The following is a 72,089-nucleotide window of genomic DNA, read 5'->3' on the forward strand; positions in this document are numbered from 1 at the left end:
ACTCCACCAGATCCCAAGTGTCATTTTTGTACAAAGATGCCATTTCATCAACCATGGCCTCTTTCCAGAGTTTTCCATCCTCTGAATCTACTACTTCCTTCATAGTTCTAGGATCATCATCAGTAATAGATAAAGCATAATTTGAATAGAAAGAAGATGGGCTATACCTTTCTGGCTGCCTTCTTTCTCGAACTGATATTCTCACACCCAGAGTTTGTGGCTCTTCATCTTTTGATTCCTCCTCTACTGTAGAGTCTGATTCTTCCTCTTTTAGCTCAAACTCTATCTTCTCAGGTTCCTTTGGTTGGACTTCATGTTTAATAACATCTTGCACCTCTCTGAACACCACATCTGAGCTGTAAACAACCTTCCTTGTTACTGGGTTCCAAAGCTTATAACCCTTTAAACCATCCTTATACCCAATAAAGATACACATTTTAGATTTACTATCCAACTTGGTTCGTTTCTCCTTTGGAACATGTACATATGCATCACATCCAAATACCCTCAGATGTGAAAGAGATGGTTTCTTACCAGTCCATACCTCTTCTAGAGTTTTATCAACCAACACTGATGAAGGTGATCTATTGACTAGGTAAGATGTTGTCTCCACCGCCTCTGCCCAGAATTCCTGTCCTAACCCAGCACCACTGAGCATGCTTCTTGCCCTTTCCATCAATGTCTTGTTCATTCTTTCTGCAACTCCATTTTTCTGATGTGTATATGGAGTAGTCTTCTGCTGTGCTATACCACACTACTTACAGAATTCTTTAAATTCTTTACTGCAAAACTCACCACCGTTATTTGTCCTCAACGTCTTTATCTTCTTCTCTATCTGGTTTTCCACCAGAGCCTTGAATTCTTTAAACCTGTCAAAGACTTCAGATTTCTTCTTTAGAAAATATATCCATGTATTCCTTGAGAAGTCATCTATAAATGATACATAGTACATAGACTTACCGAGTGATGGAACCTTCACAGGTCCAAACACATCACTATGCACAAGCTCTAATATATGTTTCACCCTCTTACCACCAGAGGGGAAACTCACCCGATTCTGCTTCCCATATACACAATTTTCACAGAAATCAAAATACAAAGAGCTATTAATCATACCTTCTACCATACCTTTACCATGAAGTATTTGAAGGCCCTTCTCTCCAATATATCCAAGCCTTTGATGCCACACCACGGTCTTCTCTCAAGAGACCACTAGATTTTCTGCTCCACTTTTAGGAACCGCAAAACTGTTGCACCCATCAACAACTATGCTACCTTGCAACTTGTACAAAGTTCCAATCCGAACTCCTTGCATCAATACAAGTGCTCCCTGAACCATCTTGCTGGTATCCTTCTCGAACACTATTTTTACACCTGCATCATCCAACTTGCTTATAGAAATCAGATTTCTGGCCAATACAGGAATATGTAGAACACGCGGAAGTGTTCTAACCCTTCCACCTTGCAACTTCAACTTTACTTTTTCGCGACCAACAATTCTGGCCTTCCTGTCATCGCCCAAGAAGACATCACCGCCATCATATTTCTCATACTCGCAGAACCACTCTCTATGGGGAGTGAAGTGAAAAGATGCACCTAAGTCAATCAACCATGCCTCATGATCTACATGTGTACTTGAAGAAGCCAAGTACACATCCCCACCTTCATTTGAGGTGGCTTTTGCCTCTGCAAAAGGAGCATCATCAGATCCCTTTCCTTTATCATGAGCTTTAGATTTACAGTCCCTTTTGTAGTGCCCTTCCTTTCCGCATTTCCAGCACACCACTTTTACAATTTTTCCTAGAGACTTATATGTCCCTCTAGATTTAGATCTCCCACTCGATGACTTATTTTTGATTCTGTTCTGGGATCGTCCTCATACAGACAAGGCATCACCATTCTGGCTCTCCATATTTTTCCGTCTCGTCTCCTCTGTCAGTAAGGATGAGACTATTTCATCAAAATGCAAGGCAGTTGCATTGCTACCTATTACAATAACCAGACTATCCCACGAATCTCGTAGAGAACAAAACAAACTGATGCACATATCTTCATCTGAAATTTTAATATCAATAGACTCTAACTGAATTACCACAGTATTAAATGCATTTAGATGCTCTGTCACCGAGCCTCCATCTTTCATCCTTTGGTTATACAGTTTTTTCCAGAGGAATAGTTTATTCACCATAGACTTATATTGGTACAAAGTCCCTAACTTGTCCCACAAAGCCTTCACCATAGCTTCCCCTGATACATTCAGCAATACTGAATCTAAGACATACAATCGTATTGTGCTCTTTGCCTTCCGATCCAACTTCTTCCATTCTTCATCAGACACTCCCGTTGGTTTAGTACCCGGATCTACTGCGATCCACTGATCTTTATCCACCAACAAATCCTCCATCTTGAGTTTCCACAACTCAAAACTTTGACCATTAAATTTCTCGATCTCTATCTTTCTATTGCTCACCATCTTCTTTCACCACTAGAATCGATCTCGCAGATCTCCCACTTAACAGGGTCTACCACAGGCCCGAGCGAAACCCCTCAGCATTGAAGGCGTCCCCTTGAAGCCAAAATAGCTGTGACAACAAATGTAGGTTTTAACCCCGTACAGAATTACCTGCATACGAATTCTTAAACACAAAAAATAAACAATGTGAAAGCATATCTCCTGGATCCCAAAAGTGGGACTACCAACTTGATTTTTCATTATTTTCCTTTCAATGTTATAATACATATTTATACATGCTGAAGCATCGAATACCATGGACCAAAAACCATCACGTCCAAAACTGTGGACCGAAAACCATCGCATCCAAAAACATGTGCGAAAATCATGCACGAAACCATAGGTGGGTCCACCCAACCTAACATAGGTTCCAAAACCAAAATTTTCCAGGGCATTGCCCCGAACCTTGTAGAGTGGGGTTACCTGCACCTCTCAAAACCCTGTGTGACCCCCCCCCCCCCCACGCAATCGACGCAACAAAGGGGGGCCTCTGCCCCCCTTTTAACCCCCCAGTTAACTACGTCGGTTAGTCATGGAAAGAATATAACACAACCCAACAGGTTGATTGACCAACTTCCATTCTATCCTCTAACTTTATTTTCTGATTGAAGGTATCTCTGAATTTTAGCGTATTCCATTTTTAAAACGTTTCTTCACTTCTTTGAGCTTGTGTTGCAATGTGTGCATTTGATTTTTACCTTCAACCTGTATTTCTTTCCACCATGATTCCAATTGGCCAATGAGGTTAGGAAGTTGGAGCCACAATTTCTCAAATTAGAATGGTCAGTTATGCGAGATTTTCGTCAAATCCATCTCCAAGTAGATAAGCGAGTGATCTAACCCCAAACTAGGAAGGATTGTAGCATCTATGAATATGTCTTTTACCAACAGATCCTCAGTGAGAAAGAAACGGTCAATATAAGATGAAATTTGATGCAAGACCACCCTGTAGATGTTTCAAGTGTATGGGCCATTAATTGTACTAATTTCTACTATTGTTAGATCTTGGATCAAATGTTGGAATAAAGTTTTCACTACATATAGGCATTAAATACCTGCATTCTTTTCCTCTAAGTTCTTTACCATGTTAAAATCACCACCCATGATCCAACCTTCTCTATGAAATTATCTATGCATGGCCTTTATTTACTCAAAGAACTCAAATTTCCCCCGTGGGACAGAGGGAATATACACCGCTGAAATCCATAGTCACTTCCTAGATCTCAGACATCCTAAATGTCCATAATAAATGTTTTGACTAGCGATCCATTCATCAAATAAAACCATATAGGGTCCCATATCATCATGATCCACCCTACTCTTACTTTAGAATCAATAGCCATTATTTTACACCCCCTCCAACACTGATCCATTATTGATTGAAGTGTCGAGATGGTAACTTTTGTCTCTTACAACAATATTATTGTTGGTTTCTCTCTTTTTATTCACAACCATAAATACCGCTATTTTCTTTTACTTATTAGGCCTCAAATGTTCCAAGAAACTATTTTCATTGGCTAACAAGGGGAGGGAAGAGAAGATATTTTGTTGTCTTATTAATTTTCCCTGAATTAAGAAGAAACTCATCGGCGGCTTGAAGAACTTCTCGGGTGGCTTTCCTCCCTTTATGACTCGATCACTAGTGGTTTGTTCCTTAACTTTCAGCATTTGGACCAATCCTTTTTAGCGAGAGTTTGATGATGTCAATCCCCCTTCTTAGATATGGTTAACTTTTCTCCAATGGCCATACATATGAAGTGGTGCAATTTATTTATAGGCATCAATGGCTCCTATATACGAGCCCATGCATTTAAAAACTCCAACATCCTATTTTCATCAGCATCGAGATTGTCTTTCCTATCTTCCATCTTCACAATGGAGGATGTATGTGCTAATATCTCCTTTAGGTTGGAGTTAGTGCAAGGTTTATCGATCAATTTTACTTCCATCTGGTTATCCCCTATTGGGTTTTCTACTTCCATGAGGTGTTCATTCATAGGTAATTTTTCATGTTATGTTGGATCCTTGGTGGCTTTTCTTGAGTGAGGAACAAGAAAATATTGTCATTAGCAGTATCTCTGGGTGAATCTACCTTCTTGTCCACAGTTGATATCCCCTGATTTGAGTGGGGGTTATTCTCAGTTCTTGATAACCCTTGGATCTGTTCAGCTTGTGTTCCCTCTTCTTCTAGAAACCTCTTGGAAACCCTAAGATTTCTCCTAGTTCTAGGCAATTTGTGATCCAGGTGGATATGGGTGGCCACCCACCTATTCCACTTGGACCCCCACCATTGTTTCTTTCAGTTTTTCAGTTTCCTTATTTGTAGCACAATTTACTATTGTTGGCAGTTTTTCGGGTCCTCAAGTTCGAGAGCTGTTTTGAGGCCCTAAACAACATTTTTTTTGGGAAAATGGGGACCAACATGTGTCTTTTACTAATGTTTGCCACTTTAAATTTGTATTACTTGAATAGATATTTCTAACGAGGTATTATACACATCAAACAAAGATCTTATGCCAAAGTTACTACCCTTGGAAGTTGATGTACCAATTTACCCAAACGAGGCCCATAGTTTGGCGCTTCATCTCTTAGGGTTAGGTTTTTGGATGTTTAGGGGTTTCCATTGTTTCTCAATAATAAATAAACCTTTAAGTCTCATTGTAACATAGTCCAAAGGCATGTAACCACCACATCTCTTCTTAGAGATAAGATACCATCACCCAAGCTAGTCTTATTTCTATTCTATTTGTAAGCATACTTGAATATTTGATATTATTGAAATGAAGTGTTATTTTGTTGCATCTATGTATTTATGGTCATATCTGTAATTTTTTGCATTCTTATTTAAATTCGAATCAGTGGTATTAGATAGGTCTACTCTATTTTTTTTTTTTTTGCATATCCCCAATGAGGTCAGGATATAAGGAGTTAGGGCTTGGATTGGTCAAACCTTTGCAAGACCAGCGTCACAAATCTAGATGGCCTCCAATGGGGGAAGAAAAGAAAGACGAATGAGCAGAAGATCATATCAAAATATTGCTTGAGGAGGCCCTCAAGAAACAAGGGAACGCGATGATGAATAAGTTTTCCCAGATCCTTCAATGGTTTACCATCGGTGGCACATCCACATCTAGCAGGCACTTTGGAGGCACCACTTATTTTAAGGTACAAGTATACTTTGACATTCCCATATTTGAGGTCCAAATAGATGTAGACACCATAGATAAATGCATAAATATTCTAGAAGGATATTTTTCTATTCATGATTTTTCCAATTGGGAAAATATTACTTTTGATCTTCTCAAAGCCCACCGCCACGTCGAGGACTAGTGGGAAACCTACTGTGAGCAAAAGGATGAAAGTATACCCTCAATTTTTTCAACTACACCCACTTGGAATTTGTTCCAGGATGCCATCAAGGAGTAGTACTACCCTGTCGAGGGATATGAGGATAAATACATAAAGTGGACCACACCATGGCAAGGAAGGGACCAAGATTTTCCGAAGTTTACCAATGTTTTTCATACCCTTCGCACGAAGTTTGGTATCAAGGATTCTGAGAAACATTTGGTACTCAAGTATCGTGGCTAACTATACAGGTACATCTAGGATGAGATGGAGTTCATAGATATATCCTTGCTCAGAACGATGTATTGATATGCTGTCAATAGCAAGTAGAATCTTAAATAGAAGAAGCACGACTTTGGATCTACGAATCTGAAGCAAGGGAAAGGTTCCCCCAAACTGCAGAACAAAGGACAGAGCCAAGCTGGGCCGACCTAGGACAACCCACCAAATCTGGAAGAAAATAATGTCACCACGGAGCCAAAGAAGGGCACGAGAAAGCAATTTGAGTTCCATAAGAGCTCCACTCACAACACAAGTGAGTGTTGGGTCAAGAAGTCACTAGTGGGCAAGATAAAGGATTTTGAATAAAATGCATGTGCTGATTCCGAGTCAGAACATGACAAGGGGAATGAAAAAGGGAAGAATATTATCGATGCGGAGCCCGACACCACCATTTCCACTATGAATATCCAGAAGGATGAACCCGAAGATCCAGAGGAGGAGGAGCGCCTCTTCCAATCCCATATGTGGGTAAAGGGTTCCTTGTTACAGTTCATTGTTGACATTGGGAGACAAAAGAACCTTATTTCAGTAGAGGTCATGAAGTGGTTATGAAAACCAACCACAGCACACCCACAACCATAAACCATCAGGTGGCTTCATCAAGGATGGGATCTTCGCATCAACCAATAGTGTCACCTTCCATACAACATCAAGCCCTTCACGGATGAGGTATTATGTGACATTTCTCCCGTTAATGTTTGTGATATATTATTAGTTCAACCATACTTGTGGAAGTGACATGTTATATATGATTCAAGGCCTTACATTGTTATTGTTACCTTAGGAAATAAGTTGTATACGATACTGGAGGTAGCACCACCTACCACCATCTCTTTGGGTACTACAAAAAAATGTAGTAAGATCATTTCCAAAATTGGGAAATCTATTTTACAAATGATATGACCTCAGGGAAAGAAGAAGACGATGGCCACGACCTCCAGATAGGTCCCTTCCACATGACAACAACAGATGGACAAGGTCATGTAGGAGTACAAGGAAATCTTCACCTCCCCCACAGGGGCGCCTCTGCAATGTCAGGTCAAGCACTCCATCGATATTACCCAGGTGCACCATTTCCAAATGGACCAATCTATCGACACACTATTTTGGACAACAAAGAAATCAAGAGACAGAATCAGGAGCGCTGCAGAACAGTCACATCTGACCAAGTTCATCTCCATATGGGATCTTGATCATGTTGGTACAGAGGAAGGATGGGACTTGGAGACTCCGTATTGACTATTGGGCACTAAACAAAATCATTGTCTGAAATAGGTACCCAATCCCACAGATTGATGACCTTCCGGACCAACTCAAAGGGAGAAAATATTTCAGCAAGATCAAATTTAAGTTTGGATATCATCAGGTGCAATCAAACCCTCTGATGTGTGGAAGACTGCCTTCAAAGCCAAGGAGGGAATTTTCAAATGAATGGTTATGCCATTCGGGTTGATGAATTCTCCTGCAACCTTCATGAGAAAGATGGATGACATCTTGCGGCCATTCACCAACTCATTGGTAGTGGTATACTTGGATGACATCCAGAACTTCAGGTAGAGTTGGGAAGAGCACCTCCACCACATCCGACAGGTTCTCCAAACGCTGCAACAACACAAGATATGTGCCAATTTGGAGAAATGCACTTTCATCATGACCCAGGTTCAATATCTGGGATACATTATTGATGGACAGGGGGTTCATGTGGATCTAGCCAAGATCCAAGTCATTCGGGATTGGCTAGCCCCAACCACTGTAATGAAGCTTCGCATATTTCTAGGTCTTGCCAATTTCTACCGCAAGTTCGTGTTGGGGTTGTTTCATATCACTTGGCCCTTGAGTCAAGTCACCAAGGGAGGAGTGAAAGAAAAATTCTTTTGGTCTGAATATCAACAAAAGGCATTTGTAGAGTTGAAACATCACCTCTGATCTAAACTAGTGCTCACATTAAAAGACTTGCAACAACCATTTGAGATTGAGACAGATGCCTCTGGCTATGCTATTGGGGCAGTCCTTACTCAACAGGGGCATCCAATGGATTATCACAGTGAGACACTTTCAGACATAGTCTAGAAGTATCTCAATTATGAAAAGGAGATGTATTCTATTGTGCAGGCTTATCGACAATGGATGCATTAAATTTTGGGGAAGGAAATGATCATCCACATAGACCAGTGACCCTTGCAGTTCATACAGATGCAAGGGAAGTTGTAGAATGAGCACCATAATAAGTGGTCCACATACATGCAATAGTTCCATTTGAATATCAAGGACAAGAAGGCAAGCACCAATAATGTTGCAGACTGCCTCTGTCGACCACCGATCATGGCGTTAACCACTGTGCTTAACTCTTGTGGGCACAAGACTTCTAATTGGTCATTTCTCTACAAAAGAGACCCTAAATTTAGCCACACATACCAGATGCTCTTGGCGGGTCAACAAGTTCCATATTTTCACCTCTAGAATGCATTTTTATGCCACCTGGGACAAATTTATGTTCGTTCAAGCGACCGTGCGAAGATGATTTGGGAAGTGCACTACAGCTAGGTCGCTGGCCATTTCGAGGTCTAGAAAATGGTGGCTGTACTATAAAACTATTTTTATTGGCTAAATCTTTGACGGGATGTCGGGAAGTACATTAGATCCTGCATCGCCTGTGCCATCGCCAAACCAACCATCAAGAAGCAAGGCCTCTATAATCTACAACCTACCCTTATTTGACCTTGGGAATCCATCTCCATAGATTACATGTCAGGCATTCCTTCTACTAAGCATGGAAATGACTATTTTTTGTGGTCATTGACAGATTCTCAAAGATGGCCATTATGGCGGCCTACAAGAAGAATATCACAATAGAAGCCACTGCTAAACTATTCTTTGAACAAGTGTTGGTACACTTTGAGATCCCACAGTATATCATCTCAAATTGGGGAAATAGGTTCCTCGTTACATTTTGTCTCAGTCTCTGGTTGATGTTGGACACCAAGCTCACTAAGTCCACAAATTTCCATCCCCAAACTAATGGCCAGATAGAGGTCATCAACAATATGATCATACACATTTGATGCATGTATAACTCAAAGAATCCATGCACATGGGATAAGGGACTCCCCTATGTCTAGCACAACTATAACCATGCTCTTCATAGCTTGACTAGCCACAACCCTTTTCAGGTGGGCTTGGGATCCTAGCCATTATGTCCCATTGATGTGGCAATACCATTTGTAGCTACTTAGGTAGATTCGGCTCATGTCCAATCTGAAGTTGATAAGGCAAACAAATTGACTGAGCACTTCCAACACATCTTGCAGCAGGTCCATGACATTCTTAAGAAATCAAATTCCAAGTACAAGCAATGACATGATCAACATTAGGTGCCACACAAGTTTTAGTTGGGCGACAAATTCTGGTTTCATTTGTAGAAGGAACGCCTTACTAGAGCCTATCAGAGAATCAAAAAAATCTGATATGGTCCTTAAACCATTACAAAGGATGTGGGAGACAATTAATTTGAGCTTAGCATTCCCTGAATCCTTGGCCTGTACCCAATGTTCAATGTGGATTGCCTTCAACCATACTTCCCACCATTGATGGACACATCAGACATTATAGAAAAACCCACACCTACAGAGCTAAATCTAGACTGCATGGAAGAAGCCACAACTAATCAGATCATGGACAAGCAGATCAAGAACACTAGACAACAAATGATGCAACTATATTGAGTTGTTAAAGTGGGCCAACTCCTTCACCAGGGCAAGTGGTTCACCAGGGATCACATTCAACAGAAGTTTCCTCATCTCATGGAGGAACTCAAAAAAATGGGGACCATTTCTTCCTAAGGGGTGATGAATGATCCAGGTGGATATTGGTGGCCACCCACCTATTCCACTTGGACCCCCACCATTGTTTATTTTTGTTTCTCAGTTTCCTCATTTGTAGCATAATTTACTCTTTTTGACAGTTTTGGGTCCTGAACTTCTGGAGCTATTTTGAGGCCCTAAACGATGTTTTTTGGAAAACGGGGGCCAATATGGTGAATAGTATGTTTTTGTCCACTCGAAAGGTGTATTCGTTTGATAGATATTTCTAACGAGGTATTATACGTGTCAGGCAAAGATCATATGCCAAAGTTATGACCTCACGAAGTTGATGTAACAATTTACCCAAACAAGACCCATAGTTTGGCGCTTCGTCTCGTAGGGTTAGGTTTCTAGATGTTTATGGTTTTCCATTATTTCTCAATAATAAATAGGCCTTTGAGCCTCATTGTAACACAAATGAGAGACATGTAGCCACCACATCTCCTCAAAGATAAGCTAGCATCGCCCAAGCTAGTCTTATTTCCATTCTATTTGTAAGCATACTTCAATATCTCATATTAATGAAATGAAGTGTTATTTCTACTTCATCTCTGTATTTATGGTTATATTTGTAAATTTTTGTGTTCTTGTTTAAATGCAGATTAAATTTTTGTTCAGTAACTGCGATAAGGAAATTTCTGATCAAGTGGCCATACTCATGGCACCAACAAAATTTAGACGACACATGCTTGTAATCTAGAGGCTGGGTCCAAACCTCATCTTGATATTATAGATTTGTGAACTCTAGTGATGGTTTTAAGATGTTCATGTAAAAATATGTCTAAGTATAAGAGGCATGCTTTCTACATTTGGTTATCTCCGAAATATTTACAAAATCATCAATGAAATTCCTAATCCCTTCTAAGATGTTTGGTTCGTAGAAATCATCTGGGATTGAGAAAATCTAAAACGAGATTAGGGTTGCAATAAATTTCTCCTTCTCTAGTTTGTAGCACTCATCCAAGCATTACATAAACAGATGAACATGGTTCATAAAATAGGTACCATTTTCAAAGACATGCTTCCGATTAGCAATATCCTTTGAAAATGACCATGAAAAGGATCTTGGTTCGTAATCGTAGTGGTACAACACCATGAGGTTTCCATTTTAGCTGCATATAAGTGAAAATGTCCTATTATTTAGGCCAAATTCCAATAAATTTGTAGATGAGTGCATGGTCCTTGATGTAATTACAGGATTTGTCCAACTTGTTGTGCAAGTTCATAAATTTAGGGTTCTCAAAGGCCTTTAAAGGCACCTTCCCTTGAAACGAGCCTACCACTAGGCTCCCAAAGTGATTCTATCCCCACCTTCACTTGTGGCACTGGAGGAAGCCTCTCCACCTTCAGGTCATGATGCTCGACCTTTGATGGCATTTTTGTAGGAGGGGGTTTCACCCCTCCTCGTGGGAGTGCTCATGTGGCTAATGAGTAGCCCTAGACTTTAGAGAGCACCAAATTTTGTCTGTGTAGACTCGTAACCGATATACCTAGGTTCAAAATATTTATAGAGGACTATAAAACCCTAATGCATAGAGCTACAAATTATTGGACTTTTATTATTGGTCATTCCTATATTACATACCATCTTAATTTTGAATTTTTTATATTGTATGGGAAACTTCTCATACTATGATTTGTCATAGTTCATTCACCATAGCTCATTTATTTAAATGACTAACCTTATCAATTATTTTTGAATTATTTTTAACTTTTCATGTATCCTCTTAGCAATTGAATACCTTAACATCAAAGGAAATCATCACCACTCTCTATGCGTTACACATTTTGGAAATTTTCCTCACATGATTCAATGTCATGCATGTGGAGTTTTCCTCAGAATTTTTATAATAGACCCGATGCCTACCATTGCTGTAGGAGTTTTTCATATATGTGGAAATGGATTTAACTTAATAAATCCTTACATCACTTATCATATGTGAGTCACTGATTTATTTCCTTAAATATTTAGAAAGCAAAGTTTTTGACATATTGTCATTTAAAGAAGGATAATAAGTTTCATGTTATCTTTGAATTTATTCTTGTTTTATTTTCCATGAAGTTAATGATCCAAATTAGTGATTTATCTCTAAGGGCACAAGAAAATTGCGGCATTTGTCTATTTTCATCATTGATGTGTAATTATTTCTAAGAAATTTTGTAGACAAACTAGTGACACTTTGGGTCTTCACCATCTTCCTAGAGAGGAATTTTCTAAGCCCATTTTGTATTTAATCTATAGATTTTTGGGGAATGAGTAGTGCCATGTATTTATTTATTTTTTTGGATGAGTTAGCTATGCAGTTAACTAGAAATTTTTTTTATATCAATTTAATAATTTCAACATCATTGAATTCTAGAATATATTAATTTATTTGGAAATATTTCTCTATATAATTGGTGAAACATACTTCTTTGGGACTCAACAATTCACCACAATTTTCCATCAATTATCCATCATATTCCTTTAATAATTAAATTTAACAGTGTGGTGCATCTATGAGATGCTTGATGTGGAGTGTGATATTCTCATCACCTTGTTTTCCTACCCAACTTCAATCTACTAGAGGTATTTTGATCAAAATATTTCCATATAGGTTTCCTTCAAAATCAGCTTTGTACAACACTAAAAGTGTCTTAGGATACACATTTAACCTCGAGTAATGTAATTCAAAATATGGGGTATTAATGAATATTAAATGAACACAATGTGGGCCCAAATTCATCAATATCCATATTTTTTGTAATAAATGTAGGCTTGATGAGCACCACATACTTCCATGAAAAAATATAAGATATCAATTGTCTCAATAGAAATCATGGTATTTTCTCTCAATTATGGTTGGTCTATTCCAATCTTAGTTGAGTTCAATAAAATAACTTGCTACTCCTAGGATTTCTTTCTTCCTAATGCTTGGAGCATGTTTGGAGCTCACTTTCATTATGAATTTTCTCTCATATTCCATCTATTTTGGGTGATCACAAGACGATGATAACTATAGAAGTGGTAAAGGGGTCATCAATAACGTGCACCCACCAGGAGAGGTGCATGTTCCCAGGAATTTATGTGTGTTCCTAGTTATTTAGGGTTGGCAAGGCCCAAGATACCATCCAAAACGCTAGCCAAGTTTCCATATTTGCATGGCTTCATAACACATGTGTTCATATGAATGGAAATTTTCTCTAAAAAGCACACGTGTGCTTAGGAATGTGCATGTGTTCCTCATGATATTTTTTATTTATGCACCCATGACCCTCTTTTTTATCATATTGGTATTTGCATTGTGTTTTTGGTATTTATTTAGGGAATTTTTTGTTTTCCAAATAACCTCAATCTCCAAATTAAAATCATACCTCCTATTTGGAGTCTAGGTAAGCATTATAATGGTTTTTAGGAAAAAAATAGAATTTGGTTTAAAGTTGGAAAACATACTCAAAATAATACCCTAGACAAAATCATTATACTGAATTACAGGGAAATTAGTTTATATGGAACCTAATCAGAACCCAAACACACCTTCATCAAAATGAAATTTATAAGAACCAAACCGAAACAAGAGCTAAGAAATCTAAATGATGAAATTGGTTCATCCTTGGCTACATTGTGGTCACTAATACATGATCTCCAAAACACCAGGGATCTTTCATGATTGTTTCTTGCAAATTCATTAACCTAAATTATGTCTATGTTCAATTCTTGAAACTAATTAATCAATATATCGAGTTATAGGGATATATTGTATTAACACTATAGGACTATTTGAAATAATGACCAAATAAAATACCTCAACATTTTCTAAGAAGCTTTATTGTCTTTGTTCATTGACCCAGGAAATAACCAACCTTTACTAGTGAACATAAAACACATTTCTATGGGTTGGTGCATGTATCAACCATTTTGAGACAATTTTATGGGTAGGAGGTTTATGGTATTTGATAGAATTCCATGAAATAATAGGGAGGCACCTCTATATTTCTTGACATAATTATGGGTGGATTTTTATCTAAGAATCCATATCAGCTACTTTGACATGGGATAATTGCATGGACTGGGTCATGGGTCTGCACAATATAGACAAAATTCTAGGTTCAAAAAAACATTATGTTCTCCTCCACCTACATGAATTCCTAACCCATTTTCCCGACATCCTCCAATTATGGATAAATTTATTGAGACCTAGACAATTGTAACCATATTGTTCACATGCTAGTATGCCATGGTATCTTGGTAACATCATTGTGTGAGGAGCCAATAGTAACTAATGTTATTTATGGGGTTAGAACATTGGACTCTATAGTATGGCTTGACTAGTAGAGGTCACATGGAAGTTTTATCCGTTAGTTTTTTCTTCACAAAATCCCCACTCCAAGTTTCTTGTTTTCTCTACTCTTTAGCTATGTCTCTATCTCCCTCCATTTATACTTGTCTATCTCTTCATACATCACTCTTTCTACTTCAATTCCTACTTGTCTCTCATTCCCTCCCCCCCACGTCATATCTCTATCTATCACTCTTCCTCTCTTGCCCCCCTACATTCTCTAATCTCCTCTCTCTTTTTCTCTCCCTGCTCTTACTTCCTCGTACAATCTATCTCTCTCACTCCCTTCTCCCTCTATGTATATCTCAATCCATCCTTTATAACATTCCCATCCAACTTTGTCTCTCTCTTCCTCCCTATGTCAACCAAAACACTTCCCCCTGTTACACTAAAAAATATCACCATGACTATTTACAGTTAGTATGGCTCTATCAACAGTCATGCTATCCTCTTAGGCAAGTCTTATACCTCTGCTCTCCATGTCAAACTCCAAAAAAGAGAGAAAGTCTTTATAAATGTATTTATCTCTAGGTACGCAGGTTCTCTCAACCTTACCTGCGGGGACACACCCAATGTTCACAAAAGCTGCGTCTTTGGACGCTCTGTAAGTAAAGGGGCAGGTGCGTCCCCCTGTAAAGGTTAAAATGCGCAAGTTTCATCTTTAAAAAGTTACTTGTGGTCATTTCTAGAGCATTCTAGAAGGTTGTTCGACGTGTATTGAGCGCCTCCAGATGGTTCATGCACCCCTACCAAAGAGGAACTTATCCCATCAATAAGGGAGCTATCCCATCCAAAGAGGGGATTATCCCATTGATGGTGGACCTGATTAACCTCCTCTTGAGCACTACAAATACAGGCATTGGGTCAGAAGGAGGGGAGGTTGGAAGCTATACATTTGTAAGGGTAAATGCTGCAGGAATTAGGACTCCCATTTAGAAGCTTGTGAGGAGAGATTGCCATCTTTGCTTGTTCTATTTGGAAGTGGGTGAGCTTTGTCAAAGTAAAGGAGAACTCTTGATGGACCCTGGGAGGGACTTGCACAACACCAAGGCTCAGGTTGTATTTGTTCCTTTTGTTACCTATTAATGCAAATGAGTCCATTCTTCTCAATAACTTGTTATTTATGAGTTGTTTCATGTACTCCTTGGTCTATGTGTTAAATATGTTTTATTCTATGAGATTATCAAGTGCTATTTAATCATTTGATTGTTAGTGTATGCAGGTTTCAAAGTGAAGGAGGAGCTCATCCGGATCAGCGGAGCTGGACTGCTACCACAGCGTTGGATTACAGGTAGGATCTAAACACTTGATTTTCCATATAGTAAATGCATGTTTAGAGAAGGATTGCTCTTGTTGGTCTTGTTTGTCACTAGAGAGTCTTAGGCTCCTAGGGAGGTTGATTTGTGTCCGCACTATCGACTCTTTCCGCTTGACAAATTGGCGACCATACTGGGGACTCCATTGATGTGAAAGTCTTTTCCTTTGTATGAACTTTGCTCTGAGAAAATTGGTTTATTTTTCTGGTTTTTGGCTCTGTGACTTTGTCTTTGGGTGGGTTAGCTTAGGGTTAGATTCATTTTGTTTTTTCTTGAATTTTCCAGTAGGACGCACCCTCTGAGTATTGCACAGTGCGTCCCTGGACGCACTGTCTCTGTGTGCACAGAGCGGGCCCGCACCTGTCTTAACGGGTCGCCTGCGTCCCTTGCTAAAATTTGAAAAAATTCCATTTTTTGCATTTTTTCTCTTAGATTTTGCTTTTTCTTAGTTTTTACTGCCCAGATTCATTAGTCTCTTGTCAAAGATCTTCACCTGAACTTGTTTCGATAGCATTGAGTGTTTTAGTGGATTTCATAGAAGTTTAAGCCCTAGGGTTTGATTTTTGAGTAGGTCTTGTAGTGACTTTGGCGGTAGAAGTTGTCAAGCCCTAGATATCTTTGGTTTTGTCAGCATTCTTAGAAGTCAGACTTGTCATAAAGTCTACCTGTGAGAGCACCTTACCATTGAGTTGTTTATTTGGGCAAATTTCGAAGTGCTTGTTGATTGAGTCTTGAATTCCATTTTACAAAAAGAACAAAAAGATTTGAGTTTTGTTTTGACTAGTCTTTTGATTCTGCATTAGCTGGTCCTTGATTTGATTTTGGTCAAGTAAAACAACCTAGAATCATCTTTGTGAGCTTTTGCCTTGTTAGGTTTGCTTAGAGTAATTTCCTTTTTTCATTTGCTTGTGAGTCAAGTTTTCATAGATTTTATAGCTTTTGAGATTGATTTTCGTTAAAATAGATTTATATGCTTTATTAAAAAGAGAAAATACAAAAACATCTCCTTTGGAAAGTTTTGTTTCAAGTAGCTTTGAAAAGATTTGAAAGAAAAAGAGTTTTTCGTGCACGTAAAGAGTGGTCATGTTTGTATGCTTGAAAGATAAGGAGAATTGTTTCTTTGATTGTCTTTATTAAGAAAGTTGTTTTCTATAAAATTTGCATCTCTCAACTCTCTTAGTTAAGAATTTCATTGAAAAGGAAAGTAGCGTAAATCATCTTAGGTGCATCTTTGTAGTGGTTTGAGTCGAGTCTATACACCATTGGTTTCACTTCCGCTACCTTTTGTCTTTAAGAAAAACCATAAAATTAACGCTTAAAGTAAAATCGACGTAGTAACTTTTATTTTCTAGGGCTCTGAAACACCAATTTAGATCAGGCTAGTGTCTTGGAGTAGGTGAGTAATTAACTCTACAAGACAACAAAACCAAACAAGTAGCTTATCTTGTGATAGAATAAATCCAATTGTCTCATTTGTACTCTGGGAAAGCTCCTCTTAAAGGAGAAGCACGAGCTCGTGTCCGAACCAGTGAGGGGATCAATCCCCCCTCGTTGGGAACGACGCCAGACACGCACGTATTACAAACGGTAAACCTCGGATTAACCATTATCGAGTAGCCAGGGGTCACTTGTCGGTAAACCTTGGATTATTGTCAAGGAGCCGGCAAGGGGATTGAGCTTGATACTCTGCCCTTGCGTGCTGTCGGAGTTTAGACTGTTCCCCCAGGTGCATTTGTTGCGGTTGGTAACCTTAGTGACCATTATCTTTAGGATTCTACCGAGGTGACGGTGGAGGGAAGATCCCACTGTACCTAGAGCAGACGTCGGCTAGACTCACTTGGATTTTCTGGGGGGTTCGCTTCACTCGAGACGGTTAAAGTGGAGGAACTTGGTCCAGTCTATTCATTAAGCAGGTTGCCGAGGTAACTGTTCCACCCGCCACTTCTGTACTGAATCCAGCGATGTTGGGCTTCATCACCAACTAGCGCTTTTGGTCTGGAAGGCTACTGTTTGTGATTGGTTTGATGCTCTAGATTCTTTAGGTGTGTGATTCAAATTTGTTTGGTTCTTTAGAGACTTTAGGTGGTTTGATTTGAAATTTTATTTTGTTTTCGTGTGTAGTAGTTAAAAGTTTTTAGCTGTGGCGGAATTACCGAGACAGTCCCGTAGACTTCGGGGCAAGTCACCTGAGATTGTTACCGAAACTGATTTGTTGAGGAAACTCCGTAGATCACGGGGTGGATCCCCTGAAGACGTCCCGGGTCAGTACGAAGGGTTGAAGGTCCTTGTAACTCCTCCTAGTGGCAGTAAAGTAGGTTCACCTGAAGAAGGAGAATCTTCCTTGGTAGTCCATCCAGATTACCAAAGTCTAGAGACAGGTTATAATCCTGAAGCTGTTACAGTTTCTGAGCTTGTTGGTAGTTTTTCGTCTGCTAGTGATACAGGCGAAGAACCTGAAATATCTGAACCTGTTACTCCAACTTCTAGTGTTCCAGATTCACCGAGAATAGAACGAATTATCACCGAAAATCTTCCTACTGGTTTGATTGCTATCGAAGAACTTGCTCTAGAGGAAGAAATAGGCGTTTCTCACCTTGAAGATCAACTTACTATTGAGCTCAGGGAGCGTGAATCTATCTTTTACAGTCCTCCTAGAAGTACTACTTGGTACCTTTCGTTAACTAATTCTTTAGACAACTCAGGGATAGGTTTTTCTCCACCTCGTACTCCTTTCTCACCTGGAGGTATTCATACTCTGGTAAATATGTCTGGTCAGTCGTCCGTGTTTACTCAAAGTCCTGAATCTTTCTTACACAGCGGTCCTTCTGTTCCCACTGGGTATCAAGCACTTTCTGGTACCTTTGCGGGGGCATCTCCTCAACCCGTTGATCATGGGTTATTAACTGGAAACAGTGGTAATATACCATTGGGTGTAGGAGACATTTACATGATGTCAGGTTCAGTTCCCGTTTCCCAACCTCAAGGTACACAAATCGTGTCTGGGGGGCAACCTCAAGGTCAGTATGCACCTATGGTACAATACATGCCTCAAGGTCAACCCCAGCCTCAATATGTACCCCAGGGTGAACCTCAGTATCAATATCAACCTCAAGGATGGCAACCTCAAGGATGGCAACCCCAAGGGTACCAACCTCAAGGTCAAGGTCAACCCCAGTATCAGTATTTACCCCAAGGTTATCAACCTCAAGGTCAATACTCGAGTCAAGGTTATCAACCACCTCAAGGTCAGTCATATGGGCAAGGTGTGGGAACTGCACCTTTCAATTATCAATCCTATCCTCAATCCGGTTATGGACCTCAGTATTCTCAACCTGTTACGGGTCAATACCCTGGAATGTTAGTGTGGGATCCATCACAGGGTCAACAGGTGTTGCAGCCAAGTATACAGTTGGTACCTCAAGCTGGACAACCCGTAGTTTCTGGTTCACCCCAGCAACCGCAACCTGCCCAGTCAAATGTTCAAACTTCTGTAACTTCGGTAGTTACTCAGCCGCCAATTGCACCTAGTACTCCATCTCAAACGGCTGCGGCAACTACTGCTGCATCTACCGCACTTACTTCTGGAGTATCGACAGCTCCGGTTTCTACTGTCTCTGCAACCACTCCTCAGGCATCTTTACCGTTGTCTGGACCTACGATTCAAACCACGGTCCAGATGCCTATGGGTCAGCCTGGTATAAGTACAGTTGTCACTTCTCAACCTCAATTTGTTCAACCACCATACCAGGGACAGTACCAACAAAGGTAAGCTGTCCAGCAGCCAGTTTACCAGTATCAACCGTATCCTGGGTACACTTATCAACAACCTCAACAACCCCAGTACGGTCCGGTTAATCCTGGTTTTCCAGGAGGATATAATATCCCTAATGCGATTCCTGTTCCTAGTTATCCTGGATATCCTCCTTCTGGGGCTGGTGTCATGACTCAAAGTTTTAGAGATCCTAATCGGCAATTACCGTTTATCGCAACTTTGGATTTACCAGATTTGATGCGCCTAACGAATGATCCAATTCAATATCTTCAGTTCTGGCCGCCAATGCCAAATAAGTTGCCCAGTGATATACCCAAGTTCGAAGGTAAGCCTGGAGAGGATCCGTCCAATCATGTGATGACTTACCACCTCTGGTGTGCTTCAAATTCTATCTCGGATGATTCGATCCGCTTACGTATTTTTCAGCGTACACTCATTGGTCTCGCGGCCAAGTGGTACATTGAGTTACCACGGGCCTCTTTTTACAATTTTAGCCAGTTATCTACCTCGTTCTTAACTCACTTTCAGTTGCCGGTCAGATACGATAATGGCACGGAGTTATTAACTTCACTAAAACAATTGACGTCCACGTATATTTCCGATCACATTCATGAGTGGAGACGTCGAAGAAGGTTGGTGAAAGTTTTTTTTCCAGACCAAATCTTAGTTGAATGGTTTGTTAAATCATTATTACCGAAGATTACTGAAGATGTAGCTAAGGCCGGAGTAGTTACTGAGGAGCAAGTCATTGCTCAGGCGCAGTACCTTGACTTAGTTTATACTCAGTCGGGTACGTTACATGAGAAGATTCCGGATCTTCCAAAATCGAATCAAATCGCTGCTGCTCCTTCGGGATCTCTTGCCGCTGATGGTATGATTGGTACGGTGAACACAAAGAGTAAGAAGAAGTCTTCCAAGAATTCTACTACTCCTATAATCACCTTGCCTGATTCCCCGACATGAGAGTCTTCTCCTGAACTTTCCGCCGATATTCACGCTGTAGAATCATCTACGGCCAAATCAAAAAACGGTGGAAAGAAGAAAGGAAAGAAGAAGGCTAAAGCAGACAAGGCTCCAAAAGAGAAAACAGAAAAGTCGGAAACCAATGACGAAAAGCGCAAACCTCGATATCCTTGTCTTATTTGTGAAGAGGATCATTTTACAAGAGATTGCCCTCATCGGGCCGAGGTTGTGAAAATAGTCAAAGGTTCTCCCCCTCCTGCTGTGTTGAAAGATCCATTTCCAAAGCAGGAGAGTAAGATGATAGGTTCTTCCTCGACTGCCAGTGAAGAACCCATTTTGATGATGTCTCATGTGAGGATTGCGACTCGATCGCAAGATTATGGTAGTAAGAATCCTGTTGATGGTAAGGAAGCAGAATCTTCTCACTCTAACCCATCAACCTCAGCTCCTGGTTCCGATCCACTACAGATCGAGAAACCTAACCCGGACTTAGTAATCAAACCGCCTGCCAAGGGTGTACTTCGAAGGTCTGCTTTCAATCCACATGCGAGAGCAGCCCAGAATTACAACATTGTTGAGGACTTAGCTGTTTCACCCTCAGCAATGTCGGCATTAGAAGTGCTGCAATCATGCCCAGCACAACGAAAATTACTTTTGTCGGCTATTGGAGCTGTTGATGTTCAGGACCCGAACCTGATAATCTTCGATCTAGAAAATAGTACACCACATCTACCCCATCAAATGGCTTTCCAAATCCTAGTGATAGTAAAAAACAGGCCTATTCATCGGACTGCGATTGATGAGGGAGCTTCTACGTGTATTATGTCGATTCAATGTTGGAGATCTCTTGGTTCTCCTTCGTTGAACCAATCCCCCACCATCCTTAAGGCCTTTGATGGCCGTGGGTTCCGTCCGTTTGGTATTCTACAGGAATTACCTATAGGGGTAGAAGGTAAAACCGTTAGTCTGGATGTGGAAGTGGTTGATGCCCCTCTAGACTACAACCTTCTTTTGGGTCGAAGTTGGTCATATGCTATGACGGCGGTCGTTTCATCGGTCTTCAGAGTAATTAAGTTTCCATATAACGGTAAGATCGTGACTATTGATCAGCTGACATACTTTTCATCCGACCCAGCCTCTTCAGAGAGTATCCAGCATGTCGGTAAGACGACAATCCCTTATAGGGACGTTGGCGTAGGTTTAGTTAAAGATTCCGGTTTACTGGGAACTTTTCCTTTCCCTCCAATCAACGCAGACCCTTCATTTGCATCAATTCATATGATTACATCAGAAAACATTATTTATGATGATCCTTGGATCGTCCCATCTGAATCTGAGATAGACTCATTCGGTGATGCTATGCCTTTGAGTCCATATGAGATTTCTTATGAAGCTGTCGTGTCTTTTACCGACTTGCGTTCAACCCAAATCGACCAAATGAATGTGGCCAGTGAAGAATCACTTTTCACATCATCCTTAGAACGGATAGCGTTTCCCGAAGTCGTGTCATCTGACGAACAACTTCGCGATATCCTAAGTGTAGACGATCTACCATGGGAAAATCTCCATCACAGATCTTCGTTTTTACCTGAAGATGATGTTCTTGAAAATGATTTTTCATCTATCTTTACCGCTGAATATGTCAAAGACGCTCAGAATCCAATGAAACATCCTGATTCAGAGTTGAATTTAGGGAATATTTCTCGTACTATTCCCATTGATATTTCAGTGAAGCCCGGAATTGAGGAGAACATTCATATAGGTGCCGCATGTACAGAAGATGAAATCCAAACTTACAAGGCCCTATTCCAAGAATTCCGCGACGTGTTTGCCTGGTCTTACGAGGAAATGCCGGGAATCGATCCTGCCATTGTTGTTCATGAAATAAAAACCTACCCGGATGCTAAACCCGTCCGGCAACGGTTGCGTCAGATTCACCCTCGAAAAGCGGCTGCGATTAAAGCAGAAGTCGAAAAGCTGTTGAAAGCAGGTTTCATTTATCCGATCCCGTTAACGGATTGGGTATCGAATATTGTTCCGGTCAACAAGAAACAAGGAACAATAAGAATCTGTATCGACTATAGGGATATAAATCGAGCTTGTCCAAAAGACAACTATCCTACGCCTTATATCGATCAAATTATTGATGATTGTGCCGGAAGTGAAATGTTTTCCTTTATGGATGGTTTTTCGGGCTATAATCAAATCAATATTCTACCTGCCGACCAACCAAAAACGGCATTCATTTGTCCATGGGGGACATTTGCTTATTGCAAATTACCTTTTGGGCTTAAGAATGCCGGGGCCACTTTTCAACGGGCGATGTCTTACGCATTTCATGACATCAAGCACATTGTGCAACCGTATCTCGATGATTTGCCTGCTCATTCTTTACATCGAGCTGATCACCTTGTCCACTTACGAGCAATCTTTATGAGGTGTAGGCATTATCGAATTCGGTTGAATCCCCACAAGTGTGTTTTCTGTATAGAAACAGGTCGATTGCTAGGCTTTGTTGTTTCAAAAGCTGGCATTCGCGTCGATCCCTCAAAGGTCGAAGCTATCATCAAATTGCCTCCTCCTTCGAGTTTGCGCCAACTCCAAAGTTTGCAAGGGAAAGCGAACTTTTTACGCCGATTCATCCCAAACTACGCCGAGGTCACTAAAGGTTTTACACGGTTGTTGAAACAGAACGCTCAATTCTTTTGGGACGAGATTGCCCAACAATCTTTTGATGCACTTAAACACGCGTTGACCCATGCACCGTTGTTGCATCCTCCCAACTACAACCAGGACTACTTCTTATACCTCGCAGCTTCGCATTCCACCATTGGAATGGTGTTAGTTCAAGAAGATGAATTCGGAGCGGAACATGTGATATATTATCTCAGTCGGACCTTAAATCCCACTGAGCTAAAATATTCGCATGTGGAGAAATTGGCCCTGGCAGCCGTTCAAGCTGTCCAGCGTTTTCGTCACTACATTCTTCTTCGTAAAACTACAGTTATTTGGATTGCAACCCTATGATTTACATTTTGACAAAACAATTGCTAGGGGGCAAGTACTCTAAATGGATCGTTATCCTGCAAGAGTTCGACTTGGAATTCGAGAAGTCCAAGTCTAAGAAATCTTTAGTTTTTGCGGAATTGATGTGTGATTTCCCTCGTGCTGACACAGAGACTGTGGCAGAGGAGTCCATTGCGGACGAATCTTTGTTTCTTATCAGTACTTTAGATCCGTGGTACGGGGATATAATCATCTATCTCCAAACCCAAACCTTTCGGCCTGAAGCTTCAAAGGTGGAACGTCGAAAAATTCGGTTTCAATCCCAGCAATACAAAATTATTGGAGATACACTTTATCGCGGGGGGGCAGACTTAGTTTTTCGACGTTGTTTAACTCACGAAGAGGCTGAGAGGGTTTTGAATGATTGTCACTCTGGAGCATGTGGCGGTCATATGTCTGGGTATGCCACAGCTTAGAAGGTGTTGCGCGCTGGCTATTTCTGGCCGTCTATGTTTAAAGATTGTATCATTGCAGTCCGGAAGTGCCACAACTGTCAAGTGTTTGATCGCAAGATGCGCGCACCACCTGCTCCTCTCCACCCTATAATTGCCGTTGGTCCATTCGCCAAATGGGGTATCGACTTTATTACTTGTAACCCTCACTCGGCCGGGGGGCATGCGTATATCATCCTCGCGGTTGATTATTTCACTAAATGGGCCGAGGCGATGCCTACATTCGACGCAAGCGACAAAACAGCTGCAGTTTTCGTATTCAATCATATTATAACTAGGTTTGGTGTCCCACAAGCAATCATTACTGACCATGGGAGCCATTTTCGAAACATCATGATGACTGAGCTTACAAGCCAGCTTGGTTTGCGCCACGATAGCTCTACTCCTTATTATCCGCAAGCCAACGGTTTGGTTGAGTCTATCAACAAAGTTCTGGTTATCATGATCCGACGAACCATTGGTATTCATCGGTCGAATTGGCACAACATGTTATTTTCAGCGCTATGGGCATATCAAACCTCAGTGAAAACTTCAACAGGGTTCACTCCTTTCCAGCTAGTTTATGGCTTGGAAGCTGTGTTACCCATTGAATGCGAAATCCCATCACTTCAAATGGCTGTCGAATTACTTCCAGCTACTTCCGAAGAGGAGAAACGTTTATTGTACTTAGCTAAATTAGATGAGACTCGACGTGACGCTGCATTGGCAATCGAGACTCACGCGAAGCGAATGAAAGCTCAGTATGATAGAAATGTGACCCCTCGAAGTTTTTCAGAGGGAGACCTAGTGCTTTTATATGATCAAGCTAACGATAAGCTAGGTGCTGGAAAATTCGTTCCTATGTGGCATGGACCCTACATTGTAAAGCGAAAGCTAGCAAAAGGGGCTTATGAGCTGGTAGATTTTGATGGGGACTCTTTGGGTAAACCCAGAAATGGACTTTACCTAAAGAGGTATTATGCTTAAGTGGTGGGTATGGAGAATTTTTAGTTAGGTTAGGTTTTCTTTCTAGCTAGTATGTTTGTTAGTTTAGTCAGTGTGCTTAGCTTAGAGAGTGTGTTTTTCGTCGTTATTCTGGCTTATCTTGGTTTTACTCTTGATATTGCAGATGTCGACCCCTCTCCAAACATACATTGGATTTGCTGATGGTACTTGTCGTAGTACACGGAATATATCTTCCGCAGCTTGGGTTATCTATTCACCCTCTGACGAGTTAGTTTCTATGCATGGGGTAAGCCTCGGTCAAACAACGAACAACATTGCAGAATACAGTGCAGTGGTTGAATTATTATCCGAATCTATTTCATTTGGAATTCGACGTTTGATAGTGAGGTTAGATTCTGAACTTGTTGTATTACAGCTTAATAGAGTTTATGCCATTAGAAATCCTGTGTTATTAAGGTTGTTTTTGAGAGTGCGTCTCTTGGAACGTGAATTTGATTACATTGAATATCAGCATATTCCAAGGTCTTTAAATACATTAGCAGATGCAATTGCTTCTCGAATGTTGGACAGACATTTACAATAATCATGCAAGTAAATTTAAAAACATTTCATCACATATGTTAAACAAGATAAGCCGGTAATAGTGATATATATATAGATAAGAGTGTGTCAAAAAATATACATCGTCTTCGATCATAGGTTGAAAAACACCTTATGATCGGCAAAAATGATAAAGTACAAAAAGTCAAAAATGTCACATGTGTCTACAAAGTGACTAGCCAATCACTGGTGGTGCTCCCTATACAACACCACTGCACGGGCTACCTTACACAAAAATCTCCTAAACGGTCCAGGGACTGCGACTACATAGTGCTGAAGTCTGATAGGAATATCATCTATGGTAGTCTCAGGTATATCCACCGTCAGACGCTCTAGATCCTGCTCCAACTCAGCTAGTGACTCTGCAGCCGCGTCCTGTGGGGCCGGTACCGGTGCAACTGGATGTCTCCTCTCAAAAGGCCGGAGGTTGGCTGGGCACTGTGGACCAACATCTGCATTTTAAAAAATTTTACTGTCAGTTTTGAGACGATATATATAAAAAACAAAAAAATACATAATTTGAAAACTTGTGAAAAATAAAGTACCTCTGTCATCCCATTGTTCTCCCTGTGGAAGAACCATGTCCGGATCACCTCGAAAATCTACTCTGGCATATGGAAAGTCTCAGAGAATCGAACAACCGCCGCGCCCTCGTCAGGATGCCGGGCCATCACCGTAACCCATCGTATCAGCTTTGGCTCCCGAGGACCCAAGATATCAATAGTGAGTTGCTGAGGGATCAGCATCAGAACTCTCTCTAAGGCAAAGCTCACAACTAGAGGCCCATATCCAAAGGTCTTCAGTCGTCCGTCCTTTGCCACTAGTCAGTTGGCTCTTCATATTAGCCGACACAGCATCACACCAGTTGAAAATGGTGCCTTGGTAATAGTCAATCGCCATCCGCATTTGGGACCCGGAGGCAATATGTAAAGCGGCCGCGCCACAAATTCTGGTAACCGTGAAAGCTATAACTTTGAGTTCACGCAGAGAGATGTGTTTGATTTCCACGCCTTTCGCATGGTGTGCATTGGGTGTGCACCAATCCGCCCGGAGACTAGCAAGGGATTGGCCACCCGGCCTAGTCCCGGCTAGATTGAGTTGCTCGCCTCTATTTGGCAAGCCAGTGAGAAAGTATACATCAGAGGGCTCTATCTCGAGCTGGTGCCCTCCTATGTAAAAGCATTGCTTTTGAACATTCCATCTCTCAACCAGCCATTCTAAGAATCTCACCTGAGCCCTCATGCCAGGTATGGCCCAGTATTTATATAGCCCGCATGCTTTTAGGGCATCAATGGAAGGTTGATGTTCAATTGCGGCTAAATCAACGTCTTCGTGCTCTCTTTCTCTCCAATCCAACATGGTGAGTGCCCTACACACCAAGAAACAAAGATTAGAATTCATTTGGGAAATTTTAAATGGTTGCTTGTGGAGTTTGGGGTTTCAAATTCCGCCTTTCGTGGGGGACGCACCCCGCGTTTAGAACACAGGGCGTCGGGACGCAGCTGGCCTGAAGGTGGGCTGCGTCCCCCGACCTTTTTCCTATACAGGAAAAAGTCGGGGGACGCAGGTCACCCGAAGGGCACCTGCGTCCCCCGCAGAGCGCACTTTGAAACCCAAAACCCCCCAAAAAATCAAAACTAAAACCTAAAACACAATTTTAATCGGATGAAATTGAAGAGGAGGATGTTGTAAAATACCTGGAAGAGACGGCGTTCGATTCTGACGGTCGGATTTTCCGCAGTGACTACGGGAAGTTTCTTGCCAAAAGCCCTTTTTTCAACCTCAACAGTAAAACGGTAAAAATGACATGGTAAAAAGTATTTTTATAGGTTTTTTGGATGAATTTGTTCATTTTTCACAATGGAAGGATGTTTTTCGATGTATTTTTGCCTATCTTAAACAGGTATGAGTAATGTGTCATTTTTGTGCAGGACAAAGGGATTTAGAGGGAAAATTGTCATTTTTCACAAACCAAAATATCAGAGTCATCTTTTAAGCCCTTTTCTGACTCCTAAAAAATGAAAAGATTGCCGAGCGTTTCTTTTACACTCGTTAAAATGGAATTAAAAGATGGTCCCCTTATAGCTCTTTTCTGACCGTAAAATCAGGAAAAGATTGCCAGGTTTTTGTCGTTTAAAACTCGATACGGAAATAAAACGACGTGTCCTTGATCGCTTTTTACTTTTCAGGTCAGTGGCACTAATTATGAAAGTACTCCTTGGTCGCAAGATCAAGCGGTTCCCCCAGGTATTATTTTATACTTTTTCGGGCTTGAGGGACACAAATCTACGAAAAAGTTCAACTTGGAGTCTTCTTAAGTTTTTCAGACTCTCTAAAATTGAAAAACGCCGAGTTTCTCCTATACTGGGCTCGTTAAAATTTCACAGTAAAGGACCTGTTCAATTACAAACAGGAACGAACCGCTCCTTCCTAGGGTTCGAATCAAAACTAGGTTGGACTCATCCGAAGGATGAGCTTATAATCAAGCATATGTTATCCTCCTCAAGCTTGTAAAAAAAAAAGAGGTACTTGCCAGAAATGGTGGGGGAAAAGAGAGAAGAATGAGCCTATTTGTTACCTTTTGTCTCAGAAGAAACTTTATTACCGCTCTTGAACACGACACTTTTCATTCACCTGGGTTGGGAAATCCTTTACCTCACAGTTGATCAAACCACTTTGAAAGTCTTCAGCCGGGTTCCGGGGGTTAACTTTGAGTCGTTTGTCACCAAGCCATCTGTTGTGTCGTTATGTGTTCAAGAGGTCTGCAAACAAAACTTTCATCTGCAAAATACTTATCATCCATTTAACCATCCCTGAGTCAGTCCTTACAGCAACATTTCTTCAACTTGAACAATGATTTCGTGTTGCGGGCTTGCCTGCAACGAGTCGCTTTCTATCGACATCAGCACATTATCTAGTGAGATGACTTAGAAATCGTTAGTACCTTGAAGTCTGCATGCATCAATGGTAGGTTTCTCGCCTTTGACGTCAGTTTACATCATTGACTTTCGATCGAAGGATTCCGTGAAATGTTCGACATCAACTCATTCATTCACATCTCATGGATTGTACTGGGTACTTTGAGAACCATTGACATTACTGGTGGTCTCTCTCACGCTTGTTAACAGTTTACATCATCGACTGGTAATCAAGTGGTTTCTACCATGTTCGACATCAACTCATTTATTCGCATGGCTAGAATCGTACCAATTCGGGAAGTAGAAATGAAGACCCTGGATCTAGTTTCCACCATCCAGGCTGCGAGGAGTTTTGTATTCATTATCTAAGTAGACTAATCATAAACAGATGGCTGCGCCCATACTATGTCTACAAAAGTCTATGATTATGATGTACTGCAAGATCATTCCTGTATCAGAGTAGTTAGTCTGTTAGTTAAAGTTTTAATCTGAGTATGGGAATGCCTACCTCAGTGATGATATAATCTTATACATGTATTTTGTGTTGAAAATTGCAGGTTCTGACCAGGCTCTCCGCGAGATAATCCTTGAAATGATAAAGCACTTCACCCTTCCTAGATAATACAAAACCCTAATCTATTACAGGCTTCGCACTTTAGGGGGCAATCTGTTACACTAAAAAATGTCACCATGACTATTTACAGTTAGTATGGCTCTATCAACAGCCATGCTATCCTCTTAGGCAAGTCTTATACCTCTGCTCTCCATGTCAAACTCCAAAAAAGCGAGAAAGTCTTTATAAATGTATTTATCTCTGGGTACGCAGGTTCTCTCAACCTTACCTGCGGGGACACACCCAATGTTCACAAAAGCTGCGTCTTTGGACGCTCTGTAAGTAAAGGGGCAGGTGCGTCCCCCTGTAAAGGTTAAAATGTGCAAGTTTCATCTTTAAAAAGTTACTTGTGGTCATTTCTAGAGCATTCTAGAAGGTTGTTCGACATGTATTGAGCGCCTCCAGATGGTTCATGCACCCCTACCAAAGAGGAACTTATCCCATCAATAAGGGAGCTATCCCATCCAAAGAGGGGATTATCCCATTGATGGTGGACCTGATTAACCTCCTCTTGAGCACTATAAATACAGGCATTGGGTCAGAAGGAGGGGAGGTTGGAAGCTATACATTTCTAAGGGTAAATGCTGCAGGAATTAGGACTCCCATTTAGAAGCTTGTGAGGAGAGATTGCCATCTTTGCTTGTTCTATTTGGAAGTGGGTGAGCTTTGTCAAAGTAAAGGATAACTCTTGATGGACCCTGGGAGGGACTTGCACAACACCAAGGCTCAGGTTGTATTTGTTCCTTTTGTTACCTATTAATGCAAATGAGTCCATTCTTCTCAATAACTTGTTATTTATGAGTTGTTTCGTGTACTCCTTGGTCTATATGTTAAATATGTTTTATTCTATGAGATTATCAAGTGCTATTTAATCGTTTGATTGTTAGTGTATGCAGGTTTCAAAGTGAAGAAGGAGCTCATCCGGATCAGCGGAGCTGGACTGCTACCACAGCGTTGGATTACAGGTAGGATCTAAACACTTGATTTCCCATATAGTAAATGCATGTTTAGAGAAGGATTGCTCTTGTTTGTCTTGTTTGTCACTAGAGAGTCTTAGGCTCCTAGGGAGGTTGATTTGTGTCCGCACTATCGACTCTTTCCGCCTGACACCCCCCCACTCTCTTTCCTTATCTCTCTCACTTTTATACTCTTACTCACTCTCTCCCTTCATTCACTAACACATTCTCTCTCTCTCCCCTCATTCACCAACTCATTTTTACCCTCTGTCTCTCTCTCTCCCCCTCTCCCTCTCTCTATCTCTCTCCCCTCATTAACCAACTCTTTTGAAAGAAGACATGTTGCATGGGGATTGGGATAAAAAAACAAGTCTCTCTTTCTCAACAATGTTTATCCAACTCATTCTTCCTCAACCCTACTCTCTCTCTTTGTCTCTCTCTTTATTTCTCCCTTTATCTCTCTTTTCCCCTTTAATTATCAGAAAAACCTTGAAATAAGGCATGGTGCATGGATATTGGGATAAAATTCATCAAAAGTACTATATTTTGGGTAGCCCTAGTGTTAGGATTGTGTGTCAACCAAAGGGCAACACCATTAGGTGGTTGAATCACTATGTCAAAAGGATTATATATTATGAGTTATCTATAGGATTAAGTGGGGATGGTTGGGCACTTAGGAGAATAAACACTTTCTCTAATCTAATATTTTACCACACTCTTAGTCAATTTCACTACCTAATTACACATAAGGACGTGCAATGGGCCTTCTTGGATACTTAACCCTCACATACCCCCATAGAAAGGAGGATGGTAGTTTGAAACTATTTGTTGTTGCTTTTAGATAGGGAATGGATTGGTTAAAACATGATGTTATTGATTAGAGAGCTCTTGCACAACAAAACAATGATTGTCATCCATATGTGGGAACTAATGAGCAAGGTGGTTTCCTTCACACCTTTTCCAAGGAAATTTAATTTTTGTTTATTTTGACTTCCCCCCACCCATGTAGGTTTTGGTTGGTTGTGTATCTTGAGAATTACTATCAAGATTCTTTTGTTTGTTCTTCTTACTCCAACATGCTAAGTATTATTTAGTTATGTATACTTCACCATATGAACCTTGACAATGTGTTTAGGAGACTTAGCTTATTGAAAAATGGGTGCAAAGGCTAGAGCTTCAGATGTCAGAATCATTTGGATCAGTTGAGTAGCTAATTGACCCATAGATTATACATATACAAAAAAATTAATTTTGTCAACATTGTTCCTAAATTCAAATGCAATGAATTAGTCAATGGTTGAGGAGAATTAGGAATGTTTTCATGGAATGTGCCTTACCATGAGTACATCGAGTAAAAGTGTTGGGCATGTAATATTTGTTGCTCCTTGGTTGAAAACTTGATTATAGAAACATATTTGTCAATATGAAATAAAAATGATCAAATGAATGAATCTTTGAACAATTGATTGAGAATCTTGGTCCTAATCAAATACTCACATTTCCTCCACTCATGAATGTGATAAAAAAATGTGGGTGGAAGCATCCTACATCAATGTAGATAGTATATTGATACCAATGTCTTTCTTTCATGGTAATTAAATATCATTCATAACCTTTTCACCGAGTTGGAATTGTCATAGTGGGCTTTTGGGTCTTGCTTGGTATACAATTTTAGAACATTAATGGTTTGGGTTCACTAAAATACATTCAACTGATTACTATCTTAATGTAAGTAGTTTGATAAACACTACAAGTAGTATGATGAAATGTGTGGGCGAGTTGTCTCTAAGACTTCCATCGAATTTGGGTATAATTGAATGTAACTTCATGGACATAGGTGGCCATGTAAGGTCATAAAATATGGGTTTTTTTGTGCAATTTTCCAAATCCATCAGGTTAAGTGAAGCAATAAATGGAAGTTGGTTCTGATTGAATAAATTAAGAGGTATATATGGGCTTCTATATGGACCTTGTGGTATCCCCATAGCATCGTCTCTTGAATAACACATATGATTGAAGTGGTTACAGGTCCCAAGGTTTTGATACCCTCAACTGATCAAAGTGGTAAAATAATTGTTTCCACTAAGGGAAAATGTAATCCTATAAACATGGCTACGAATGGGGCTATATATAGTTCTATAAGGATAAATTTTTTGAATGAAAGAATCCCCATGTGTAGGGGAAGTGGTACTAGCAGGAATATCTCCCCCAAACACTTGGTATCCCTTGAAGGAATTTTTACCTCTATGGTAAGGTCCCATAAAAATAACACTACCCCTAAGATGGATAGGAACAAGAATATACCCCCTTGGAAGACTTCACAAAACATTTTATTAGAATTAAGAAAGTGACTATAGGAATAAAGGAACTATGTGAGAACCAACCTATTATAGGTTGCATGATTTGGTTTCCCCTCATACCAAATAGGATTTTGGTAGGAGGAATGGACAATGAACATTAGAGGAATTTTGAGGTATAAAATGGGCCTCAAAACAAAAATATACAACAAAATCAACTTTATAAGGACGAATATGATTCAAGATGATTATGTCAAGCACAGGGGATGATTCACCATTTTTGGAGTAAAAAGAGTAAAAGGATTAAAAAATAAAAAGTAAAAAATAAAAAAACTACTTTTTCAACTCATATTTTCAACTTATCTCCATATAATTTTACTCAAATTTTGAGTAGGAGAACTTGTTGGATGTAGAATTTAATTCCTCATCCATGAAGTGCCCATGTTCCATACTTTCAATGGACTTTGCTACACTAAAAATGAAAAATACATGAAAAATGTGATTGCTAACACATTTTTTTATGTATTTCTCATTTATATTTAGAAGGGTCGATCACAAGTGTGGAACATAGGTACTTCGTGGATGAGAAATTAAATTATGCATACAACGAGTGTTCCCTCTCAAAATTTGAGTAAAACCATAGAGAGTTAAATTGAAAATACAAGTTGGAAAGGTAATTTTTCTTTTTTCCCTCTAAAATTTGATGATGTAATCTAAGATTTTTTTATTATTTCAACTATTATTTTGTAATATTCCTCAGGAGGCCCATTTTAGACCTCAAAATTTCTCTAATGAGGCTATGACTTACCCTGGATGTGGAAGAATCTAGTGGGATTCCTTGAAGAGAGAATGCAGAAGGAAATAGGGTTGGACGAGAGGAATGCATCACACTAACTAAAGATAAATATTGCATAAAAATAGGCATCCCTTATATAGATGGTGAAAAAGATCCAATATCCCGCACAGTTGAATAATTTCCTTCACTGTCCATATGATGAGAAAAACAAGAATAAGGTTGATGAAGTTGGAGTCCAAATGAATGAGTGTAGGTTAAAGAGGATTGGTGAAAGTTGCATAAAAATTTATTAGGTAACTCCTATATATCACTTCAAGGATAACTTTTTCTCCCCCCTCTCAACCAAAAGAAAAATTACTCTTAGTCTCATATTGACCCAATTACTCTAATGTTATAAATATCATATATTTTTATGGTGGTGTAACTTCCTATTCGAGAGGAAGGTTTTGATGTCATCAAGAATTATAGACAAATTGTTAAACCATGGTGAATATATAAAATTAAAATATTAAAAGAAAAACATTCCTATGTCCAATTAAAATTAAACGAAAGATGAAACCCATAATACAAATCCTAAGAGATAGCAATAGGAAGAAAAAGGAATATAAGGGCCTTTCGGAAATAATCCTAGCGGGATCAAGGCATAGGTTGAGCCACTGAAGGTAATATATATATTTACTATAACACTACAAGAAAAAAGGACATTGGTGAGGGCGAAAAATTTCACCATAAGCTCATTGGTGACAGTCAAAAGAGCCTTTGTCACCAAAAATTGAACGTCACCAAAGGTGGCATCTCCATAAGTATAGGTGTTGTAGTGACATTTAAATTCCATCACCAACAATGATTTATAATGACGGATAGTGACCATCACCATTTCATATGAGCAATGGTGACAGACCATAGCCTATGTCACCAAAGGTTGCGTCGCCAAAAGTATGGGTGTTGTATTGACACTCAAAGTCCATCACCAATAATCATTGATAATGATAGATACCATCACCATTTCATATGATCAATGGTGATGGACCATAGCCTACGTCACCAAAGGTGGCGTCACCAAAAGTATAGGTGTTGTAGTGACATTCAAAGTTTGTCAACAATAATGATTTATAATGACGTATAATGACCATCAACATTTCATATGAGAAATGGTGACAGACCATAGCTTCCGTCACCAAAACCTGAATGTCACCAAAGGTGGCATCGCCAAAAGTATAGGTGTTATGGTGAAATTTAAGGTTTGTCACGAATATTGATTATAATGATAGATAGTGACCGTCACCATTTCATATGAACAACCATTTATTGTGATGGACCTTTCATGACCGTCACTATTGGTGCATATTGGTGGGCTCCAGTATTGCAGCAATAATGCTGCAACTCCTGGGACTCCCTTCTTTACTTTTATCAACCCGGTAGTTTGTAACAAACTTGGAAGTGATGGTGCTGTATGCACAAGTACTAGCTCTTGCCGCAGCTGTCACTTGGTCAGCTGGCACAAGTCCACTAGGGGCTTAAGCCAACTTTTATGAGCTCTCAGAATAATCTTTTTAACTGATGGATGAAAGCTAACTAAAAGGAAGCTAATCTACTTGCAGAAAGAAACTGAAAGCCAAAAAGTAATGCAAACCCTAGCAAACCCTAATTCTACCAGCTAGTTCTACTGATGCAAAGGAGAGAATGAAAACTACTGGAAGGGATGCCATTACTTCTATGAAGGTAAAATATATGTGTCTAGACTACCTCTACCTGAAGAAAACATGTTTTTGTATTTTTGAATAAGTTATTAGAATTATCATGCATGTGCTTTTAACTGGCTTTTTACTATGCAGGGGTGGATCAAGGAGGAGAAATTCTTGGAAAAGGTTGGGAAGGTTTAGAGAGGGTCTAAGGAGTCCCTAACACCCTTCCAGAGAGTTTCACAAAGTTTGGATATCAAGAAACCTCATTTGTGAGCTTCTACAGGAAGTCTGCAGGGGTTCTACAGGATGTTCAGAGATTTTTACACGATGTTCAGAAATTTCTACAAGATGTTTAAAAAGTGGATTTTAGAGGATGGGTGAGTGAGGGAAGATGCATGAATGGATAGGGAGGTCGGATAGGGGCCTGGAGTGACCCAGGGACTGGTGGATGGAGTTGTGAGAGGGTGTAGAAGGCTGACTTGGTTTAAAGAAGGCTAAGATAATGATGGAGCAAGAAGGTAGGGTTACGTGGGCAAAAGGACAGGTGTGAGATGAGGAACCTAGCTAGGAGATGGAACAGCTGGCTCTGATGAAGCTTAGGCAGATGAGAGAGTGGTAGAGATGCCCTGCACGGTGTACATTTAACCGAATCAACAAAGTCTTACAAATAATCAAAGTCCTAGCTAATCTAATCTAACTGTCAATAAAACGAATGAACAACAACTTTATTTGGAAAGAAAACCATGTACATCAATCATGCAAAGAAACATTTTAGAGATCTGAACCCATAACTAACTTCTGCAAATGAAAACAGTACACTAAGGATTGCATGGTCAAGCAAACTAGTGTTTTTGTTGGGGCAGCACTGTTTCTTCAATTCCAGCCCCTAATCCAATAAGGATGAGGTTAAACTGAGAGTGTTGTTGACACTTTTCTTGGAGCTTTTTTCCTGTTATTATCCTACCAATCTATTTTAAACATCTGAAGCAATTCTATTCATAAACAGTGACCTATTTAACCAACATAACTAAATCTGCCCAACAAAAATACTTTTCAAATGCATAAAAGGAAAACAACGATGCATAAGGGAAAGGAAATAGTACAAAAAGGAAGCCCTAGGCTCTCAGGTTGGGCCCAACCCTGAGAGCTATGGCTCCTATAGAAAACTCAGAGTTGATGTAAAATCGGACTGCTTCTCATTATCAAAAAATAGTCATAAGTGAAGAGTTATGCCAAAATGGCTACAAGAGAACAAAGTAAAGCTAACAGCACTATAGTGCAAAATATGCAATGGTTTCAAAAGTCCCTTATGAAGGCTGAGGCCTTAACATTTATACACCACGAGGGCCCTAGCTGGCCTTCTAAATCTATGGGACTTGGCTGTCCAAACTGTGAGTAGACAACCCCTTCGAAAATCTCCTTGGCTACCTTCTAGATCCAGTTTTGGTGGCCTTTGGAGCTCGGAGTTAGGGGTGAAGATCTCGAGGAAGGGCTATTTAATGCCATAGAAAACCCCCCTACGAATCCTCACCTCACGCTTGGCTGTCTTCTAGCCCATGATTGCTCGGTTTTGCTCCAACATGTGTCAAAAAACCTGAAATGAGCACGTGTTAGGCACCTAGGAAGAGTGACTACCCTTATTCATACAAACGACATAAACATACTGAAAAATAATGCATAAGCTATGAAAAATGAAGGATTGAACAAGGACTGAGCAAGGAAAATTAGGCCAAATGAGCCCAACAAGTTACCAAATTTGGGGCTCATCATCACCTCCCTGCTAAAAGGGTTGCTCATCCTCTGAGTAACTAGTCCAGCTCCTCGTCCTTCATTGCTTTAATCGCCACCCTCACATCCTAAGCTTCTGAAGTAGTATCCTCCTCCCTGTCATGGAATCCGGCCTTCCTTTCCACCTCTTCCCACTGCTTATGCTCTTTTTCTTCTGTGCCTCCTTCTAACAATCCAAAAAGCAAAGGTGGACTTAGCTTGAGGCCTATCCAGCTGGCCTGGAGGTTCTGCATAGACTTCTTGTAGAGAGGCACTTCTGCCAAGGCCTCCCTCATTCCAGTTGGAGTGTGATATTCCTTGATTTTGAGGCTGTGGGACAATGTGTTCCACCTACGGGTGCAAGCATGAACACAATTATCCCCCAACAGTCACTCCATATCCTCAAAATGTGCTATGGCCTGAGCCTGCCGATCCATGTACTCTAACAGAGCCTGAGAGTTGGTTGCTAGGTGCTGGTGGGCAGATATCAATGCTGTGGGGTCCCCTCGCTCTGCTTTAATCAACAGTGGTTCTTGTAATTCTCATGAAATTTCTGACCTCTGACCATGAGGTTATATTTGGAAGGGCCAAATTATGAAGGTAGAACTCTGATAGCTTGGCCTTGTCTTCCAATGAACTGCTGTTACATAAATCCATGAACTGCTGGGGGTTTTGGATTTGGGAGATACCCCTCTATGCCAATGTGTTGATTTGGAATTGTAGCCACTGATCCCTGAGGTATAGGCCATAGGATTTGGCCGGCTACCTACATTGCAGAGCTTCCATTGCCCAACTAGCCATGCAAGCCAGTTGTGCCTCCTTTTCTTGCATCTGCTATTTTAGAGATTGTATCTCTAGGCCTGCTTGCAATTCCCTTTCCTATAGTTGCCGGTTTAGTGCCCAAAGTTCAGCTTGCATTCCTTCTTTTCCCTGAGGCTCTTCTGTGGTGTCCTTGGCTGTTGTGTCCTCTTCTTTCCTCTGTCCTTGTAGCTGTAGTTGCTTTTTAAGTAGCTCATTCTCTTCTCTTAACTTGGCCTGGTGGGAGCTTTCCACATGCTGTACTCTTGCCAACTCCCTTTGTGTTTCCTTGAGCTTTTCCTCTAGCAGCCCTATCTCTGCTACCCCCTTGGATTTAGCGATCCTCATCCAAGTGTGGGTTCGTACTCTTTCTTCCTCTAGTGCTAGAAACAGTGGCACTGTGAATTTTTGGGGAATAACTTTTCCAGCCTCCAAAAAGTTATAGTAAGAGCCCAGGTTGGGCTAGGGCCTTGGTTCCATGATGACATCAGTCTTCTCCTCCTCCTGTGGTGACTTGGCTACTCTTTCCTCCATCTGCTCAGTTTCTTTCAGCCTAGCCAAAGTTTCCTATAGAACAGCCTGGGCATCCTGTAGAGAGGCTTCTGAGTTCACTTTCTCCATCCTTTCCCTCCATGAGGATGTTTTCGGGCTCCCCCGCTCATAAGTAATGGATGCCTTGGAGGGGGACCTATCCCTTGGTGTGGTAGGGGTATCCAAAATTGTGATTGGCTCTTTTGATGGAGGCTGGGGTCTGCCAGTCTTAATTCTCACACTCCTTCTTACTTTAAAATACAGAGGAGTCTCCCTCTTCCATTTTTCCTTTGGCTTGGGAGAGGTACCTAAGGTGGCCAGCACAGCTACTGCCTCCCTACCTAGAATTTCAGCCGATTTCTCCTTCTGCTATCCTTTTTCCGGACTTCCTGTAGAAAGTCCTGTAGTGGCTGGTTTTCTGGTTTCCTGTAGAAGCCGTTTTTAAACTTCCTGTAGAAATAGCCTTCTGGTTTCCTGTAGAAGCAGATGGCACCATTTTAGCCTGCTTGGCTGAGGGTGCTTTTTCCTTTAGCTTAGCTGAGGCTGCCTTAGGGGTGCCCTCACTGGCTTGGACTTTCTCAGTCCTTTCTACCCTACTCTGTAGTCTTTTCTCCCTAGGTGTTGGTGTAATTTTACCACCCCCTGTTTTTGCAGCTTGGCCTTTTTCTTATGTTCCTTTCTGTTCTTTCTTTGGTGTTTTGCCCAGGGTTTCTTGTCCTTTAGCTTTCTTCTCTGCCTGAGTGTGTTCCTTCTCCTCGCTGCTGGAGGAAGTGAGCTCTTTGGCCAAAATTCAGATGTCATCATCCTTAGACATATTCCGAAAAATTTCACAGGGGAGAGGGACAGTGTAAGTGTGTAGTGCATCTTCCACGAGGAGCTTGATAAGCCCATGATGGGCTAGCTGGTCTGGTGTCCCCTCTCTCAGTTTGGTGGCACACTTAATCATGGATTGCAGGAGGAAGTAAGGAATGCTCAATTTTTGTTCTGAGGGTAGGTCCATTTGGTGCCTGAGTTCTGTGAGCAACCAGAAATGATAGCCATACACGATGCTAAATTGCCCCTCACACGTAATATACTTCATAATTTTGAGGTTGAATTCACTCCAGAACGGTTGTAGGCTAGTTATTCGAACTCCATTCTTGTCCTCTAAAAATTGTTCCTCTGGCAAGAAGAACTCTTTTTTAGCTTTCTGACCCAATTTTCTCTCCTCCTTATCCCAAGGTACCCCCATCGGTAGATCAGTTACCCTGCTAATGAGCTGTGGGGTGAGTCTGAGGGTTAATCCTGTGAAGTTGACAATGGCCAATATCTTCGACTTCGGCTTCAAGGACCTTAGGAATTCTTCTGTAATTTCGTCATCGTGACCTTGAAGCTTGTCACAGAATGACATCTAGTGTGCACGGGAAAACAAGTCCACCACCTCAGGGGTTTCCCATAATTTCTTGGAGTCTGAAGGTTCTTCTCTAATGAACCCTCCCGGCATGGTAAAAAACTCTGTTTTTGTTGTTCTGAACTTGCCTGCTCGTGTACAGAAGGAGGACTTCGGGATTTCTCTACACAGAGCATAGAGCTATGTCTCCGTTACACACACAGTCATATAAAGTTCACAATCTTTCACCGGTGAGCCTTGACAGTGTCTCAATTTTTCTACAGGAGGGAATTTAATTCAATACCCTGGAGAAAATCTCGCATACAGACTATGAAGACAATTTCATGCAACGATAAGAAAACGGCTGTTGAATTCATAGATAGACTTGCATTCACATTTTCCCTACCCCCGCAACATGTCGAATTCACCACCTTTTGAATTATTTGCATGGGAAAGTTATGTTCAGGCCTACCTCACTGAGAATTGCCACCCTCGTCGTGAATAATCCAAGCTTCTTCGTAATGTCGGGCTCCCTGTAGCACAGCTTCCTGTAGAAATCGTGCACAACTTCTGGAGGACGTTACGGTGGTTCTGGACGAGTCTGAGCAGTAGTAGGATGTTGGAACAGACCGAGAACTCGGGCTAACAACTTGCAGAGGAGGAGGATGTGTACTCGGCTGCAAAACGGTTGTGAGTGTAAATGACTGCAGTGTATCGTAAGTTATTCAACCGGCCGATTTTGAATTGCTGCGGAATTCATGGCGTGGGGGTGAGCTGTCCCAATTGATCTGTTGGCTGACATCACAGCCATCATTCCTCGGCCTGTCCCTAACCGCTGAATTCTTCCCTCTGCATTCACCGCCGCCATTCACGTCATACTGCCGCTTCTCCCCGACTGGACACTTCCCACGTGTCAATTTCCCGTCTTTTCAGCATAACCAAGCCCATTCGGATCCTACGAGGTTGTCTAGCTGGTTGTGGTGGCTAGTTGGATGGCTACCAGACTCGTTCAATCCGTCCATTCTCACAGTCATGCACATTTAGAGTATAGCTTATGTAATTTGACGAAATAATGTTAGGCACTTACCTGTGTGGCCGTGGACGTGGTTTTTTCAGGTTTTGGGACGAGGAATGTTGGATCTTCCTGTTGCTGCTTCGGGCACGGGTGCTGGAGCTCCTCTTCATTGGCTGCTACTGGCTACGAGACCTTGAGACCCGATTTCTTCGTGGTGAATGCTGCATGCACCGACTTCATGAGCTGCTGGTGTCTCCATGGTATGTGCTCCAGCCGGATCGGCTGCTACAGGATTCCTGTAGGACATCCTGTAGCCATTTCTCCTCCTGGGGTGCATGCTGAAATAAATGAGTCACGTTCGTAGGTGTAGGGTCCTGAGGTCGCCTTGACAGGTAAAGTGTGCGAGCCTCTGCATGCTTTATTTCCCACTTAATTTTTTTTTTTTTATCTGAGAAAACAGGGTTCTGGTATGACTGTGCAGGTATATTCAACCAGATGGCAGCAATGGTCGTGAAAGGAGGTGAAACAAGTGGAGGATGGAAGAAAATAGTGGTTACATGCCTCCTCAACGGACTTCAAGCTTCAAATCCTTCTCCAAAATCGATCCTGGCCCACCCAAAGGCTCTATAGGATGTTTCCTGTAGAAATATAGACCTTCCTGTAGAAAGTCCTATAGCTTATGTAGAAGGCTAAACCATGACCAGATTGTGTCCAAACCTTGGAAAAAATGAGTGTTCATGGAGGGAGTGTATGTGAGGTTGCTTGGTATCTTGGTAGGGACCCTTGTCCTTGAGTTGAGAGGCCTCCTTTTTGCATTGTGTTCCTGCAACCTGCAACAATTTGCAGAGATTAAACTTGTTTTTTTTCTCTGTTTCTTCCTTCTTGTTTTTTCTTTTTCTTTCTTCTTGTTTTTTTTTTCTAAGAGACAGCAGGGGTGCCTCAATGAGGTTTTCACCCCTACTATCTGCCTTGGGCGCCTTAGAGAGGTTTTCACCCAAGGATCTTTTTATTCCAATTCTTTTTTCAGAGAGACAACAGGGGCGCCTCAATGAGGTTTTCACCCCTACCATCTACCTTGGGTGCCTCAGAAAGGTTTTCACCCAAGGATCTTTTTTATTGCATTTTTATTTTATATATATATATATATATATATAATGATGCTCAGGCTGTGCCCAAAACAGAGGCAGAACCCTCCTCTATGACCAGCACTAATTTTTCCACAGTTTTGATGAACTCTTGCTTCGAAAGAGGTTTCCTGTAGATCTTTAGTCAATGACCATTGATGAGCATGGGGATGGATTCTTCATCAATGGTCCGGATAAGGATAGAACCATTGTCATTACACTTCTCCACTGCATATGGTCCTAGCCATCTTGTCCTTAGCTTCCCCTTGAAATCCTTATGTTTGGAATCATACAGCAGCGTCCAATCTCCTGGGTGGAATTGTTATCATTGAGGTGCCGGTCATGCCATATCTTCCTCTGAAGTTGAACCACTTCTGAGTGGAGGAGGGCATGCATTCGGTGTTCATCTAACCCATTCAGCTGCAATAACCTTTCTTGTTGAGCATGGCTGAGATCTAGGTCCAGCTGAACTGCCACCCTCAATGTGTTGTACTCAAACACGATTGACAGCAAAGCTCTCTACCCATAGACCAGCTCATAAGGGGTGAAACTGGTTGTGGTCTTCCAAGTGATGTTGTAGGCCCAAGTGGCCTCAACCAGGCGATCTTCCCAATCCTTTTTGCTGCTGCTCACCACCTTAGTCAAAATCCCTTCTAATGCTCTATTAGTGACTTCCACCTGCCCATTTGCTTGAGGATGATATGGGGTGGAAGTCCTATGCTTGACCTTGTGATGAGTGAGAAAGTCTTCAATTAAGTTGGAGGTGAACTGGCTTCCTTGATCAGTGACTAACTCTCTTGGGTAGCCAAATTTGTAGAAGATGTTTTCTCTTAAAAACTCAGCCACCTTTTCTTCTGTTGCTGCTTTGATTGCCTTGGTTTCTGCCCACTTTGTTAGATAGTCTGTGCACACAATGATGTAAGACCTTTGCCTTGAAGGAGGGTTGATAGGACCCACAAAATCCATACCCAACTTCTCAAATGGCTCAAGAGTCACTTGAGGTTGGAGAGGCATTTCGTCCCTTGGAGTCAGTTTCCCCATCCTTTGGCATCGGTCACATTGGCTGATATATCTTCTGACATTTTGATGAAGAGTGGGCCAATAGTAGACTGCCTGTAGAATTTTGAAGGCAGTCCTCTTGGCTGCAAAATGTCCTCCACAAGGCCCATCGTGATAGGTTAGGAGGATGTCAAAGACTTCCTCCTCCCTTACACAACGCCTTAAGATATGATCGGGGCCAAGTTTGAACAGGTTGCCCCCGAGCGAAGTGAATGAGCCAATCTTCCTCACGATTCTGCTCTTCTCCTTTGAGGATAGATGCGGAGGGAACTGTGCTAAGACCAGATAGTTTGCTATATCAACAAACCACGGAGAGAGTACTGAGATAGCAAACAGATGTTCATCTAGCATCTGGTCATCCACTGTTCCTTCTTCACCTGTAGGCAAATCCAATCTAGACAAGAAGTCAGCAACAACATTTTCTTTACCTGGTTTGTCAACGATAGTCAAATCAAACTGCTGCAACAAAAGTAACCATCTAATAATACGAGCATTCACATCAGGCTTATTCATTAAATATCTAATTGTAGCATGGTCAGTATGTACAAATGTTTGATAGCCAGTGATGTAGTGTCGAAACTTGTTTAAGGAATGGACCACGGCCAAGAACTCTTTCTCAGTTAGAGTATAATTCATTTCTGCCTTGGATAAGTTTCTGCTGACAAAGTATATGGCATATGGAAGTTTTTCTTCAACTTGTCGTAAGGCTGACCCTATGGCTTTGTTCAAGGCATCAGTGTGGATGTGGAAAGGTAGGGCCCAGTTTGGGCCTCTCAAAATTGAGGCGGACACCAAGTTATCCTTTAATTCATTCAGAGCCCTCTGACAGTCGTCCGTCCATTTAAACTCAACACATTTTGCTAAGAGGCCAAACAATGGCGAGGCTAGCTTACTGAAGTCTTTAATGAATATTCTATAATATCCCGCTAAGCCTAAGAAACTCCGAACATATCTTACCTTCGGAGGAGGTGGAACCTTTTTGATGATAGCAATTTTATTAGGATCCACCTGTAATCCTTGGCAAGAAATGGTATGACCTAACACAGTCCCTTCAGTCATCAGAAATTCACATTTTTCAGGGCTGAGGGACAGGTTCATCTCAATGCACTTGCTTAAAACTTTTCCTAGGTTTGACAAGGCTTCTTGGAAGCTAGATCCGTAAGGAGTAAAGTCATCCATATAGATTTCCACCGAATCATGAACCAACTCGGCAAAGATGCTCAATACAGCTCTCTGGAAAGTGGCAGGAGCATTGCATAGCCCAAAGGGAAGGACTCGGTAGGCAAAGGTACCCCATGGACAAGTGAAGGTGGTCTTATATTGGTCCTCCGGGCTGATTTGGATCTGATTATACCCATTGAACCCATCTAGGAAAGAGAAAAACTTCTTTCCTACCAGTCCATCCAACACTTGATCTATGAAAGGTAGAGGGAAGTGGTCTTTCTTGGTGGCTTTGTTCAGTTCTCTATAGTCCACATAGATTCTCCACTACCCATTTTTCTTGGGTACCAACACCAGAGGGGAAACCCATTCGCTGTTCGATATGGGGTAGATGAATCCTGCATCCAACAACTTTTGTACTTCTTCTTTAACAATGTCCTTAAGGGCTGGATTCATTCTCCTCTGAGGTTGCCTTACTGGCTTGTAGTCCTCCTTAATGTAAATATGATGGGTACAGACTGAGGGATGGATTCCTTTCATTTCATTGTAGCTCCAGGCAAAAGCCTCCAAATGGTGGGTCAAGAGGCTACATAGCTCCTTTTCCTGAGAGGGAGAGAGAGAAGAGCTGAACTTTAAAGTTCTTTCAGGGCCAAACTCCACATTCTTAACTCTGGGAGTGGTCGGATTAGTCGCACATAGGTCCACTAAAGCATTGGCTTGGGTATCTTCCACCAACTCTTCCAAGGATAGTGCACCAGGGGGAGGATTTTGGATGAAGTTCTCAATCAAATCATCCTCGGTTTGAGGACCTCCCCTAAAGGCCTCTACTATGCATAATGGTGCAGAGTAGACCTCATCCTCTTCTCCTTCTTCCAACCAGAGGGTTAAGTCATGTCCTAGCAAAGGTTGGGCAGGAGGGTATAGGACCAACTGTTTGGACATAGGCCCATTTTTTATGGTCATGCTCCCTGCTTGACAGCTGATGTAAGCATCCGCAGTAGCTAGCCAAGGCCTTCCCAAAATGAGGGGATATCCCATGAGTTTTACCTTTGGCTGAAGGACCAAAAAGTCCCCAGGGTACTCCCAGGAGTCAACAGAGACTAAGACATCTTCCACAATCCCTTCGGGAGTCACGGTGGAGCGGTCTGCCAATTGCAGCACTGTCGAGGTCTCCCTTAAGGAACTCTGAAGGTTGAGCTTAAGCATGGTGTCCCTGGTCATCACATTAATGGCGGCCCCTAGATCAATCAAGGTGTGGGGTATGATGGTGCCATTGATGTGGACATCAACTACAGGACTCCTAGGGTCCAAATACTTTGGACAAATTACTTGCCCCAACATGAGATCGGACAGTTGTCCTATGCCATTGATGGTTGAGGCATCTCTCTTTCGCCTGCCTGGGTGCCTGAAACACTTCTCCTTAATCAATTTGTTGTATATTGATACATCTTTTATGGCCTGGAGAAGTGCTATTTTCACACACAACTGATTGAGTTCTCCCAGAAGCTCATTCTCTTCTTGGTTGGGTTGTGTGGTTACTGTGAGTCGCTCAGGAAAGGGTGGAATGGCTTGGGGTTCAATTTCCTGTTTCTCTTCCTCCTCCTCTAGGGGAGGAGGTTGGCACTCTGGAAGGACCTTCCCAGATCGCAGGTTGATCTCTTGGATCTCCACAACATAGGTAGGGAATGTTGTCTCCCCAGTATATACCTGCTGGGCCTATCTGTTGTTGGGGTTTGGGTTCGGTTGAACAAGCATCTGGGGTTGTCTTGGAGGAGCAGGAGGTAATGGTTGTGGTTGAGCCGGTGGTGGAGGCAAAATGGTGGGAGGAGTGTTGTATTGGGGCCTCCACCTTGGTTGAGGTGCATTCCACTGAGGTTGTGGCTAGGCCTGTGAGTGAAACGAATGAGAAGGAGGTTGAGTATGGTATGGAGATGGATAAGACCACGGAGGAGGTGTGGACCAGGAAGGATGAGCAGGGAGGCCCCAAGAAGGTATATGAGTGGATTGGTTGGGGTTATAATAAGCTTGGGATGTCCCTTGCATCCCCTGCTGGTAAGGTCTGGGTCCATGTGGCCTCCTCTGGTTGAGGAAGTAGAGAGGTTCAGTAGCCACATCAGCCCCTAGATACATGGCTTTAAATCCAGGCAAGGTAGGGCATTGGTTGGTCGGGCGGTGTTCCTCACAAACGAAACATACCTCTACTGAGTGCAATGGGCACTCATTCTTGGGATGCTTCCTCGTGCATCTAGGACAAAAAATGGCCAAAGCCCTCTCAGATTCCTCTTTCTCTTGTTGAATTCGGAAGGTATCAAGTTGCATGGCAATAGTCTGTCTCATCTCACTCTTGATGTCTTCCATCTAGTTAGCAAACTCATGCTTGGAGAAGGTGGTACTAGCTAAAAGATGATCCCCCCTACCACTCTTCCAGGCCGCCCTAGAATGGTTTCTAAACATGGTCTTTATGTCCTCATAAGGTAGTTGGTAGATGTCTCCTCTAGCCAGCATGTTAAGGGTGTCCAGAAGGTCTTCAGGGACTCCTCAAAGCAGAACTAGCTTCAGAGATTCCGGGTCAAGTGTGCACCTGGCCCGTTTATAATTGAGTTGGAACCTTTCCTCGTAGTCTTCTAAAGATTCATCGCTTCCCATGGTCATCCGAAAGATTTCTCCCTTACTTTCCTTGGATCTACAGTAGTCCCAGTATTTGGTATTGAAAGCTTGTTGCATCTGAGCCCAAGTGCTGATACTGTTTCCAGGTAACCCCATGAACCAGTGTAATGCTGCGTCATTGAGGGTAGAGGGAAAGAGTTTCAACTTTTTCTCATCCTCAGCATAGTCATAAGTTCGACAAAGGAAAACAAACTCAAAGAGGAAGGTATCAGGGTCTTCAGTAGTCAATCCATGGAAGTGAGGTAAAGCGGAGGGGCTTATGGTTTTCATTTTCACGTCTCCATTGGTCTCTCAGATGGGAAAGGCACCTTATATTCTCTCATCTTCTCTTCTATCGTTTCAGTTTTCAGCCATGGCTTCAGATGGAGTGTTGTCTAACTCTTCTTCTGTTATAGGATCTTCGTATATCTCAGGGAGTTCACCTATAGGTTCTTCTAGCTCACTGTCACCAGAGAAGAGAGAAGGTTGACTCAGTGATGTGGTGGGGGTGTTGGGTAAGAATTTGCCGGTTTTATCTCTGTTCCTACGAGGCATGAAATGGAAAGACTTTTGATTGCTTTTGTTTTTTTCCTTCTAGTACCTGCAAAACTAAAATAGATTGAACTGCAACTAACTATCTTGCTGAAATGAAAATGCGGAATTGAAATGAAAGCATGAAAGGACTAATGTATTTTGCTCTAATGAAATTGCAGGAATTAAATGCTAGTCTACGCTTGCTAAATTGAAATGCTAATCTACGCTTGGAGAATTCAAGTTGCAGAATTGAAATGCTAATCTATGAAAGCAGGAAATATCTACTCTACTTTTGTGGAAATGAAATGAAATAAACTACTTAGCAGAAGGTTGTAGGAGAAAATAGAAGAAAAGCAACAATCACCAATACTCTGACGCTTCCCCGGCAATGGCGCCAAAAAGATGGTGGGCTCCAGTATTGCAGCAATAATGCTGCAACTCTTGGGACTCCCTTCTTTACTTTTATCAACCCGGTAGTTCGTAACAAACTTGGAAGCGACGGTGCTGTATGCACAAGTACTAACTCTTGCCGCAACTGTCACTTGGTCAGCTGGCACAAGTCTGCTAGGGGCTTAAGCCAACTTCTATGAGCTCTTAGAAGAATCTTTTTAACTGATGGATGAAAGCTAACTCAAAGGAAGCTAATCTACTTGCAGAAAGAAACTGAAAGCCAAAAAGTAACGCAAACCCTAGCAAACCCTAATTCTACCAGCTAGTCCCACTGATGCAAAGGAGAGAATGCACACTACTGGAAGGGATGCCATTACTTCTATGAAGGTAAAATACATGTGTCTAGACTACCTCTACCTGAAGAAAACATCTTTTTGTATTTTTTAATAAGTTACTAGAATTATCATGCATGTGCTTTTAACTGGCTTTTTACTGTGCAGGGGTGGATCAAGGAGGAGAAATTCTTGGAAAAGGTTGGGAAGGTTCAGAGAGGGTCTAAGGAGTCCCTAACACCCTTCCAGAGAGTTTCACAAAGTTTGGATATCAAGAAACCACATTTGTGAGCTTCTACAGGAAGTCTGCAGGGTTTCTACAAGATGTTCAGAGATTTCTACAAGATGCTCAGAAATTTCTACATGATGTTTAAAAAGTGGATTTTAGAGGATGGGTGAGTGAGGGAAGATGCATGAATGGATAGGGAGGTAGGATAGGGGCCTGGAGTGACCCAAGGACTGGTGGATGGATTGGTGAGAGGGTGTAGAAGGCTGACTTGGCTTAAAGAAGGCTAAGACAATGATGGAGCAACAAGGTAGGGTTACGTGGGCAAAAGGACAGGTGTGAGATGAGGAACCTATATAGGAGATGGAACAACGGTCTCTGATGAAGCTTAGGCGGATTAGAGAGTGGTAGAGATGCCCTGCACAGTGTACATTTAACCGAATCAACAAAGTCCTACAAATAATCAAAGTCCTAGCTAATCTAATCTAACTATTAATAAAACGAATGAACAACAGCTTTATTTGGAAAGAAAACCATGTACATCAATCATGCAAAGAAACATTTTAGAGATCTGAACCCATAACTAACTTCTGCAAATGAAAACAATACACTAAGGATTGCATGGTCAAGCAAACTAGTGTTTTTGTTGGGGCAGCACTGTTTCTTCAATTCCAGCCCCTGATCCAATAAGGATGAGGTGAAACTGAGAGTGTTGTTGACCCTTTTCTTGGAGATTTTTTCCTGTTATTATCCTACCAATCTATTTTAAACATCTGAAGCAATTCTATTCATAAACAGTGACCTATTTAACCAACACAACTAAATCTGCCCAACAGAAATACGTTTCAAATGCATAAAAGGAAAACAACGATGCATAAGGGAAAGGTAACAGTAAAAAAAGGAAGCCCTAGGCTCTCAGGTTGGGCCCAACCCTAAGAGCTGTGGCTCCTATAGAAAACTCAGAGTTGATATAAAATCGGACTGCTTCTCATTATCAAAAAATAGTCATAAGTCAAGAGTTTTTCCAAAATGGCTACAAGAGAACAAAGTAAAGCTAACAGCACTGTAGTGAAAAATATGCAATGGTTTCAAAAGTCCCTTATGAAGGCTGAGGCCTTATCATTTATACAGCACGAGGGCCCTGGCTGGCCTCCTAAATCTATAGGACTTGGCTGTCCAAACTGTGAGTAGATAGCCCCTTCCAAAATCTGCTTGGCTGCCTTCTAGATCCGGTTTTGGTGGCCTTTGGAGCTCAGAGTTGGGGGTGAAGATCCCGAGGAAGGGCTATTTAATGCCATAGACAACCCCCCTATGAATCCTCACCTCAAGCTTGGCTGTCTTCTAGCCCATGATTGCTCGGTTTTGCTCCAACATGTGTCAAAAAACCTGAAATGAGCACGTGTTAGGCACCTAGGAAAAGTGACTACCCTGATTCGTACAAATGACATAAACATACTGAAAAATAATGCATAAGCTATGAAAAATGAAGGATTGAACAAGGACTGAACAAGGAAAATTAGGCCAAATGAGCCCAACAAGTTACCAAATTTGGGGCTCATCACATATATATGGTGACATTCATTGACCGTCACCAAAAGTCGCATTTTCAGAAGTATAGGTGTTGTGGTGACATTCAAGGTCTGTTATGAATAATGACTATAATTATGGACAATGACCATCACCATTTCATATCAACAACAACGATTTATGGTTATGGACCTTTGAGGGTTGTTGCTATTGATGCATTTATAAGGTGGTGTTTGTTGACCGTCACCATTTCATGTTTTGGTGAGGGTCGAAAAATGTCACGAAAGCTCATTGGTGATGGTCAAAAGAACCTCCATCACCAAAAATTGATCATCATCATTCCATATGGATGTCAGGGCATGAAGGAATCGAACCACCAACCTCCTGCTTGTAAAGCAGGTGATATTCCATTGAGCTAGCACCCTCTAAAGAATTAGACTTCTAAAAATTAGACCTTGAAACTTGATAAATTGTAAATTCTATAACTTTAAATAAATTAAAGTCTCGACAATATCTTACTAAATAAGACAAACAACATCGAAGTTGCGGGTCCATACCTAATGGTTATGGAAGTTATGACAAGTGGGTGGACAGAAAATAATTATGTATAAGAGAATCAATATGTTCAGTTGAATACTCAATTAGAAGTGAAGCTCTGAAGACATTTATAATCTATAAATGACCTATAACTAGCAAATGCACCAAATATTGCAAAGGAAATGTCATAAGTGGATAGCATATGGAAGAAGAACATTGATGAAGACAAATGCAACATGTTATAGGTTGAGTGAAAGAAAAATCTCAATGTTGTTGTTTTTTGGTGTTTAGATATCTGAATGATATCTAAACTTCTATGCAAATGTAACACGGATCTCTGCAAACCATGAACGACATATGATAAAAAAAATTATATATATATACAAAAAAAGGGTCATTAGTGAGGGTCATGCATGTGATGGACCTTTAAGGTCCATCACCAATGTCGCATATGGTGATGGTCTTTAAAAAAGCGTTGTTCTAAGTGTATATAGTGATGGCCCTTGAAAGTTTGTCACCAAAGACATTTTCAATGACACTTTTGGTGAGGGTCTTTAAAGGCCTGTCACTAATTCTCTCTTTGGTGACACTTTTGGTTAGGGTCATTAAAAGCCCATCACTAATTCTCTCTTTGGTGACACTTCTAGAGACATATTTTATTGACCGTCACCAATGATATTTTTGGTTACTTTTGGTGACGGCCAATAAATGTTCGTCATCATTCATCATTCCAATGAGTTTTTGATGATGCTTCATGCCTATGATGGACCTTCAAGGTCTGTCATCAATGTTACATATGGTGACAATCTTTAAAAGATCGTTTTTGTAAGTGTGTATAGTGATGGTCCTTTAAGGTTTGTCACCAAATCCATTTTCAATGACACTTTTGGTGAGGGTCTTTAAAGGCCCGTCAGTAACTATCTCTTTGGTGACACTTTTTGTGAGGGTCATTAAAGGCCCATAACCAATTCTCCCTTTGGTGAAACTTCTAGTGACGATCTATTATTGACCCTTACCAATTCTCTTTTAGGTTACTTTTGGTGACGGTCAAAAGATGTTCATCATCATTAATCATTTCAATCAGTTTTTGATGACGCTATGTAACTGTTACTATATTTTTTGTCAAAAGATAATGATTTAAGACCATTGTTGTGGAATCTTTTTCATTATGTATCCAATATCATAGTGGTTATAATAGTAAGTCAATTTGTTAAGAAGTAATTAATGTGTATCATTTCCCTCAAGTCATAAGAATATAGTTTTCCTACGAGTCAACACATGATTCGTCTCTATTAGGTTTATTATCTTGCAAATTTCCTTTAAATAAAGTTCCACTAGTGCGTGTAGGAGCTATATTATTTAATACATAATCAAGCTCTGCCAATTCTCTTAATGAGAGAGACCTAGCACTCCTCAACACTCATGACACACCTTAACATGCTTTGGAACAATACACTAACATTCCTTGGCACCTCCCATGTCTTGGAGCATCTTTATACCTGGAACATCTTTGTACCTAGAACGTCTTTCCTTGAGTAGGATGCCCAAGCACATGTTGGCATGCCCTAGCATAGCATAGAAATCCCCTATCATGTGTTGGCATGCCTTGTAGTCCCTAACATGCCTTGGAACACCTTGGCATAATATTGCATTGACAAACATTAGCACTTGGCACACATTGGCACTCGGCATGTCTTGGAACATATTATTAGTGTGCCTAGCATGCCCCTTTTGAAAAAGATAAAGTCCCAACTTATTAACCCTCTTATGTGTTCATTTCCTTGCATTTTAGCTTAGTTATTCCTTTTGTTTCCTTGAAACTCCTTGACGCATATTGGCATACTCTGGCACCATGCACATCCTAGCATGTCTTAGCACCTGCCATGCCTTGGCACTATTTGGCACATGTTAGCACACCCCAGAACTACCTAGAACACTCTAGCACTTCTTGACATTCCCTGATATTCCCTAGCATGCCTTACCCATGCTTAGCATACCTTGTCACTCCCTCCTTGGCATGACAACTAACACTCATTGACACTCCCCGACACACCCTCATATTCATTCATTTCCATGCATTTTGACCTACTACTCCCTTGTGTTTTCCTAGTACTCCCTAACACTGCTCAGCATGCATTGGAACTCTCTATCACAACTTAGCACTCTTCGATATGCTCTACCACTTCATAGCATGCATCACACTCCCTGATGCACATTGGCACTTGGCACGTGTTGGCACTTGGAAATTCTTAGCATGTTTGGCATGCATTGAGATGACTTGGTATGCTTTGGGATCATTTACTATTAAATTTATTTGATATCAATTATTGGAAACTAGATGAGAATAAACAAAGGAATATTTGGCACTTAGAATGCATTGACACTTGGCACTTGGCACCTATTGGCACCTAGTGTTGGTGTGCCTAGCATGCCCTTCATGGAAAAGGTAAATTGATGACTTATGAACCCTATTATGTGCTCATTTCCTTGTAGTTTACCTTGTTCCTCCCTTTTGCTACCTTGACAGTCCCTGGCATGCATTGTCACACCCTTGTACATGTTGGCATGCCATAGCTCTTGAAACATCTTAGCTTGTTTGAAATGTCTTCTTACTATCTGGAACATGTTAGCATGCCTTAGAATTCCCTAACACACTTTGGCAGTCATGACCTCACAACTAGCATTATATTTTTCCATGACTTGGGAACCTGACATTCACTAGAACACCTTGGCACTCCCTAGTTTTCATGCCCTCTGTTATCCTCCACAATGTCCTAGGTTGATGAGGAGATCAACGGAGGTAACCATAGACCAAGATTTTAGTTTGGTAGCTAGCCCTACCAAACTAGAGAGGGCTCTCTCTATGAAATCACAACCAAGAGATGACTGGAATGTAAAGGATTTTAGTCTAAATAGATAGGCTCAGGTGGGTTTTGGAAAATTTAGGCTCATCATGTTTGATTGATGATCCCGCCTCCATGGGTTGTATTGACATGGTTTGGTGCTAGCTTGGTGGAGTGGTTATATGTGTTTCCAAGGCTACCTCAATGAAGGTGTCCCATGTCATGTTATTCTCTTTCAACTGATGGAGTACTATAACGTTTATCAGGATATGGTGAAAGAGGTTTGGATAATGCAATTTTCCTTTCAATTTCACCCTTTCAGACATTTTGGCTAGGCTCCTATACAAGTAACTGGACAAATTTAGAGACTTGGGAATTGTAAAGTGCATGAGAAGTGTTATGTGGTATTGATATAGCCTAAAAAAATTTCCCTCACATGTGAAGAACTTCACGACAGCCTTCATCAATGGTGCATATCTCTCCAACAAGTATCTTAATGGGAAAACATGTGAGTGATCTCCTTTGTATTGTGATTTCAAGTATGGTTTGTACTCTTCTAGGTCTAGGTTCATGCCTTTGAACTAGTTTTCACCATGGTTTGGTATGCCTATAGCTTGAGGGATGGCATCCACTAAAAACATGAAATCAGTCCTTGGAATGGTGATCTTGTCTTCCTTCAAGGTGAGGGCAAATATACCTGTGAGATGCTCATGGTAACCTACTTCCTACACTCCTTGACAAAACCCTAAACAATTGACATCTTCAAAGCATCTCATGAAAAATGGGGAGGAGGTGATTTCATTGCAATTAGAGGTCTCAAGCCTTAGTATCTTTCCCCCTCTATATCTTTAGACCAAAAGAATTCATGCTATTATAGCTAGGTGCCTTTGGGCTAGGCCTAAATCCACAAATAAGATACTTTTGGTCTAGTTAGAGGTGCTTGCGAGACATGAGAAGAATTGAGGGTGGGGTATAAAGGACACATAATGTTTTAGTAAGGCTTTAATTGTTAAGAAATTATGGAAAAAGTTCCAGGGAAAAGGCATTTGGTAATAGGTTATTAAAGAGAAATATCTAAAAAATAGACAACTTAAGGAATGGATTAAAGAGGCGGCTCCAAAGAAGAAGGTGACATCTTATATATGTAGAAGCATGATGAGAAACAAATATTGGCTATTGCGAAATCTGAGATGGGAGGTTGCAGGAAAAGGGAATAAGATAGAAATAGGACTAGATGATATCAAAGGAGTGGAGGGAATAAATACTCTTTCTATTCTCATCCTTGAGCATTTACATAAGAAAAGGCTTTACTTTATGAATTAAATCTCTTGTGCTTGAGGATATTCTTCTATTACAAGTTATTGTCTTAATGCATTTGAACTTGTATTTCCAGAGGATCTAGTTGTAGAATGGGCATGTTTCACAACACAATTAAGTCTAACAGGTTTAAAACTCACTAAGAAGAAAGAAAGGCTAAAATGGAAAGGTGTTCTGTATAATGAGTAGATCTCGGTTAAATAGATTTATAAACATATTTCTCATGGATGTGGCTTGAATGTTAATGCTTTTTTGGTTTCATAACACGTGGAGATGAGATATACCTCTCAAATTAAAATGTTTTATATGGTTGGTGGTCCACAATAATATTTTAACTTGGGACAATATCCATAAAAGGGGCTTTATGGATCTTGGAAGATGCTCTTTATGAAATAAGATTTAGAAGATGTGGAACATCTATTTCTAACATGTTCTTTTGAAATATCGGTATGGAGTGGGGTTCTTCAAACACATAAAGTACATGTAATTTAGAACATAGTTTCCATTTAGAGATGTCTCACTCAATGGTTTGAAGGTTTCAAGACATATCGTTCGATGCCTTTCTATATTTTCTGGGGCAATGGAGAAGCAGGAATGAGAAGATTTTTTAACAAACACAACCAGATACCAGAGATGACTATTTAAAGATATTTGCATATTTTATGGAGATATCGCTAATGAAGGAGGAACAACCTAGAAGACATTTTCAAATCATGGAGCTATGGTCGTACTTATTTTTTTATTTTTATTTTTTTTATGTAGCATCCACCAACGGGGTTTGTGGAAGTGGGACAAATTTGGTTTTGAAGCTAGACAACACCTTCCATTTCAGTTGGAATAGTGGCACAGGGTCAAATAATAGATTTGAGCTAATCATACTCTTGGGGGCTCTTTTACGTGCTAACTGGCTTGCAATTGAATATTTACCCATGTTTGGAGATTCCAAGACGATCCTAGATTGGGTAAAATTGAGAACAAAATTTGGACCACCTTCCCTTACTTTTTGGATGTAATGCATAAGATCTTTGATGAATACCTTTCAAACACTGGCCTTTAATAATGTCTATAGAGAGTAGAATCAAGTGGCAGATCTCCTATCAAAGAAGGGATGCAATTATGAGCCAAGGAGGGTTTTCTACTCAGTTTTCAACAAAGGAATCCTTTTGCAACTCGGGGAGTTTTAACTTATAAAGGGACTCCCTTGAATTTTTTTTCCTTCATCTCATTTATTTGTCATCTGTCCATGAAAATTTTCATAGATCATGATATGTTTTTTTCATGTTTGAATTATATATGTTATATTTGTCATCATAAAAAATTTTAATCTTTTTTTGTGAAAATTGATATAGTAGACAATTTTCAGAAATAAAAGAACTATAATTTAGAGTAATAAGATACTTATAAATTTAACCATTTTATTTTAAATCTAATATATGTCATGCAAAAACATTAAAAATGAAATACCAAATTATATATCTACTTTTTGCTAATGAAAATCAATAATTTTCTCCTTATTAAAAGTAAAAAGAAATTTAATATATCTAAATTCTTGAATACTTGATTAATCCAAATCTAAAATAAATATAATAACAATCTTGAATTCAAATTCAAAGTCTACTCGTCTAGTGCACAGTACCTCATTCAATAGCGTTGTGAACCATTACATGTAGTTACATAAAACAGTCCCGCCCAATTTTAAAATGAGCTTCATCAAAAAACTCTAACTTCAATCTATACCAGCACAGGGATCCAATGGAACTTTTCACAGCTTGGTTAATTGGGACACCAAACATCCAATGCTACCATGTACCACACCATCAAAATCATCAACAACGACTGCAATCTGAACTTCGTTGTAACTGATGGCCAGGAAAGTCAAGAGCCGACGTCATCACTTGCATCAAACTCCCATATATTGGATTAGTTAACCACGCTATTTTTCTTTTTTCTAATCCCTCAGGGAGATTTTTGTTTTGATTTGGAATCTTAGTTGTGAGAAACCCAACTTCTTATTATTGGACTTCTAGCATCAATCATCTATTTTTTGTATTCACACTTTGGGTTGTGAATACCGGATTTTGGACCCCCATAGGAGACATATATATATATATATATCTATATATATATATATATATATATATATATATATATATATATATATATATATAGCAGATTAGAGATCTTATTTGGTGGAATTTATATGAAATGGGGGTTGATTTTGAATCTTTGACAAACACAACTTCAGGATCCATAGTATGGCTCATCAACACTACGATATTGTATCCCTTAGATACATGTAACACCAAGTAATAGGCATAGGTTTATGTCGGGGGCCAACATAAATATAGGCATGTAGCTGTAGCCCATATTTTCCTTAGAATTAAACTGAGTTGTTCCTATTTTTGGAATGGGTTTTGCTGAATTCAGTATCTGACACATGTATTTCCTTAGAAATCATCTGGGTTGAGTATTTTGAACTGGGTTTTGTATATGGTTTCAATTTGGGTCACTATATCCTTGGGTTATCCTTTGGTTAGTTTGCTTAAATTTTGTGGGTTTGATCCTCCTTAGCACACTTGGAACTCACTAACAATCCCTATCACACACTCTTATTCATTCATTTCCATGCAATTGAAAATAGTGTTCCCTTGTGTTTCCCTAGCACTCCCTAACATGCGTTGGTGCCACACCATAGAACTTGGCACATCTTGGGATGTCTTGGCATGCCTAACATGTCTTGGAACTGTCTCACATGTGTTAGCACTTCTTGTCATTCCCTAGCACACCTTGGCACTCCCTAGTTATCATGCCCTTATAGATAGCCTTACTTTTTTTGCGATTTGGGAACCCAACCAAGTCATTGAAAAAATAGTGTTTTGCATAGCCCAAAGTCTCCCTTTATCTGAAACTATTTTTTCCCAACCCCTTATTGCAATCATAGGCTTTCCTCCTGCAAGCCCTATTTTTTCCCAACCTCTTTGAAAGGTCTTTCATTTTCCTTTTCCTTTTCCCCTTTTAATATTTTGCTGTGATTTTTGTTGTTCGTCAAGAAGGTGAGACTTTCAACCTGCCGCATTTGAGATTTGTGGTTCTTAAGCTAATCCTCGTTTCGATAAACATTCTTCCATTAGTCTAACCTTAGGCTTGAGAGTGTTGGGGAAATTTGAATGTTTAGGCTTATTCACTACAATTTGAACCTCTTTAGGGAGGCTTGACAATTCAAGGTCAAAGGGGGGGAGATACGATTAGGAATAGAAAGGGCAAGGACAAGAGAGGCAAGATGGAGAGGAGAATGAAAAATAATAGGGAAATCCATCAAATTAAAATAATTTATATTAAGAGATAAAACTAGAGAAGAATATGAAGGGGGATTAATCTTAGCAGAAGGAGGTGTAATGTTTACTTAAGCTTCTCACTAAACCTTAAGGATAGGTTCCAGCCTTACATGAACTATTTGATTATTTGAAATGTAGGTTTTGGTTCAAACTTGCTTCTAACTTGCTTCCAAATTCTCTTTCTCCTCAAAATGGGAGACTTCAACTTTAACCATTGGTTATGAACATTCCAACTTTGTAATGATTGAAACAATGAAATGAGATTGTCCAATAATCAATCTTATGGGTCTAGACTTTTTCCTTGTAAACTAATTCAATGACCTTGAATAAACACTATTTGATATCTACTTTGACTAGAATCCAAACCTGATGCCTATTAATTGAAACATGCCAATTAGGGTCGACAGAAATAAATCTACCAAGCTTCTTGCCAATAGTTTGAAGGGCCTCCTCTGTTTAGAAGACAAGGGGAGGGCTCAACAATATAGCCCAAAGTTGTTGCATCGATATATGTTTTTGAGCGAGATCAAAGTCCACCAATCATGTTTCCAGGAGTAGGCTTGATGGCCCCCAATCTCATTTTGTCTCCTTCATCTTATTATAGTCCATCCTCAGCCAAAATTGAAATCCTATCCAAACGCTAACAAATCCATGGAAAAATGACATATAACCCAAGGTTGACATCCAACTGTCCAAAACCCATGCCGCGAGAGATTCCTTTTGCACTGTCTTACCATAAAATCTTCCTACCAAAGTAGTTTCTAACAAGTTTGGGATATCCTCGAACTTGATATCATTACCAATGACCATTGACAACTTATCTTGTTTCACTCTAACATAGAGCTTTGGCTTAGAAAATCCTCTGGAACCATGGGGGACCAAAAGAGGCTTGAAAAACTTAAATGAAAGGGAGTTTGGCTGAGACTTAGGGATAGTTAGTACCTCAATGCTAGAATGAGAGCTTAGCTCTTTTGCACTACTATTTTTGCTCAAAATGAAAACAACCTTGGACAACTCATGCTCAAATTAAATACCTACCTTGGAACACCATCCATCTTGGAAACACCTCATGATTTGGTTGGAGAGGACTTGTTAAGACAATGAAGTGTCACCTGTAAATTCATACTAGAATTTGAATGCCTCTTGTGGACATGATTGGGCTCACAATTAACAATATCAACTTCCATTCGAAACAGTGGTGGGACGTAATTAATTATTGACAAGACCCGCTGTCCGAAAACCAGGACAGTGAAAACCCTTGGGAAAAACAAAGAGAGTAGACACACTTTACTTTTTGTCAGAGAAAAGTGCCTTCAACTCTAACCACTAGGTCTGAACGTGTCCAACTTTGTAATAATTGAAATAATGAAATGATATTTTCCAATAATCAATGTTATAGGTCTAGAATTTTTCCTCATAAACCAATTCAATGGCCTTGAATAAAATCTCTTTGAAATCTACTTTGAATAGAATCTATGCACACCTTGGCACACCTTGGCACCCCCTAATTGTCATTCCCTCGTAGATAGCTTTAATATTTTTGTGACTTGGAAACTCAACCAAGTCATTGGCAAAATAGTATTGTGCCCAACCCAAAGTCTCCCTTTGTCTAAAATTGGTTTGACCAACCCCTTATAATTGTAATCATATGCTTGCCTCCTACAATTCCTATCTTGACCTTATCCTAATACAATTTTTCCTTGACACACCTGGAATTCATTGACACTCTTGGCATACACACTTATTTGTTCATTTCCATGTATTTTGACCTAGTTCTCCCTTGTGATTCCCTAACACTCCTTGACATTCCTCAACATGCATTGGCAATGTTATACATGTGTTAGCATGCTTTTTTGTTCCTTGGCACACCCTGGCACTCCTTATCTATAATGCCCTCACAACTACCCTTACTTTTTTGGGACTTAGGAACCCAACCAAGTCTTACCTTGACTACAACAACTTGACCAAGTTATAGTTACTACAACTAGACTATCCCTTGTTCACCTGAGAACTGAATATAACTCATCTTAGGCTACTCATGTATAATTTCAACTTATCCAACTTAATAAGCTACAAGTTACCATGTCAAGGCTCACATCCAACTGTGGCCATAAAAAAACTGAGCAACATAGTTTACATCTTGACATGCCATAGAACCTGGCACATCTAACAATCCCCTGGCACTATGTGGAATGTGTTAGCACCCTCTACATTCCTTGGTATGCTTTGGCACTCCCTAGCACTCCTTAGCACTCCTTGACATGCCCTGGAAATCTAGCCTGCCTTGGCACTTCCTAGCATATAACCTTGCCACTCCCTCGTTAATGTAACCGAAAATCACTGTCACTGCCTATCACACATTCTTATTCATTCATTTCCATGCATTTTGACCTAGTTATCCCTTGTGTTTCCATGGCACTCCCCTGACACCTAGCACATCTTGGCATGTCGCCCTTGCACTCTAGCATTCCTTGGCACTACCTAGCATAAATTTTCACTCACTCCTTAACACACCTAGAACTCACTGACACATCCTATCACATACTCTTATTCATTGATTTCCGTGCATTTTAAGCTAGTGTTCCCTTGTGTTTCCATGGCACTCCCTAACACTCCCAGGCATGCATTGGCACATCTTAGCATATCGTTGCCTTGGCCTCTAGCATGCCTTAGCACTGCAAAAAATATCTTGTCACTCCCTCAACGCACCTAGAACTCACTAAAACTTCCTATCAAAAAATATTATTCAATCATTTCCACGTATTATTTTGACCTAGTGGTCCATTGTGTTTCCATGGCACTCTATAACACTTCCTAGCACGCGTTGGCACACCTTGGCACCTGGCACATCTCGGTTAGATGCTGCACTCACACTCTAGCATGCCTTAACATTGTCTATCATACCATGTCACTCCCTCCTTAACACACCTAGAACTCACTACACTCCCTGTCACGCACTCTAATTAATTCATTTCCGTGCATTTTGACCTATTGCTCCCTTGTGTTTCCCTAGCACTCACTAGCACTCCTTAACACACAGTGGCACACCTTAGAACTTGGTACATCTTGGCATGCTTCCCTTGCACTGTAGCATGCCTTGGCGCTACCTAGCATACCTTGTCACTCCCTCCTTAGAACACTTGGAGCTCGCTAACACTCACTATCACACACTCTTATTCCTTCATTTCCATGTAATTGAAACTAGTGTTCCCTTATATTTCCTGGCACTCCCTAACACTCCCTAGCATGTGTTGGTGCCACACCCTAACACCTGGCACATATTGGCATGCCTTAGCACTTGGCATGTGTTGGCATGGAAATGGGAACATGGAAGCAACCTTGGGTTCAGGCACAAGGATCCAATTAGGCTCCGATGTATTCTAGAACAATGTCGACATTTTCACCTTACCCGAAGAGGGTAAGGAGTCTTACCCGAGGTGTGTCATTACTGAAGTGTGAGGAGGTAGAATGAGGCACCAAGTGAACCACAACTCACAACTGATATTAAATCATAAAAATCAAGCACCTACTGTAATCCAACCATACTATTCTACTCACATTACCTTAGGAAATCATACAACATATAGACAAATATTTTAAAATTTTAAAGAACGACTATAGAACTCAACAATACATCATAAGTGAAAACTGTCTCTTTCATTATGATTGATAGAAAGAAATACATAAATAATTACTTAAGGCTCAAAGCTTGATCATGAACAAAAAGAATGACCCAACCCAAAAATCTGAGATGAATAGAGCAAGGGTGTACCCGCCTTCTGCAACTCAGGAAGGTTGCATTGATTCTTGGCTCACATGGTTCATCAACAACTATTAATCACCAACCCTTTCCCATCATCTCTTCTACCTTTTATCATTTTCTTCATACCTAGACTGTCGGTTCCACTTATTTCCTTCTCGGTCGACTCTACCTTTGGTCTCTACTTGCTCGGTTTCTCTTGTTCTCCCCCACCACCTTTTCACATCTACCAGACCACTCTTGGTTCCTGTTCCCCCCCTTGACTGTTAGCTCCACAACTCATCTGGTCGTCCCCACCACTTTTTCTTGTCTTGTCTTCCTGCAGAAACTCAAAATGAAGGCCCCAACAACATTTCTAACATGCCTTGGAATTGTCTAGCATGTGTTAGCACTTATTGGCATTTCCTAGCAGATGTTAGCACTCCCTAGTTGTCATGCCCTTATGGATAGCCTCACCTTTTTTGCGACTTGGGAAACCAACCAAGTCATTGAAAAAATAATGGTGTGCCTAGACATAACACTCCCTAACACTCTTTAGCATGCATTCACATTGTCTGGCATGTGTTAGCATGCCTTTTCATTCCTTAGCATGCCCTGACACTCCTTAGCTATCATGCCCTCACAACTACCCTTAAATTTTTTCCAACATGGGAACCCAACCAAATCCTGCGTCAACTATAACAACAACTTGACCAGTTTACAATTACTACAACTAGACTATGCCTTGTTCACCTAAGAACTTCTTATAACTCATCTTAGGCTACTCTTGTTGAATATCAACTCATACGACTTAACAAGTTATGAATACAAGGCTCACATCCAACCATGGTCGTTAAACAACTAAGAAACAAATTTTACACCTTGACATGCCATAACACCTAGAATGCCTAAAAATCCCTTGGCACTATGTAGCACGTGTTAGCATCCCTTTCATTTCTTGGCATGATTTTGCACTCCCTAGCACATCCTAGCACTCTTTGACACTTAGAACACCTCGTACACGATAACACTCTCTATCACACTCTTATTCATTCATTTCCATGCATTTTAAACTAGTGCTCCCTTATGTTTGCCTAGAACATGGCCCTAACACTCCGTAGCATTTGTTGGTGCCACATCCTGGTGCCTGGAACATTTTGGCATGCTTTATTACTTGGCATTTCTAAAATGCCTTGGAAATGTCTAGCATGTTTTAGTACTTCTTGACATTCCTTGGAACACCATGGCACTCTTGAGTTGTCATGCACTCATAGATAGCCTTACTTTTTTTGTAAATTGGGAACCCAACCAAGTCATCGACAAAGCAATGTTGTGCCCAACCCAAATTCTCTGTTTGTCTAAAACTACTTTGTACATGCCTTATCACAACCATAGGCTTGCCTCCTGCAAGTCCTATTCTGAACTTCTCCTAACACACTTCATCCTTGGGACACCTAGAATTCACTGTCACTCCTTGGCACACACTCTTATTAGTTCATTTCCAAGCATTTTGACCTAGTTCTCCCTTATGATGCCTTGGCATTGGCTAGAACACCTTTTCACTCCCTCCTTAGCACTCCTGGAACTTGCTGACACTTCATTTCCATGCATTTGAAATGAGTGATCCCTTGTGTTTCCCTGGCACTTGGCCGTCACACTCCCTAGCATGCATTCACTCCACACCTTGGCACCTGACACATCCTGGCATGCCTATCATGCCTTGGAACTATCTAGCATGTGTTAGTAGTTCACTTGTAATTAAAGAAAAACATCGTTTCATTAACAGAGACGACTAGTTATTTAAGTTGTGTAAGCTATGTCAATTAAGAAATCAACAAGTTTTCTTGTTTTGGTCCTTGGAAATGACAGTTCTATTATGCTAGACAATTACATCATACATGGCTTTGAACATATTAGATTGAAGATATGTCGTGGACTATGCTACATAGCATGAATTTGTATGGGTAGGAGTAAGAGAATTTTGCTCCAATTTACACTACTCCACAAACCCATCCAATCATAGCATAATTTTAGTCATTTGTTTCTCCAAAATATGGTTATGAATTAGCTCAAGCATCCAAGGTTTCTGATTTTCCAAGACTTGAGTTTTCCTTTTTTACAAGTTAATCCAAACAACTGCAGATATATTATATCAATTTTTATCTTTCTAGCATGTACTCCTACAACATGTAGCCAAATCACATCTCAAGAAAACCATCAATATTAGAGTTACCAAATCATAAAAACCTTTAGTCATGATATCAAATACTACTACTTGCTTCCTCTTAGATCAACATCCTTTTACTTGGTTTATTTTCCCATAATACTCAGAGTTCCCTTTTCCATGCTCTTTAGCTTGCAAACATCAATCAATATGTTCCTGAAACGAATCAATCAACAAGATTCAACATCGTATCCATCAAGGTCTTTGCATCTCCATCTGAAGTTATCCTGGCTCATTTTCATTTTTCAAGAGACCATATCAAATGTTGATTAATATCACCAGGTTTTATGCACAACCATCATGTTTCTATACATCGAGTACCCATATGGAAGATTCCTTATTTCATCTAGTATTTAACCAAGACATAACATGAACATGATTTCGAATATATTTCTACGTCCAACTCTTCCTATCATATCTCTTTATACATGATTTTTACTTTGTAAAGAAGAGCTCTTATCGAAAGTTGTGCATATCTCTTTCATTTTGTCATTTAGTCAACTTCTTTCATGAACTTCCTCTTTCTTTGAAGAAAATGTCTATGATGATGCTCCTTTCTCAATATGATAAATACTTCAATTATTCCTTCATGCTGCAACTAAACTAGTAAACTTCTGTGATGCTTGCTTCCATAATATTCTAAACTGCATCCATAAACTTCTAGTGGAATATACTCTTTCCAAGATTCTTCCATATATTGAAGAACCTTCTCATCAAGCATCCTTGTGATCCTTTCCTACTAGAAGACTATTTCTATAACATGCCATGCCTGCAAGAGGATATCTCTGAGGTGAAAAAACTTTGTCAATGTATCATCGGTGACCAATTTTGGTTGTTGAAAATAAGGCAACTTCCTTGTCACTGCTACAGTGATATGAAACATAAATAAGGATCCTTTAAAAGGGAAAAATGGTGGTTGTTACCATCTCACATGGATATGCACGAATTTTCTTGTCAACGAACTTGTAACAATAGCACTGTAATTACTCACTGACAACAACACAATTCACATGCATATCTTCCTTGGCAACAATCCAATAAAGAAGCCAACAAATGAATTTTAGTTATGTGTTGAAACAAAATAAGATTGGGAATGTGGCATTGGAATTTAAATATCAGTTGGATGATTTGGAAAAGAAAATGGGTTTATGATTGTAAGCCACAAAGTGCATTATACTATACAATTACACACAGAATGTCACCAACCAAAGCAAGCACACAACATTTAGATGGCCACATAATATTCATAAGGATGCTACTGTGAAATTCCAAATGGGAAACCATCATTTGATGGGAATTTTATTATGTTCAAGAAATTGCTAGAAAGGTTGAGATATGAAATCTAAACAATTTTTTTGGTGCATTCTTACACACTCACTCCCTATCACACACACAAATGTAGCTTAAGATATGTAATTGATTAGTAATTTTACCTGCTTAGGTTGTTGAAGAATTGGAATTTGAGTAAGTTGAGTTTTTGATTTTTTATCTGCTTGCTGGACACTAACAAGTGAATATTCTCCAACTTGCTCGCTCAAAGACATTAATATGGGAGGTCTATTGAAAATATGTTGACCTAGTTGAGGTCTCCTTCTCCATATTTAAGATGTATATTATGAAATGGAGAGCCTTGTAAGTGATGTGGATTGTCCTATTCCCTTAGGACTTGATTTAATAGGGTCTAGGGGACCTAGAGGGAAGGTAGCAAAAGAAATTGATAGGGGAACCCCCAATAGTGGTGATAAGGGGATTAGGAGTCCAATTATCACACACCATAAGCCCTTAACCCATAACCACTAAAATCCTTATCCCCTTAACCCCCAATCCATAATCCCTTAACCCCAACGCTCACAACTCATAACCCATAAACCCCTTGACTCATTAAACCTTAAGCCACTAACTCCTAACCTATAATCCATGAACCAACTGCTAAGCCATAAATCCTTATCTTCTTAAACTGTGACCCTTAACCCCTAACCCTTCACCGCCTAAACACCTTAACTGGTAACCCCTTAACCACTAACACATAAATCCACTAAATCTTAAGTCCTTAACCGCTAAACTCAATTGTGTCAATGTATAATTCACTTACTGATCTATCTTGATGATGAGCCATGGCAGATGGCTCGAAACGTCGATTCAAACAATTATTGATGCGAGAACGCCAAAAGAAAACTACACACAAAATATACATAAGATAAAATAAAATGATATTATCCACATCAATGCTTGAAATAACTTTAAATTAGCCATGAGTAATGAGACAGGGGGTGAATGTGGGGCACTATTAAAGTTATGTCATGTTTAAATTCCTTTTACATTGTGAGGTTGTTCTCCAATAGGGTTCTTAGCATCATCACAAGGAAGCATGACACATTTTTGTGGGGGAGCAATTAAAGTTCTAACACAATTCAAGTGATTTACACCTCCAATGTAAATGACATCATTATATGTTTGTGTTAGGTTGTTAGAGAGGTTTTTTATAGACAATACATTCAATGTACTTAGACTTCATCTTTTCAGGGCCTCGACTCTAACATCAATTTGTACCAAGAACACTTCATGCAAATGAAAGGGGACCTTTTTGTTTAACCAAATACGCACAAGAGCACTGGATACTGCCCTTCAGACTCCCCTTGGTGCGTTCAAAGTGGGTTTACATTCACGTCGAGTTGAAATTAATCATAATGACCTTCCTTGATATTCTTAATAACATTTTCTAGCTTTTCCATATACATGAGATAGAATTAAAGGATCAACTCATCTATAGATGCCCCCATTTATTATGAGATTCAAGGGATGTTCTATTGCTTTTATCAACATTTGGATGGGTTATTATCTACATTCTTTAAATACATGTTTATAACTTTTTATGAGGGAGGTCATTTGATTTAGATCTTTATATAAGGCCTTATGTGGCCTTCACCTATAAAATTCTTCCAAGGGGGTCACCTCCTTCCATGTTTCCTTTCCTACTTAGGGCCAAATTGACAAAACAAGATTCATACTTCTTCAACTACCAAATTACTGAGGCATCGTACCTCTTCTTGACCTCGGCTTCAATGAGACGTATTTCTTCAGAGATACTTTGAGCATTTCCCACCCCATTTTCTATTTGGGCTTTTAGAGGATATTTTAAAAATTTGATTGTGTTAAAGTTGGAAACTAGGGCCAAATTCCATCATGGGATAGATCATTTCATGGAGATGATGATTGCATTAAATTCCTCTTTTCGAGAGGAAAAAAATTGATATAAATATCATCTCATTTAGACAAGTGGAAGTGTGGTTTTTGAACCATGTACAAATTGCTCAGGTTAGCTACATTAACATGTAGGTTCAAGAAGCCCAATGGATGTGTCCCTTCGCCCACAATGAATTGTATAAATACAAGTGACCTCACACCTCATTTGGAATCATCATCACTCACACATTGTTCTCTCTCCTTCCCTCATTGGTTCATACAAATATTGGGCAACTTGTCTCTCTCACACGTGTGGATGAAGGACAAGTTCTCTAGGCTGAATCGCAGGACCGAAATTTTAGGTAGTAGACCAAGTTTGACTAGCATTGACCAAGGCATTGTTGACCAACTTTGACTATGATTTTTGGAGGATCTTTTTTGTCTCCTTATGCCGCATTTTTGGGAGAAAAATTGAGGGAATATGGGTAGTTTGACCATAGTTGACTTAATGGTTGATTATAGTTTGACCGTAAAAAATTATAACAATATTTCTCTCTCCTTTCACCGATTTTGACCGTGCTATTTTGCGCTGAATTTGACCTCCTAATCAGGTTGAGTTTTGACTGAGGATGATTGATTGTTGATTTGACCAATGTTGACTGTCTGGTTATGGCTGAAGTTTGACTGCATAAATTGACATGACTGTTTTGACTTTGAATTAGGCAAGTCAATTTGACTTTTGTACTCTCTCTTTGTGTGAAATTTTGATATAATAATAAGAAGAATTGATCAAAGGGTTTTCCCAACATTGGGGTTTTTCCTTGGCCTTCACCAAATCTGGTGTCCTCTTGTCTTCTGCATATTTTTTTATGTTCTATCTACTTTTACTATCAATGTGATTAATGGTTAATGTGATTGCTACTGGAAATCTAAATTGAAATTGCTATTGGGCTGCTTAAGGAACATTGAAGTAATTGTGTTAAGCATACAACATACCATTGTTAACTAAAATTAATAGATTATCATCTCAACCCCTACGATTCCTGTCACATTGGTCATTTTCCATCTAAGGTATACAAATATATATGTAATTAATTTATGTATCATTGGTCTGAACACACCTTGCCTTAGCCATCTAGGACATTAGGTGTAGGAAGAGCTTCATTTATCTACCATAGTTAGCTGGATATGTATGATCCATGTGTATATGATATTATGTCCGATGTGTACTATTTTTATTGTGTTCACTTAAACACTCTATTCTAACTCTTAATGCTTTGGCTATAAGTTTTAATCTAAGTTGTTCCACGGTGTTTCATAATTTTACTCATAGAAGTGTGTCATCTTGATAGTTTGGGTATACTTTTCATGATTTGAGTAGATACTATACATTGATCTTATTGCACCCCTTATTTCATTTAGTAAAAAATTATCCCATGTCTCTCTTAACAACACATGTGAAGGCCTTCTAAGTTATGGATAATGTTTAATAAAGTATTTTTAAGCTCCAAGTGAACTTCCTAAAAAATAATGAGCTACTTATTTAAATTTATTAATAACATTATTTACAAATTTAAGCATATTTTTAACTTCCTTAAAAATTAATAGATATTCCCTCATGTGTAAATCTCGTTCATTTTCCCTCCTTATATGCACATACTTACATATATTAAAGAGGCGTCATATAGTTTTTATCCGTGCCTTGATTAGGCTAACATTATTACTTATCTTCAACATCGTTAGATATCACTTCTATGTGACATGACCTCCTTTTTCTCAAATAAAAATAAACTTAATGAAAACCTAAGTGACCATAGAAATTGCTCTATAAGATTTTACTACCTATTAAAATCTAATTTGGCGGCTACTCTAAAATCTAAATGGACCTATTAAAATTTATTTTCCTGCCGACTATTCTCCCTTGCCAAGTTTGGGACTCAGTTCGCTCTTTCTCTGCTCATAATCTTTATGATTTTGCAGCAAATTCCATACCCTTCTATGCTATTCAATTCTTGTTGTGCTATCGATTTGACTAGATTTTTCATGTGTATTTATTATATCAGATCTGGGTTTACTCTTTTTTGAGATTTAATTGAGATATCCTTCTCCTGATTTAGATTTGGAGGGAATTGGTAACAAGAAGATAATTGGTAACAACTAGGCAATCTGGGTTTGCTCTTTTTTGAGATTTAATTGAGATATCCTTCTCTTGATTTAGATTTGGAGGGAATTGGTAACAACTAGGTAATCGGTAACAACTAGGCTATGACTACCGGGCAATAACCTAGGCAATACTTTAGGGTAATTGTTTTTATCTCTCATTATATGCGTATATGTGGGAAGTAATTTTTAGTCCGTTGGACAACACATTTCATATTCTTCTCCTGGTTTGTATTTAGAGGCTTTCGCTGCAATTTAGAGCATAAAACATGTCATCTGCATATGAAGATAAAGTTACAACCTTTGATAACTTTGAGGTGTATGGATACATTTGAAAGGTTAGATCGTTGTCCCCTTAAAAATTGATTTTCCACTTGTCAATGGTGCAATGTTAGCATAAAAACTCAGATTAGAGAGTGAGTGGCAACGTTGGCCATTCATTTCCAGGCATGAAAACTCACTAGATGTTTGAACATTGAAGTGCTTGAGTTTATTTATACTTAGGGTTAAATGCAAAGCTATGTGCAATGAAACCAAATCAAAACCTCATTTATGCTAAATTCAAATGATAAACCTTGAGAAAAACTATTAGCATGACAAGATCTAATTTAAAAAAATTGAGCAAAAGCAATAAATCCTTATATCAAAGAAAAGGAGTGCAAGCCAATTTGGAATGGGCCCCTTTTAAATGAACGCCCTGTAGATAATATCATACAAACATCAAATCAATCTAGAGATGATGCCATCTCTTATGGTCGACCTGTAGAACAAAATTTGTTTGTAACAAAAGATGAAGAAATAGATCATTGAAATAGGAAAAAGGAAACTTAGTTTTAAAGGTAAAGATACACAAGTCCTAGGCTGTAAGCAAACAGAAGTTAAAGGAAAACCTAAAAGAGATGATTTGAAACGAAAAGAAAACAAAAGGCCCTAAATTCCTCCACTAGGCATAGAGTCTTATCTTGACCCTTAAGCAAAAGTCCTTTTGCCTTGTATTTTTGAAGTTTCTACACATTCCCTGGTGAATGCTTGGAAAACATCACTCTAGGAAGTTGGATTGTATAGAAATCAAAGAGAGGCTAGACTAGTATTAGATCTAGCATAAGTAATGCAACTAAAAAAAATTAAAATTTCTAAGCTCAAATCTGAAGTAAAGAATTAAATTTTGAAAATAGTCAACCCCAATACTCAAAATTTAGCTTTAATATTTTCACAATGAAACAACATAGGAACACTCCATATCTTACCTGCATTTGTTGATGTTGCACTAGCTCCTTCCTTCAATGTAATGTGCATGCCCAAAACCTTTCTATTTCTAACTTGGGACTAAATGCTTAAGAGACAAGAAAAAATTCATAACAATAGTGAGAAAATGAGGGTTTTATTCCAATTCCAACCACGTACAAATGAGAGGAGTGCCATCCTATTATAGGAAGAGAGGCCTCCTAAGCCATCATTACAAAACCATGTGCCATCATGAAATGGTGTGCTTAATACAAGCGGTAAATAACTGACTCCCAACTAACTTCCTCACATGTGTGGCCCTCTGTTAGATGTTAGGTGGTGTACTCCAACCCTTTCCCATGTTTGAAGGTCAAAATAGTCAAACACAAGAGTGTCTTACTCCTTTTAGCCAACAAACCCTGTTCTTTCCCACATGTGAGGGTCAAGAAAGGGTCAAAGGATTAGTGCCTCCACTAAAGAGCCCATTAATGTGTACAAATAGTCGCCCACATTGGAGAGAGAGGAGAGGGAAATGTTGAATTTCCATGATCTTGGGTCTAGGATAGAGTCTTAAAATATTTGACGCTACCAAACCAAGAATCCCGACGATACTACTTTGCACAATGGAATATAAACAACAGTATATCACACATGCACACAATATGGACAACCTCATATTGTACAAGAGTCTAGGGCTCCCATACCAGGGATAATGATGCTTATACATCCACTATTATAAGATACAAAATTGGGACTTGGTGTCAGTCCATCGACAACCAATCTGTCCTCAACAGGATACTCTAACCATCTAGATGTCACATGCTCTCTCAACTCATCTCAATCATACCCTATACCTGCTCAGTCCTTCAGCTCTTGATTTGTAGCTCCTGCCTCTATCAATGCTGCAAGTCCATCTGGCCATTGAATCTCGGCTATCCAATCTACTCACTAGTTGTGCTTTCATCGATCAAGGCCACAACACATTGAGACTCCTATCGAGTTTCTCACAACTCCACTTGTAAAAAACTCTCAATCTTCCCACTGCTGCTCCTAAGCTACTCAGGGACTTCAACCTGCTATGGTCTTCCTACATTGTACTAATGAAGACCAACATAGGCCACAGAGGGCTGCCACCTATCACTGAAAGATGTCCATCTCCCACAATGAACACGGGCTAGGAGTGTTAACGGGAAAAGTGTCTATTCAGAACGACCCTATCCCACTGAGGTGTGACAGTGACCTCAGAAACAAACAGGGAAAACTACTCTTGTATTCTCCTTTATGAACTATAAACGAAGAGGAATAGGATGAACCAACCTGTGTCTTGCGCTAGTCCTTTGATCCAATCTCTCTCCCCTTTGACAGCTTCCAGCTACCTACTCCCTTACTTTCCCAGCTTCACCAAGTTCCTGTAAGATCACAGAAGAAAGAAACTACACAAAGACATGGATTTATGTTCATAAATAGCTTAGGATCAGATTTAAGCTAAACATACAAATATAACAAACATCAATGATATACAAGCATGTAGGAGAAAATCAAATAGTTTTATTGATAAAACAAGAAGATCCAGGAGGAGTTACAACCGAAGATTCCTGATCCAGCATCAACCTCCCAGCATAGAATCCCCTCTTCACCTCCAACAAAGCATAAATCACCCAATACTCTGATATCTATCTCAAAACCAACAACAATTCTCTGCAATGTACAAAATTCCAGCCTCTGGATCTCTTGGCGAGGGATCCATATATAGATGTATGCAAAGAGGATGAGTCAGCTTATGAATTGATTAGTGGCCTCTCTCTGTCAGTTCTTGCTTCCACTTGGAGACTGAGAGCCTCTTACTCATCACTGGTCGAATTCAGTGAGGCAAGTGTCATTGGAGAAGATTCTGGAAGCTTCCATTGTCTCTCCACCTCGTGGAATGAATCTGCCACTTGTCATTTCCCGCTCAACACACCCTGGTAGTGTATTCAAGTGCGTTACAACGCACCTAGCCAGTGTATTTGGGTGCTTTGCAACGCAGCTAGCTAGTGGAGCAGCTGAAATGATCCTGATTTGACTAGTTCTGAGCAGTTTCTGGTGGAGAACTTCTGGGAGAAGCTGTAATTTGTTGATCTTGTTTCTTTAGGAGCTGGAACAACACTTTTAGGGACTTAGGATCCCTTGGTTTATGGACATTTCATGCTTAGAGCTGTAAGGCACAAAAATGTCTATAACAGTTTCCCCCTAAAGTATGAGGCCGTTTATCGGGTGAAATGCTTTATTAGCAGGATCCGAAGTTCTTTCAATGCTGGGAGGAGACCTGTAATAAGATACAATACAATACATTATCTTCATATTGTTTT

Source organism: Pinus tabuliformis, chromosome 5_1, assembly GCF_031772625.1.
Source record: "Pinus tabuliformis cultivar Carrire ecotype Pingquan chromosome 5_1, CPIR1, whole genome shotgun sequence".
Classification (NCBI taxonomy): domain Eukaryota; kingdom Viridiplantae; phylum Streptophyta; class Pinopsida; order Pinales; family Pinaceae; genus Pinus; species Pinus tabuliformis.